Below are 70,508 nucleotides of genomic sequence, written 5' to 3'. Positions count from 1 at the left end.
AGACTTAGTTAAGGCCGTTCCTCACCTGATGAATATAAATTATCATACCAAATTTTTATATGGTTATGAGATTAATTTCAAAGGCTATGAAGCCATAATTGTCTGTGGCCAGGCCTCCTCAGTCAGCCCAAGCTAGCCTCGACACTGCGTAGCTGGAGATGACCCTGATCCCCGATCCGCTGTGCTCACTGCTCTAGTGAGAGGGCCACTGCACACTCCTAGCCAGAAGACTGTCTGGATTTGGGGTTTTTGTTTTGGTTTGGTTTGGTTTGGTTTGGTTTTTCAAGGCAGAGTTTCTAAGTATAGCCCTGGCTGTCCTAGAACTCAATTTGTAGACCAGGGTGTTCTTCAACTCACCGAGATCTACCTGCCTCTGCCTCACAAGTGCTAGGATTAAAAGTGTACCACTACACCTAGCTTAGAACAGTATTTTTAAAACACAATGTGCAATTTGTAACTTGAGGCTAAAAGTTCACAGCTAACAGTTATTTACATACATGTCTTTCCTGTCCTAGTCTTCTTGATGAAAAGTCCCTTTAAATAAACTGGACTCATGACAGGCCCAGAACACTACATTGGCTGCTTTAAGGAATATGCTGATATATGTACACAACGCTTGAAGACTTCTCCTAACCCTACACTGCACAGAAAAAAAAAAAAAAAAAAAAAAGATGATGAACTGGAAAGATGGCTCAGCCACTGGAGGCAAGGCTAAGACACCCTAGGAATTTCCGGAGAAGCGTGCGGATGCTGGTCTGTGAGCTGAGCGCTGGGTGTGGAGGGTCTGCCCATGGTAACAGGCTGTGCGGAGTGTTGAGTGGAGGTTCCAAGGCTTTCCTCCCACTTCTCCAAGATGCTCGAGGACCACTGTGAGCACTCTGTGAGCAGAGCATGCAGAGGGACCCTCGCTCTCACCTTTGAGGACGGAATCCTCCAGCCGCTCTGCCATCTCGTGGCACTGCCTCTGGTATTCTGGGCTGGCGAAGCAGTGCGCCGGCTCCGCGAGCTTCCGCTGCAGTCTCTCCAGGCGCCTTTGCTCCTTTTCAGCCTCGCGCTCGGCTTGCTGTTTTACCCACTCAGCCATCCTGGGAACAGGAGGGGATATAACTGGATGGTGTAGCCCACATGTCACATACATCACATGTAACACAGCGCTTAGATCAATGGCAGACCACACGTACGAAGGCGGCCCCATACTGCAAAGGACTTAAAAAACACTTTTATTTTTTAAAAAGGATTTATTTATTTTATGTAAGTGAGTACACCATTGCTGTCTTCAGACACACCAGAAGAGGACAAGGACCCCATTACAAATGGCTGTGAGCCAACTGGCTGCCGGGAATTGAACTCAGGACCTCTGCAAGAGCAGTTGGTGCTCTTAACCGTTGAGCCATCTCTCCAGCTCCAAAAAACTCTTATTACTTAATAACACTGTAGTCATAGTAACATGTATTTACCTGTTTATATGTTATTAAAAGAAAACAAAAACAAACAAAAAACCCTCTAGCTACAAGTAGTTTAAAAGTACAGAAGAGTCAAGCTGAGGACGCCACGCTTGTTACTTTCTGCCAATGATTTATCTATTCACTGGGGGCGGGTGATCACAGGACCACCAAACTACGGCACTGCTCTAGCACTGTTTCACTTGCACTTCTGCCTTGGGTCAAGTTTACTTATGCTAGGCATGGTGTCGAACAACTTTAAACCCAGTACTGGGAGGCAGAGGCAAGCATAGCTCTGTGAGTTCAAGGCCACCCTGGTCTACAGAGAGAGCTAAAAATTAGCCAGAGCTACAGAGACAAACCCTGTCTCGAAAAAACAAAAACACAATAAACAGACAAACCAAGCAAGCTTACCTTGAAACTGTATGCCCTGAGGGTAATGTCTGCTCTCTAATGCTCGCTCTGTGGTGCTTCATTGGGAATTCTTTTAACAAGGTTTTCCCAGAACTCCCCCAAGAATCTTGACTAAATACAAAAATCGTTCCCTAGACAATTAATGGACTCCTAATCATATATATATACATATATACACATATATATATATTTTGGTTTTTTCGAGACAAGGTTTCTCTGTATAGCCCTGGCTGTCCTGGAACTCACTCTGTAGACCAGGTTGGCCTCCAACTCAAAAATCCACCTGCCTCTGCCTCCCAAGTGCTGGGATTAAAGGCGTGCGCCACCACCGCCTGGCTTCCTAATCATATTTTAATACTTCTCCAGAAAGGTATGTCATGTTTAATGCCACAATACTGTGAGGCTGTGGTGGTTTGAATAGTTTTGGCCCCACAGATTCATGCACTTGAAAGCTTGGCCACAGGGAATGGCACTATTAGAAGGCATAGACTTGTAGGCGGGCTTCGAAAGCTCCTATGTTCAGCCTCCACCAGTGTGGAATCAGTCTCCTCCGGGCTTCCTGGAGAAGACAGTTTTTGTCTGGCTGCCTTCAGGTGAAGATGTAAAACTCTCGGCTCCTCCTCCAGTGCCACATCTGCCTGCACACTGCCGTGCTTCCTGCCTTGATCATGGACTGAACCTCTGAAACTATAAGCCAGCCCCAATTAAATATTTGCCTTTAGAAGAGTTGCTGTGGTCGTGGTGTCTCTTCACAGCAATAAAACTCCAACTAAGACAGAGATTTATCTAAAAGGGGATAGCTTACGCTTTCTCATGATTGACATCTCGTAATCTCCTCCCACTGAGATCCCGGCAGGCTTCTCGGTTGGTTGTTTTCTCTATCTGAGCACCAAGTGCTCGAAGCATAGACCCAAAACCTGAAACCAAAATACATGGATAAGAGGATTAAGAATACAAGCCAGGTTAATAAAAATAACCTATATTATAAGACTAAAAATAAACTCCATTCTTTCTTTTTCTTTTTGAAAAGATGATGAACATCTAAGTTTTTACCCAGGAAACTAAGGTATAGATCAATTTGAATGCTGTACTGAATAGGTAGGATCAATGAAAAGCGTTAGCCAGGGCTGGAGAGATGGCTCGGCGGTTAAAGTGAAGAGTGACGGAGGGAGACGACCCATTCACCCCCCAGCCTCCACATAAGCACACTCACCCACACATGCACAGGAACACATATACCACATATAGAGAATTACAAGACTCATGTGGTGATGTATGTGGTGGCTCACTATAGGAAAGCCTGTGTGTGACTTGCTGTAAGAAACGCACCATATCAGCCACCAGCAGCATCTATATCAACTGTGTTTAAAACCAACTTGAGAGGAACCAGAGGCAAGTGGATCTCTGTGGGTCTGAGGCCAGCCTGGTCTATGCACTGTGGGAAGGTTGAAGGAGGAAAACTGAAGTGAATTTGAGGCCAGTCTGGGCTACACTGTGAGTTCAAGATCAGACTAGCTACAGTGACCCTGTTGTAATGTCACAAATAAATTAACAAGGAAACAAACCAAAAACTTCAAAGTTATGAAGTGAGCCTGGCATGACGGCACCCACCCATAATCTCAGCATTTGGGAAACCGAGGTAGCAGGATTGCCAGGAGTTTGGGGCCAGCTAGAACTACTACTTCTCAAGACCTTGTCTTAAAGACAAATAATAATTATAACAATGTGATATACTTCCCTTGCCACCAATCTCAAGACTGACTGGAACTCACTCTGTAGAACAGGATGGACTCAAACTCTAAGAACCCCCCCCCCCAACCCCGGCCTCTGCCTCCTGGGTGCTGGTGCTAAGGGTGTGCCCACCATGCCTGGCAGGGTTTTTTTCATTCTTAAGTTTAAAGGAAGGACAACCTTAAGCTGCCTGTATACAAGGACATGCTGTTTTCTTATGGACACATTTCAACAGGCAGGACGACTACTCAGAGACTCTGAGAACACTTAAGAATATGCTTATGCCAGGCCTGGAGACACAGCTCACTGGTTAAGAGCACTGACTGCTTTTCCAGAGGTCCTGAGTTCAATTCCCAGCAACCTCATGGTGGCTTACAACCATCTGTAATGGGGTCTGTTGCCCTCTGGTGTGTCTGAAGATAGCTAATAGCTACAGTGTACTCATATACATAAAATAAATAATTCAAAAAAAAAGAAATTTAGAAAATATATATTTAGCCGGGCGTGGTAGCGCACGCCTGTAATCCCAGCACTTGGGAGGCAGAGGCAGGTGCAGGCGGAGTTCTGAGTTTGAGGCCAGCCTGGTCTACAGAGTGAGTTCCAGGACAGCCAGGACTACACAGAGAAACCCTGTCTCAAAAAACCAAAAAAAAAAAAAAGAAAATATACATTTAAAGAATATACTTGTGCATCCAAAGAAACGAAACCCACAGCTTAGTGCCGTCTGTGTGCTTCTGCTATGTGTCTGGATGTTTTGCCTGCATGCTCAGGTGTGTGTACCACAGGCATGCCGGGTGCCACGGATCCCCAGGAACTAGAGTTACAGACAGTTGCAAGCTACCATGTGGCTGCTGGGAATTCTAGAAGAACGGCGTGCTCCTAACCACTGAGCCATCTCTCTAGCCCTCTTTGCTTTCTTCCTAACCTTGCCAGTACAGCCAGGACCTTAATCTACCTGACCAGGAAAAACTGTTTCCTAAGATGACTTTGGGTCCCCCTTAGAAGAGTACAACAGGTGACAAATCTTGATTAAAGCAGGCAATGATTGTTTGAAAGCTTGCCCTTCAACAAACTGGAAGGAATAACGGTTACTTTTATCATCTAACCTCCCTAAAGTCTTGGAGCCAAGGTTCTCAAAGTGCAGTCTGGCTGGGGAAGCTGGGATTTGTTAAGACTTATTTTTTTCTCAAAGAGAATATACTGGAAAAAAAAATTACCCAAAACGTAGTATAAATGATTTCACAAGGCAACCCAAGGCTGGTACGCCAGAGACCAACAGATGTGTTCATTTCCCATGCTGTCTGAGAAGCGCAGACATTGCTCTGCAGAGCCATCAGCATCACCCACCTCCTTTCCCCCCACAAAGCCTGGGCTCCAAACTGTACACAGCTCCATGCTGCACCTTGTCACCAGCAGCCGCGAGGACTCCATTGCACTTCACAAAGAAGCATTCCACGGGAATTTCCTAGAGACAAGAGCAAGTTTTTAATGCCCTTAATGATATTAGAGGAGGCCTAACTTAGCCTTTATTAATCATTTTCCAGCAGATAATAGGTTAGATTACTATTTTATTATTTATTATTATTTATTAATCATTTTTCCAGCAGATAATAGGTTAGGTTACTATTTGTTGAACTGAAAACAAAAATGGCTGAACCCGTCATTCCTGTGTTGGGTGCAGTTTCCTGTGACCAATGCACCCTCCTTTCTTACACATCACGAGAATCAGTGCACGCAGTATAGAGAAGAATAAAACAAAGGCTGGATGTGGTGGGGCACACTAACAATACCAGCCCTCCGATGTGTTGGGACCATTCTGGACTACAAGGCAATACTTTCTTGCTTTTTTTTTTTTTTTAGTACAAATATTTGCACACATTGCTTCTTCACGGACCTGGTCCAAGTCTCTTTAGGACCAGATTTGGTATTTTAACATTTATGTTTATACATAACCGGCAGAGAAAATAGAGTACAACAACTCAGGAAAGGTGTAGTCATAAAGAAAAGCCATTTTAGACCAAATGCCCAGATTAAAATTAGATTCTGAGAAGCCAGTAAATTTCTTAGATGATTTCAGAGGTTTGCGATCTCATAGTCTGGTTAAGCTTACTTATTTGGGAATTAAAGCTTAGAACTTTAGAAGCACTTGACCAGGGTTTCATAAATACACATGGCAGAGTCTAAAGAAGAGGCCTAAGAACCTATGGCGTTAACAGAACATCTGTGAGTGACTGGCTCTGTTAGGGAATCCATATCCTTCTCTAAACATCCTTTGGTCTGGGTGGGTTTCCTGACAGGTCAGTAAGAAGGCATATTCCTACCCATAATGTGAATGTAAGAAGAAGAGAACCTTAAAGGTATCATTTGGGGGGATAAAAGAAACAGAACGAGAATTTCTAATCATGTTTGGACTAAGCGCCGTAACAGGATGCTGTTTTACAACGAGGAGGCAAAACAACTACAGCCATAGAATAGGAGAGGAATGACCCCATATTAGTCAGAAGCACCTGAAACTGGAGAAATCTCAGCCTCAAAAACTGAGGTGGTCAGAGAACAGAAGCACCCAACGACGCACCCAGCCTGGCTTGGTGATCTTTCCCCTCTCTTCCGGGAACCGTGATCCTCACCTGTTCCTGACAGTGTCGGTAGATCACATCGCGCACGGAGCACCCAGCCGAGGTACACGGCAGCGCCTTCCACAAGGTACCGGGGCCGCGAACCCACGCCACCACCGAAGCCTCCGCCATTTCGTTTGGTGACGGAACCTCTAGCCTGAGACAGGCACTAGGCGACACAGCCATCCGGTCGCATCTTGATGATGGAAGGACTCCTCTTCCAGCGCCCCGCCTCCCGCGTTTCTACTCACCCCCGCCTTTCCGGAAATGAGTCACGTGGCCCCGAGTCGCGCGAGCTGATGTGGGGGAGGGGACAGGAAAGGCCTGCCGGAGGCCGATAAGACCGCAGAGCGCTCGAGCTAGGCGTTGCTAGGGGCGGTTGCTAGGGCGGGGCTCCAGGGACTGGCTATAAAGGGCGCGCTCCGGGCGCGGCTGGAGCGCTTTGGTTTGGGGTGATAAGCAGCTTGTAGCTCCGCCCTGCGCAGCAGGCAGCGCGCCACTCCGGTTTGTGTAGCTATTTTTGGGACTGGGAGGACTGTGGCCCTGGCAGGCACTGCTTCCCGGTGCTGCGGGGAGAAAGCGGGCTAGGCGACGGCTTCCTCCGCCCGCGAGGCCTCCCAGTCCTAGGGAACGGCCCCCAGTGGTCGCCGAACCGCAGCCCCAGGCCTGCGTAGTTCCCCCTAGGTTTATGTTCATTTCCTGAACTTCCTTCCATCACGTTCGGCTCGTTCCTATTTTTGCATGTTTGCGCTCTGCGCTGTCCCCGCTTCAGCTGTGTTTTCAAAATATTTCACAGCAAATGGGCCCTTGTGAACGGCAGGGGCGGGAGTGACGTTTATAGTCATGCTGCTTCCAAAAATCCCCGCTGTAACGTTCTGTGCCATGGGAACACTCGTGCAGTTTTTACAGAGAATAACTTTTAAGATTCGGGCGCTGAGGGAGGCCCTTAATATTTAATATGCTGAGATGGTGGTGATTCTGAAATACTGAACAATTTAAAAGCCGCTAGTGTGAAGCCGGGAGGATTATCGGGAGGATAACTCAGTCTCCTGATCACAGATGCCCTGGTCCACAAAGCCATGTTCTCTTACTGTTAAGATGCAGACCTATGGAACTAATCGCTGAGGAGAAAGCACAACATCTTGAAATCCTTTAACTGTGAAAATGAACAAAAATAGGATTTCCAGTCCTGTGAAGTTATAGGTCTGTTGTTAGTGCACACAGGCAGGAGAGAGGGCTTCCATGAAGATTCCAGGAGATGAAAATAATTACACAAAGTGTGTGGTGCCTAGAAGCAGTGTTTTATAAATGAATGTTGTTGTGACCCAGAGGCCTATCTCATAAATACATAAGTGGGACAAAATTGGGAAGCATGTGACCTTCGATCTTTCCTCATCTGTCAGTTAGCATGTGATCCTAACTGCCAATTTATTATTTCCACCTTTTGGGAATCAGAAATGACCATTTCAAGAGCCTGGCAGATTCTTCCTCTGCAAGCAACCAAATGATGGTCAGTTTAGGATTATGTAACATTTCTTTGTCAGAATAATGCTTTGTATGCTGGAAGGTTCCAGAAGGATTCCCTTCTAACAAGAACAGTCCACATCGTTTACAACTATCTACTCGGCTCCAAACCTAATGTCTGAATGAGTTCACTCTACCCCTCGGTTATATTTAAATCTCTGTTATGGAGAAGACCCAAGTAATGAGCAAGCACTTGTCATTTTAAATACGAAATAACCATTATTAACTTTTCAAGGACACAGCCTCTTGAGCAATCTATAATCTGTTAAACCTTCACAGTGAAATACCCAAAATAGATGCCACATAAATATTAGTTGGCTATTTGGTGGATTGCTATCTAACTTAATTATTCCTGGTGTGCATCTAAAGAAACATACTTTACACTAACTTAGAACATTCTACGAGTAAGATACAGAAAACAATTTGAATTGGTGCCTATGAATTCATTTAAATAATGAGAAAGAGAGAAACTTCAGAGGCAAAAGGCGTGGCCAAGAATATGATACATATTAACTGAGGAAAGATCTAGAAACAACTGGTTAGCTTAGCTGCTCCAGCTATGTCGTCATACCCAGTGGCCAGTGCTGTGGGGTGAGGCTTGGGAGTGATTGTGTAAAAAGAGAGTCACTGCTGCCGTCTTCCCCACCTCACGGTTTCAGATGAAGAAATGACAGGAAGGCACTTGTACGGTTGTGACAAGTTAATGGGGGGTGCGGTGGGGGGAGCAGTTCCTCAATTGCCAAAGCCATGCAGCTGTGCTCTGGGCTCCGAGGACCACCCTTGGCGCTCTTTCAGATAAGCCACGCTGCCTTTGTTCCTGCCCGTGTTCTGAAAAGAATGACTCCAGCTGTACAGCTGCTTTTTAAGGGCTGATTCAGCTGCCAGGAGAGGGACACGATGGGATCCTGAGGCAATGTGGAGTGATTGTTCACTGCCAGGAAATGACAGCACAAGACAGTGTTTGTGTGGCAACCCATGGCAGGGGCTCGATGGAGCCAAACGGCTGGCGTGCTGTTCTGCATGAGCAGGAAGCAGAGCTGGGTACTGGCACTTCCCACAAACGACAGCGAGGCTCCCAAGGCAGTGACTTTTCCAGGTTGTGTCCATGTGTGGCATGCCAGGCACTCTTCTGTGTTGCCAACCATGGACAGGCTCAGCGGGAAGGAAACGCTGTTAATGTCCTCTTCTTGACAAAGGACAATGGGACAAGCCGACTCCTCTAGCGCCACAAAACTGCCATCAACTCCCAAATTGGCAAGTGTGGTCTTATAGGATGGCTTCGGCCCTAGAAACAATGAGATTGGCTAGTGGGTTGGGGGAAAAAAAAAAAAAAACCCGGCAGGCAGCTGGAGAAGTAGTTCTGAGTCCACACTGGCAGTGGACGTGTGGGAGGCGGAGCCTGGAGCAAGCCCCAAGATGTTTGGCTGTCAGGGAAAGCAAAACTCCGCTCTCCTTCTGTTATTGGATAGAAAATCACAGGAATCATGGGGGTGAGGTGGAAACAGAGGCAGAAAAGGGCTGTGTTTAAGCACCCATGCAGGGAAAGAGGGCAGAAAAGGAAATGAGGGGAGAATCGAGCCGCGATCAAACCGGACCCACAGCCAAGGCTGAACACAGAACCCCCAAGCCTCGCTCTTTGTATGCTAACAAGCGCCTCCTTCAGGGTGGATTCCGTGGAGTTTACATTATAACAAAACTCTAGCTTACAAAAACATTCTTTATCGTCGTTCTCACCGACACCATCAAGGGGTTTGTTTCTTTCTTTTTTTTTTTTTTTAAGATTTATTTATTATAGGTAAGTACACTGTAGCTGTCTTTAGACACTCCAGAAGAGGATATCAGATCCCATTATGGATGGTCGTGAGCCACCATGTGGTTGCTGGGAATTGAACTCAGGCCGTTTGGAAGAACAGTCAGTGCTCTTAACCGCTGAGCGGTCTCTCCAGCCCCCAAGGGGTTTGTTTCATTGAGAAATCTGAGGCAGGCTAAGAGAGATAGTTTAGCAGGTAAAGATGCTTGCTGCCAAGGTCCATCCCCCGGACTCACACGGTGGAGAGAGAAACCTGACCACGCTACAAAGCTGTCCTCTGACCTCCACATGCATGCCATGCCCAAGTACATACATTGACATACACAAATTAATGTAAATATTTTGTAATGAAAAGATATTTGGGGGCTGAGGAGATGGCTCAGTGGTTAAGAGGCTTACCACACAAACATAAAACCTGAAGTTTGGACCCTCAGAATCCACATAAATGCCAGGCAGGTATGACAGCCCACCTGTAATTCCAGCACTCAGAAATCAAAGACAGGGGACTGGTGAGATGGCTCAGCGGTTAAGAGCACGGACTGCTCTTCTTGAAGGTCCTGAGTTCAAATCCCAACAATCACATGGTGGCTCACAACCATCCGAAATGAGATCTGACTCCCTCTTCTGGAGTGTCTGGAGGCAGCTACAGTGTACTTATATGTAATAAATAAATCTTTTAAAAAAGAAAAGAGGTCAGGCGGTGGTGGTGCATGCCTTTAATCTCAGCACTTGGAAGGCAGAGGCAGGCGGATTTCTGAGTTCGAGGTCAGCCTGGTCTACAGAGTGAGTTCCATGACAGCCAGGCTACACAGAGAAACCCTGTCTCAAAAAAAAAGAAAAGAAAAGAAAAGAAAAGAAAAGAAAGGAAGAAAGGAAGGAAGGAAGGAAGGAAGGAAGGAAGGAAGGAAGAAAGAAAGAAAGAAAGAAATGTGAGTCAGACATGGCAGATGATGCTCTGTGCCTAAATTCACAGAACCGAGTAGTAGGAAACAGAGGACTAGTATTTCAGCTGAAGAAAATATCCAACATCCTCTGTCACTTGCACATACACATGCACTTGAGTGAGCACACACACACCTATTCACACTCATGGTCTTATCATGACCTCACCTTTCATGTAGCGATGGTCTGCAACTGATGCAAACAGGTAGGATTTTCTTTTTTCACAGACACCATCCATAACTATGTACTAGCTATAGGGACCAGTGCGGGTGAGCTGGTCTTGCCCTGTCTGATGGTTTCTATTGCTGTGAAGAGACACCATGACCATGGCAACTCTTATTAAGGAAATGTTTAATCAAGGCCAGCCTACAGGTTCAGAAGTTTAGTCTATTATCATCATGGTGGGAAGCATGGTAGCAGGAAGGTGGGCGTGGCACCGAAGAAGGAGCTGAGAGTTCTGTATCATGATCCGAAGAAGGGTAAGTCACTGGGCCTGGCCTGAGCTACTGAGACCTCAAAGCTCACTCCCAGTGGCACATTTCTGCCAACAAGGTCACTCATACTCTGATAAGGCCACCTGTCCTAATCCTTTCAAATAATGCCCCTCGCTGCGAGCCTGTGGGGACCATTTTTATTAGAACTACCACAAGTTTCTTTCTACCAGCTGAGGACAGAGGCGTGGGCCCACCCCACCTATCCTCTCATGCTCAGTCAACAATAGCAAAGGAACCTACTGGGAAATGGTGGACATCTGCATTGTCACCGCATGCCATTCAATCAGGGGGCAGACCTGTCCCACCCCGCTCCTTCAGGGCTGACACCGAGTCTCAGATATCAGGGCCTTGAACCTGTGACTTGAGGGGAAAGATCTTCCCTGTGTCCCAGTCTTCACGAGGCTCCTTCCTCAGACCCTGTACTTGAACTATAATACTTACAGGGCTTCTCTCTCATCCTCAGATCAGTCGCACCTAATGTCTTTGTTTTGTCAACATTCCTCCCACACTCTGTTTTTCCCCAACCTTCCTTGTCCACCTGGAGACTCTTAGGACAACTCTGTGGGCTCCAGAAACATTCTTTGTGTTCTGGGGCACACTGTAGCCCCACTCCCCCCTTTTTTTTTTCTGAAATAGGGCCTTGCTATGTAACCCTGATTGGCCTGGAATTCTCTATGTAGACCAGGCTGGCCGCAAACTGGGATTCAAGGTAAGCTCCACCACACCTGGCAAGCTTAGAGGTTTTATGTTTTGTCTTTGGTATTTCATTTAAGGACTGAATCCACTTGGTACTATAGTTTGAGGTAAAGATTCTATGTTTGGAGAGGGGCAATAGGAGTGGGTTTCTTGGTTGTCCAGACAGGGTTTCTGTGTAGCCCTGGGCATCTTGGAACTTGCTCTGTAGACCAGGCTGGCCTCGAACTCACAGACATCCACCTGCCTCTGCCTCCCAAGTGGTGTGGCTTGACTTTCCACTCTTACACTTTTCACACAGACAGTGATGTTCTCTAAGTCCATCTATGGCGCTCCCTTTTTCCTCACTGGACTCTGATGCTGCCGCTGATTAAATGCCAGCACAGGTTCTTCCACGGCACTCTGCCCCCAGTGATCAGCTTGCAGCTAAGAGGACGCTTCAGGGTTTTAGCCTCCCTCTTTCTTAATAGATTCTGCTAGCAATGCCGTTTCTTGGTCGTCTTTTACAAGAGTTCCCCTCTCTTGATCTTAGCAACAGCTCAGAACTAGCATGGGTCTGAGGGAGTGGCTCGTTGGCTGTGGGGGGGGGGATGGAGTTTAGAAGGAGATGGGGAAAGAGGAAGGGAGGAAAGGGGGTGGGACTCAAATATTTACTTCAAATAAATGGAAACGTTGTGTTCTGTCCTCAGTGGATGTGACTCAAAATTAGAACATAGGAGGGGCTAGCGAGATAGCTCAGCGGGTAAAAGCTCTTGACACCACACCTGAGACCCTTAGACAAGAACCGAATGCCAAAGTTGTCTCCCTCTCTCTCTTATACACACACACACACACACACACACACACACAGAGTAGTACACCACTTGCTCAAAACAATATGTCAGCTGGGCTGGAGGGATGCCTCAGTGGTTAAGAGCACTGACTACTCTTCCGAAGGTACTGAGTTCAAATTCCACACCCACATGGTAGCTCACAACTGTAATGAGATCAGATACCCTCTTCTGGTGTATCTGAGAATAACTACAGGGTACTTACATATAATAATAAGTAAATCTTTAAAAAGAAAAGATTAAAAGTGTCATCTCAGAAGCATAATATTAAGTGAATTGATGGACCTTTCTTTTTTTTTTTTTCTTCTGGTTTTTCGAGACGGGGTTTCTCTGTGTAGCCCTGGCTGTCCTGGAACTCACTCTGTAGACCAGGCTGGCCTCGAACTCAGAAATCCTCCTGCCTCTGCCTCCCACAGTTCTGGGATTACGGGCGTGTGCCACTACTACCCGACTTGATGGACCTTTCTTTAAGAACTCCCACTTGAGCAGGGCAGTGGTAGCACATGCCTTTAGTCCCAGCACTAAAGGGGAGGCAGAGGCAGGAAGATTTCTAAGTTTGAGGCCAGCCTGGTCTACAGAACGAGTTCCAGGACAGTCAGGACTCTACAGAGAAATCCTGTCTCAAAAAACAAAAAACAACACCAACACCAACAAAAAAAAAAAAAAAAAAGCGGGGCGGTGGTGGCACACACCTGTAATCCCAGCACTCTGGGAGGCAGAGGCAGGTGGGTTTCTGAGTTCGAGGCCAGTCTGAATTACAGAGTGAGTCCCAGGACACACAGAGAAACCCTGTCTCGAAAAACCAAAAAAAAAAAAAAAAAAAAAAAAAAAAAAGAACTCACACTTGAGTTTCTTTCTTTTTTTCTGAGACAGAGTCTTAATATATAGCTCTGACTGTCTTAGAACTCACTATATAGACCGGCCTGGCCTCAAGTCACAGAGATCCGCCTGCCTCTGCCTCCCCAGGGCTGGGATTAAAGGCGTGCCAGCCCTACACTGGCTCACAGTTGAATTTTCAGAAGGCAGAAAAGCAAATAATAAAATGTCATTCTCCTCCATCTCGAGTTGCTATAAGGAAACACCCGACAGTGCACAACATGGAGAGATGCTTTCTCTCGGCTCACAGCTCTAGTCCAAGGCCGAGAGTCTATGGCTAGAGATGGCCAGCTTGCTGCCAGAACCGGCAACGGTGCTGGCTATCAGAGGAGCAGAGAGGAGAGTAGCAAGTGTCCCAGCTACATGGCCCTTAGAGACGACTCACTCTAGGTGGCTGTTAATCCACAATCCCTCAGACAGATTAATCCATTCATCTACACAGGGCCCTAATCACCTCGGAAAGGTCCACCTCCTCTTTTCTCATAAAGCAGATCACAGGCTTCAGGGGGACAGGCTACACCCAAACCTTCATGCTCCGCCTTTCTCTGGAAGGACCTACAGCCCTTTCTGCACACCCTGACATGCTGTTGTTCTGCCAAGGTAAAGGAGGATATGTGTCTGCATTCTGGGTTCTGGCCCTTGGCTCCTCTATGCAGACTGATCTACCCAGTGATTCCAGGAGCTGCCAGGCTCCCCCACTGGGTCAGATGAACATTGAAGACGCCTTTGCGGTCAGGCAGCCAGGCAGGCATATTCCTCAGATCAGCTGGCTCAGGCAGCTTCACATGGTGGGGACAGCTCCTTGCCTTGTAACTCAGGGTTGAGAGGCCACGGACTGGCAAGAGCATCAGTCATCAAAGGAGGATTTGGGCTCTAGCAAGGGACGACATACACATAGAAGCAGCAATGTTATCAGTTGGCTCTTGGGGAAGAGGGGAAATTACAGAATTTCTCATTTTCAAATACAAAATCTTGGCTGCAAAGAAGTTTCTTCAAAAAAAAAAAAAAAAAAGCTGGGCGGTGGTGGCGCACGCCTGTAATCCCAGCACTCTGGGAGGCAGAGGCAGGCAGATTTCTGAGTTGGATGCCAGCCTGGTCTACAGAGTGAGTTCCAGGACAGCCAGGGCTATTCAGAGAAGCCCTGTTTGGGGGGGGGGGGGGTTGGGCCGGGCGGGGCAGCGGAAATCCAAAAAAAGAAAAAAAAACAAAACAAACAAACAAAAAACAAAAAAAGATTATGCTCACCACAGGGTGACCTTGAACTTGCTAAAAGTAGTCCAGGCTAACACCAAACTCCCAGAAATTCTCCTGCTCACCAGCTCACCTCTGACTTATTGGGACTATAGGTGAATGCCACCATGCCCAGCTAAGAGTAGCAATTTTCACTAATATTAAGATACACTCATAACAGACAAAAGCACTCTCCCAACTTCCCCCAACCATTGATTTGTTTCCCCCTTGGACTAATGGTTGTCAAGTTTTAGCACCACAGGGGTTAGAAAAGACGCTAGTGGGGGCCCCACTCCTCTGATTCTGTTCTGAGAGCACTGTGCGTTACTGATATGTCTCCTGGCGATGCTGTTGTTGGCCAGTGCTCAGGGGCACAGAGACCGTCACCACCAGAAGAATTGGGAGAAACCCTTGAAGCCTATTATCTTGGTGCTTTCTGAAGAAAAACACTAGAAACCCAGGGGCTAGAGAGATGGTTCAGTCAGCAACCACAAGGACCAGAGTTCATGTCCCTAGATCCAACTAAAAAAAAAACAAAAACCAAGGTCTCCTGCATCTGTAAGCCAAGCACAAGGGAGGCTGAGACAGGCGGACCCAGGGCTCCCTGGCCGGCTGATCTAGCCAGGAAGTGAGCACAGGGGCCAGTGAGATGCTGCCTCAAAAGATAAGGTGGCAGGAGGTATGGCATCTGCCTTCAATCACGCTACCTAGGAGACAGAGACAGGTGATCTCTGAGTTTGAGGCCAGCCTGGTCTATAGAGCAAGTTCCAGAACAATCTACGCTATCTAGAGAAACTTAGTCTCAAAAAAAAAAAAGTTAAAGTGGAAATCAATTGAGAAAAATTCTCTTAAACTTGTCTTCTAGCCTCTAGTTATACTAGCATATACATTTGATTGCGCACACACACACACACATACACACACACACACACACACACACACAGAGAGCTCTTTTCAGTCCAGGGTGTTTGTTTTCCTAAAGTGTGAGTCGGGACTCAAAGGCTGCCCACACCAATGTCCAGTGCCAGCTCTGAGCCTCTGAGAACAAAGCATTTGCTCAGTTGATAGCCCAATCCATCTCAAAAGCCACCCCTTCTGCTGTTTCTCTTCCCTGATGCTCTTTACGGCCCTGAGCACCATCTCCTGCGGCATCCCTGCTACACTGGGATCACTCGTAAATCCCTGAAGCATCTAAACCCCAGCCAAGGGTCCATCGACATCATTCAGACTGAAGGTTGCTGGTGAGCATCCAGGCCGCAAGCAACGCCCTGCAGGGAAGATTCAAGGGTCAGGTCTCCGGGGTTTGTGTGAACAAGGAGAGACCAAAGCCCATGCTCCCCAGTGGTTTCTGGGAGTTCTGCTGATGGCAACAAATGATGCTGTGCTGAGAACACAGATTATGCAAAGATCAGTCCTGCTGGCCCTTAGTCACAAACCCCAACACCAGACTAAAAACAAAACAAAAATGGAGGTGTTGACACAGGCCCATTAATCCCACCTATTGGGAGACAGAGGCAAGGGAGCTCTGACAGCCTGGTCGACAGAGTGAGTTCCAGGACAGCCAGGGCTACACAGAAATCCTGTCTCAAAAACAAAACTAGGGGACTGGAGAGATGGCTCAGTAGTTAAGAGCACTGACTGATCTTCCAGAGGTCTGAGTTCAAATCCCAGCAACCAAGTGGTGGCTCACAACCATCTGTAATGGGATCTGATGCCCTCTTCTGCTGTGTCTGAAGACAGCTACAGTGTACTTACATATAATAAATAAATAAATAAATAAATAAATAAATAAATAAACCTTAAAAAAAAAACCTAAACTAAAGCAAAACAAAAGGAAAAAAACTGTGGCTTTGTGCATTGTTTTGTCCTTAAAGATAACATAATATAATCTCTCTCTCTCTCTTTTTCTTTCTCTCTCTCTCTCTCTCTCTCTCTCTCTCTCTCTCTCTCTCTTCTCTTTCTCTCTCTCTCAACCAATCAAGCATTGCCTGTAATCCATCAGATTTAGGAGGCAGGAGGCAGGTGTGTGAAGGAGCAGTAGTTCAGGTTATCCTTAATGACTTGAGTTTGAGACCAGGCTGGCCTGGATGAGACCCTGTCTCAAACGCAAACAACCATTAAACGACTTCCACATTCTAGGTTAGTGCTAAGATGGAATCTTTTGTGATCTCATTATTGCTTTTTTTATTAAGCCCCAGGCTTTCTGGGTATGCCAAGCTTGAAAGCCAGCGAATGCCTCACCTCACCAACAGCCTAACCAAGGGCGTCCCTCAATGAACAGAGAGCGACAGGCCTAACTTTCTGAGGAAGTGGGCTTTGCTCTGACCATTGTCTTGACTTTGTCTGGAAGATTTCTCATTCCTCAAAATGTAAAGCAAGAGTAGCTTAATGATCACACAAGGCCTAGGGCCTGTCAGGCTAAGCCCTTCTTTCCTTTTTTCCTTTCTTTCCTTCCCTCCCTCTCTCCTCCCTCCTTCCTTCCTTCCTTCCCTCTTTCCTGGCTCACACTTGATCTTTCTCCAACCCATTTGAGACACGCCCTAACAGCGTCTTCTGACTTACTGCTTCAGTATAACTCCATGTCCGCCTGGGCCTGCAGAAGTGCCGGAATTCTTTTCTCTCCGTGTAACATGGGCAGTCACGGCTTTGGACACAGAGGAGATGTTGTTTATGAACTGCTGCTAAAGTGGTAGCAGTCCCAGTCAACCAAAACAAGGATGCAGGGACAGAGCCAGGAGGAGAGGAGAGACACGGGGCATGGAGGCTGGAGAAACCTATGGTTAAAGGCCAAAGCAATGGTCTCTGGTTTGAGTCACAACAGAATGTCAACTGATTACCTAAGGGTCTGCAGACAGGCCTGAGTTCAATCCCCAGTGCTCACAGAGCAGAAGGGGAAACCGAACTCCCACAAGTTCCCACAAGAACAGCTCCCACAGGTTCTCTGATCCTTACACACATGCTAGGACATGCACACACATACACACACACACACACACACACACACACACACACACATGTACGTACGTACATACACATAATAAAAAATTTTAAAAGACCAATTGTATTATCCAGAAGAAGAGGATGAGGGGAATGGAAAGCGGGAGGGGGAAGCAGGAGGTGGGAGAAAGCAGAGTGGCATCCAAAAAGCTTTCTAAGGATCAGGACTCTTGTGGGCAGTGGTGGTGCACGCCTTTAATCCCAGCACTTGGGAGGCAGAGGCAGGCTGATATCTGGGTTTGAGGCCAGCCTGGTCTACAGAGTGATATAGAGAAACCCTGTCTGGGGTGTGTGGGGGGGAAGGACTCTGAAGCCCAAAAACAAACACTTTGAGCTGTGACTTGACAGACCGTTCGGCCTCTAGTCTAGGTACCCGACTCTCACATCTGGGAGTCAGTGGCTGAGGCCCACACACGACCTGGGATTAGGCTCCAGGCCAGATTATCATCCCCAGAGGCCAACGACTCCCTAGCAAAGGACTCCTCTCTCCTGGAGTCTCCAGTTCACTCTGCTCAGGAAGCCAAGGGTTTGTTGGCCTTAGATCCTCGTTATCTCAATACAGCCTTGTTTTCAAATGGCTTTCCCTGAACATGGCACACTGTAAGGGAAGCCACCCTCACCCTTTCGGCCACCGCTGGAGGAGTGGTACTGACTGCTTCCCAGTCTGCACAGAATCGTGACTGACCAGAGCTATGAGATGTGTTCTGAGGCTTTGAAAGAGTCATGGGAATCCACAATAATTCTAGACTCTGGGCGTCCTTTCATCTGAGGATCTCAAAGACATGGACAAACATTAATTATTCTCATGGCACTGTTTGGAAGTAAACAGACATTAGAACTCCAGCTGCTTCTTACTGAGACTTCTTTGCTTACGTCTGTGACTGCAGGTTCCATCCCAGAACGTACTGTATTTCCGTATCATGGTACTGGGGACCGGTATGGCAGTATCCAGGGCTTTGTGCACGCTAAATATATGCTCTTCCACTGACCTTTAACCCCAGTCTCAGATCATTTACTTGGAAAAAAAACACATTTCTTTCCAATTTGCAGGGGAAATGAAATTGCCTAAGTATATAACTCTGGGCTGTACAAAGAAGTACTGTGTTCAGCATGGACTTCACTCTCAAGGGGTTCACAGTCAAGACTAAGTGTGGTACCATCTGCCTCTAATTCTGTAATCCCAAAATTTGGGAGGTAAAGACAAAAGGATCAGGAGATTGAGTCTGACCTCTGCTACAAAAGGAATTCAAGGTCAGTAATCTGGGACTATTTAAGACTCTGTCTTTAAAAACAAACAAACAAAAAAGACAAAGCGGGCAGTGGTGGCACACGCCTGTAATCCCAGCACTCTGGGAGGCAGAGGCAGGCAGATTTCTGAGTTCGAGGCCAGCCTGGTCTACAGAATGAGTTCCAGGACAGCCAGGGATACACAGAGAAACCCTGTCTCAAAGAAACAAATACAAAAAACAAAAAACAAACCCAAACCAAACAAACAAAAATCAAGACTGATAGAGGTGGCTCAGCAGTTAGGAGTCCTTGCTGTTCCTGCAGAGGACCCTTGTTCGGTTCCTAGCACCACACAGTGGCTCATGACCCCCACCCCAGAACTCTATTTCTAATCTGATGTCCTCTTTTGGCCTCTAAGGGCATCAGGCACACATAAGGTACACACACATACATACATACATGCAGCTCAACACAAAAAATAAAAACATATTAAAAGTAAGATGATTTTCAAAAAGTTGAACAAAGAAAAAAAAAAGCTGTAGCAGTAGTTGGCTGAACTGATTTGCCCCAGATGGTTGTGCATGTTTGCTGTCTAGATTTCTGACACACACACACACACACACACACAACTAGTCAATTTTAATTTGCCTTGACTAGCTCAAAGGCTGGGCAGTTCCAATCCTTCCTACTGCTTCCAGCACACGCTCCCCTCTGGTACTCCTGAGTTAACATCTTTTAAAATCTATATTTCCTCTCTGCTCCCCAAACACAATTGGGGAAGTGGCCCGTGTGGCCACTTTCCCTGATTCTCACATGTCGGCGGCCTTCGGTCTGGTCTTTCTTATTCCCCATCACGGGGAGGTAGGTCTGTCTCCTTCCTCTCTCCCAGTCCCTAGCCCACATAAATCTAAAGGTCCCATCTCAGTCTACCTGCCCAACCATTAGACATTGGCTCTTTATTGATAGATCAAAAACCAATTGGGGATCTTTGGACACACAGATTCCCAATTTTGGGGACTGGATTAATTCAAAGCATTAAAGCCAATCCCCAACAAAAAGCTGTTTAGAAGAGATAGAAGCATGTGTATGCAGAATGTTATAAAAATTGTTTCATGGGCAGTGGTGGCTCACGCCTTTAATCCCAGCACTTGAGAGGCAGAGGCAGGAAGATTTCTGAGTTCAAGGCCAGCCTGGTCTACAGAATAAGTTCCAGGACAGCCAGGGCTACACAGAGAAACCCTGTCTCGAAAAACAAAACAAACAAACAAACAAACAAGCAAAAATTGTTTCATGACAGGGATACACAGAAAATCCCTGTCTCTAAACAAAACAAAACAAAACAAAGCCCCCAAATCTTAAGTGTTAATCCCCAGATGAACCTATACAAAGGTTGGTTGTTCTATTCTGCCTGCTTTTATATAGTTAAATTTTAAGAGTATGACTAGTGTAAACTGAAAGCGAATGTCCGTGGTGTTAATATCTGTCCCTCAGATAAGTCACACGCATTGCTTCTTCCGTGTCTCTGTGTTGTCCTTCCCGTTTCGGATATGCATTTGCGCATGTGCACACAGACAACATGGAGGAGGAGGGGTTTAGAATGTACTTTTGTTTGAATTATGTAGCCCACCCATCCTTCCTTCCTTTTCTGTCTTTCTATCCCTTTCTCTAAGTCCTCAGGGCTTTCTCTTTCTCCTAAGCCTGATGCTCTCCCTGGAAGAGGCAATGTGATCAGCCTCTTCAGTGACTCCAGGCCAGCTTGGGGTTAAGGAACCGTCTTTGCAGCAGGTTAGCCCAAACACAGTAAAGCTTTCTCTCTATTCAGTTCACACTCTACATGTGTGAACAAACCAAATGCACCAATTGTTAAAATTAAGGTATTTTAGAAACTTTTTTATCGCGTAAGAAATTTAACTATATAAAAGCAGGCAGAATAGGACAATAAACCTGGGCTGCAGAGATGGCTCAGCGGTTAAGAGTCCTTACTGTTCTTCTAGAGGTCCTGAGTTCAAATCCCAGCAACTACATGGTGGCTCACAGCCATCTGTAATGAGATCTGATGCCCTGTTCTGATGTGTCTGAAGATAGCTATAGTGTACTTGCATATAATAAATAAATAAATCTTTTTTTAAAAAAAAGAACAATAACCTTTGTATAAGCTCATCTGGGGATTAACACTTAAGATTTTCTGAGGGATTTTCTGTGTATCCCTGGCTGTTCCTGGAATTCCATTTGTAGACCAGGCTGGCCTTGAACTCACAGAGATCTGCCTGCTTCAGCCTCTAGAGTGCTGGGATTAAAGGAGTGGATCATTAAGGCCAAGGAGATGTTACAACACTCTTCCTTGCTGCAATTCTAGCCGGCCTTTGTCACACCCAGCTATTGACACACAAACAACAACATTGCTTCTATACCATTATTAATTATTCCAAATCACTCCTACGTATTTCATTATGTAGCTCCCCCACCCCCAGCCCATGTAACTCTGACTGGCCTGGAACAGCCTATGTTGACCAGGCTGGGCACAAAGTCAGAAATCTGACTGTCTCTGCCTCCAGAGAGCTAGGATTAAAGGTGTGTGTCAGGACACCCAACTAACTATTATGTACCCTTAAATGTGTATTAGTTTCCTTTTTTCCTTTTCTGGGACAAGGTCTCCTATAGTCTAGTAGTATGCAGGTGAGAATTATGTTTAATTTTTTTTGTTTTGTTTTGTTTTTTTGTTATTTTCTTCGAGACAGGGTTTCTCTGTGTAGCCTTGGCTGTCCTGGAACTCACTCTGAAGACCAGCTGGCCTCGAATTCAGAAATCCACCTGCTTCTGCTTCCCAAGTGCTGGGATTAAAGGTGTGAGCCACCACTGTCTGGCTAAGTTTAATTTTTTATCTCTACCTCCTGAGTGCTGGCATTACAGGCATGCATACTGTGTCTGATTTTATTAGTGCTAGGCATTGAACCCAGAACTCTATCCATGCTAGATACTCTGCCACCTGAACTATATCCACAGACCCTCCTTCTATCCCTCCTCCTAAATTTTATGTAGATGAGAGTTTTGCCTGTATGTGTGCCTGTGAAGCACCTCTACAGTGCCCACAGAGCCCAGAAGAAGACATTGGATCATCTGGAAGTGGAGTTACAGTTGTGAGCCACCATGTGGGTGCTAGGAATTGAACTCATGACCTCTGAAAGAACAGCCAGTGCTCTTAACGGCTGATCCATGTCTCCATCCCTGATTTTATTATTTTTAATCATGGATATGTCTATATGTGGTTAAGTGCACCTGAGCTGCCCAGGAGGTCAGATGAGTCAGGTCCACCCCCAACCCCAAGCTAGAATTACAGGCAATAGGGGAGCTATCAAGTGTGGGTACTAGGACCTGAACGCAGGTTCTCTGCATAAGCAGTTCAGATGACACTAAGCCATTTTTCCAGCCCCCTCACACTCTTAATCTCCCTGCCTCAGCCTCCTAAATTCTGGGATTCCAGGTGTGTACCACACAGTCTGGCTTTTCCTCTATTTCCAGTCCACTGTTGGTATGATCTGTAGACACAGAATCTATCCATAGGAGGGCCAATCACGAATGCAATCCAGAAAAAAACATTGAAAGAATTAGACTTCAATTCACTTTCCCAGTATATCTGATTGTTAAGATGTCAGAAATTTAGGGCTGCTGAGATGGCTCATTTGTAAAGGTACTTGCTACCCAGGCTGACAACTTGAGAGTTTAGTCACCAGGACTCACATCCTAGAAGGGGAGAAGCAACTCTCTCAAGTTGTCCTCTGTGTCTACCTATATATACATGGTATGTGGTCCTCCCCTGACCCCATGAAAATGAAAAAATATCAGAAATTCAATATTTAAGACATTTGGTCAACTGTCTTCTTTTTTAAAAGGATTTATTGGGCTGGAGAGATGGCTCAGCGATTAAGAGCACCGACTGCTCTTCCAAAGGTCCTGAGTTCAATTCCCAGCAACCACATAGTGGCTCACAGCCATCTGGAGTGGGATCTGATGCCTTCTTCTAGAGTGTCTGAAGACAGCTACAGTGTACTTATGTACTCATATAATAAATAAATAAAATATTTTTAAAAATAAATAAATAAAAATGATTTATTATTATTGCTGTTGTTGTATTTTAAATATGGAACACTTCACAAGTTTATGCATCATTCTTGCACAGAGGTCATGCTAATCTTTTCTGTATCATTCCAAGTTTTGGTATGTGTGCTGCCGAAGCAATCATTGTTATTTTTAACTGCGTGTGTCTGTATGTGGGTACATGTACACACATGCAAGTGTCGGAGCAGCCCCTGGAGCTGGAGTGACAGACAGCTCTGAACTGTTTGATGTGGGTTCTGGAAGCTGAACGTGGGTCCTCTGCAAGAGCAGCACGTGTCTTTAACTACTGAACCCACACACTGAAGCTCTGCCAACTATTCTCTTTAAGATTTCATTTGCCTAGTCGGGCGGGGAACCTTCAATCCCAACACTTGAGAGGCAGAATCGGCAGACTTCTGTGAGCTCCAGGATAGCCAGGGCTACACATAGAAACAAAAACAAACCAACAACCAAAACCAACCAAACAAACAAACTTTCATTTGTCTTTTTACAACCTGAAGCTTTGGTTTGGCATTATTTCAAAACATTCATTTTCTTTCTGTTTTTGTTTTTAAATGCGATTTCACCTGACAGCCCGGGCAGCTTCAAATTCACTGGGGTCTTCTTCCTGCTGCCTCCCAAGGGCTGGGACTGCACGTTTATACCACCTGTATACATTTTTCTTGTTATTAGTCTCTAAAAATTACATCACAACCAACCATCTGCATAACATTTACATTGTATTTGATATTCACGTTACTCTAGAAATGATTTAAGTACACAAGAAGATATGGATAGGTTATATTCAAATATCACATTATTGTGCAAAAGGGCATTGGCCAGCTATAGCTGTATTCTGTATCCCAAAGGAAGCTACAACAAATCCCTCATGGATATTGAAGGATGAGTATGTATGTATGTTATGTATGCAAGCACACATATATATTCTATTACTTCACATATGACTTGTTATGTGTGAAGTAACAGAAACTTTGATAGGTATAATAAATTCCATTAGTTCACACACATATTTGGGTATAATCTACTCTTACAATAATTGTTTTTGTTGGAAGACATAACAAAATAAAGTGAAATTAGGGCAAACCAAAATGTCCTACCTCTCAACATGTGATACAAAGGCTGTGGGTTTTAATTACCCCCCTGTCCCTTAATCATTTCACAGGAGAAAAGTCTCTTTGCTCTTTTGCTCTCATCTCCTCTTCTCCATTTCCTCCCTGCTTTCTGTTAGCCATTTCTCAAGCGTGTCAATTTATGGTATTTTATTTAGGCTGATGAACTGTAAATAGTAGATTACATTGAAGATAAGAACAACTTCAAAAATAGTTGTCTTCCTCTCTGGTTTTTGTCCTCCCAGTAACGAAGCTCCCTCTTTAATTATAGCTTGAGAGACGGTGTGTTGAAATATTTATTCTCTGAGTAATGACTGGATTTTCATTTCCTAATTGGCACCTGCGCATTTAGTGCCTGTGCCAATATCCAAATCCGAGAATGAGAGGATGGGGCTCTATCCAGAACACTTCTGATACCTGCCTCCTTAGCTCCAGAGGTGCGAAGTTACAACTTGGTTACCGAAAGACAAACACTGTACACTTAAATTCCACATATTTAATGTGTGACCACCTATCTTTTAGGGCTTACAAGTCAAGCCACAAATTCATGTGTGATCTGCAGCATACAGTAAGGCATAATTGCAGACCTAAAGAAGCCCTTGGTCTTGGGAGCATGCCTGACGATTCTGAAATGGAATGTCAGGTCCCTGGGAGCAGTTCCCAGGAGATAATGCTCCACCCACACCAGATGACTTACGTGAGGCCAGCTTGCTAGGGCTGGGAGAGTAGTTAGATGGAGAGATTGCCAGCCTCAACACCCGTCTGGGAAGATGTATTTGTGTTGCTAAGTGGGGAATCCACAGAAGTATCATTTAGGCACACACACACACACACACACACACAGCACCGCACCCCCCACCCCCATTAGCTCCGTGTTTGAAACAAGACACTCCATTTCATCTGCCCGCACACCTCTTTCGGGAATCCAGGAAAGACACCGAGTATGAGGCTCTGTGAGCACGGTCCCTAGTTAATGCTCATTCTCTTTGGTCCCTTTGGTAGTGTTTATCCAGCCTGAAGTTGCAAACGGAATAAGAGGCGGGTTTACAGAGCCCAGCCGCTGTGTAAGAAGCCAAGCCATCTATCAGCGATGCTGCTGACAGGTTCTGTAGGTGACTGGACAGAATCACTCCTTCGGATGTGGAGAGGGAGAAGAGCCAATGTGAGAAACAGGCTCTCTCTAATCTAACAGCAGTACCTTGGGGCCTGGACAGGAATTCAGGATGCAATCAATCATGTTAGAAGCATTGGGTCTCCACATTCACCCAGAGACAATGGCATCATCCACAGTCCTCGGAAGGGGAAACCTCATTCCTTTTCACACATGGAAAAATACGGCACGGGTCTAAGATTGGAGCACTTCAAGGTGATAATGAGTGACTAAAGCAGGCCACACCCCAAAACTGAACACCCAGTAGCTTACTCACAAGGATCCAAACAAAGCCAGCTCTCCTGGGCTGGGCTCAGCATCCCCGGAGCACTGCGGGGGCTGGGGGCTGTGTTGACTAGTCTGGCTGCCCAGACCTAGTCTCATCTTAGTCATTGCCAGGCACAAGCTAGAGCTGGAACCCGGAACCATATCCAATTCAGATGAAGAGGATGCGTACAGGCCTCCCACACCACTGTGCGTTCCCTTACAGCTCTTAGCAGTGCCCTCTTAGGACCAGTCGTGTATCTGGATGCAACTCCTGTGAGATTTCTTCAGCCATGTCCTCTAACAACTGAGAGGGTAAGGACATAGGGAAGGCCTCATTATCTCCACACCATTACACCTTCGCTGACGAAAGCTATGAGGCATTCTAGCCACTTCCCCCAAAGCTTCTCTTAGTCCGGCGACAACCCTGGGTGTGGCTCCACGAGACCAGAAGTGTGGGCTGGAAGCGCAGGCAGGAAACAGGCAGGAAGTAGACTATAAGTAGGACTAACACAGCCCCTGGTCTCCAGGACAAGTTGGGTGCCAGAGGCTGAGGTCCCTGCTCACCTGTCCTTTACCTCAAGCGCTGGGTGGGCTGTTTCTGGTGCGTTGTGGGCTGTGGGCTGTTCCTGGTGCATTGTGGGCTTTTACTAGTACCTAGTCCCCATCACTGGCCTATCTCCTCTGGTACTTCAAGGGTCAGTGGAAAAAGACAAGCTGCTTTTCTTGCTATTTTCTCTACGGTGGGATAAAATGAAATCCCCTTTGTACCCCTCCTGGGTCTACCCCATCCCTTTGGAACAAAATATTTTTGCTTAGATGAAATCAACGTATCTTTTTTTTTGTTTGTTTTGTTTTTGTTTTTTGTTTTTTTTGTTTTGTTTTGTTTTGTTTTGTTTTTGAGTCAGGGTTTCACTGTGTAGTCCTGGCTATCCTGGAACTCACTCTGTAGACAAAGCTGGCCTTGAATTCAGAAATCTGCCTGCCTCTGCCTCCCAAGTGCTGGGATTACAGGCGTGTGCCACCACTGCCCGGCCGAAATTAACATATCTTACATTCAAACTACTGACAACTGATTTGGGGAGCTGTAAGGGTAGAGACGCCACCTTCAGAGTAGGAAGGCGGCTCTCATTCACTGCGCCAAGGATATCCTGGGAGCCTGGTCCTCACAAGCGTCATGGCAACTGCCGACTCAAGAATGAGAAAGCATTGTGTTCTAATTTTTCTGGTGCTGTAATAAAACAATCTTTCTGACAAAAAGCAACATGAGAGGGAAGGAAAAGGTTCACTTGGCTTCCATTTCTAGGTCACTCTCCATCATTAAGGTAAGTCAAGGCAGGAACTCAAGGTAAACACCACAGAGGAGGGCTGCTCACGCGCCCAAGGGCAGCTTAGCTAGCGATCTTGTGCCCCAGGCCCACCTGCCTAAGGACTGCGCTGCTCACAACAGGCTGGGCCTCCCTCCACCTCCATCAAGAAGCTCTCTCATAGACAGGGCCACAAGCCAATCTGAACAGGGCAATCCCTCAACGGAGCCCATCTTAGACGATGCTATGCTGCACCAACCTGACAGGAGCCAATAACTAGGCCGCTCTGGTTCTGTCCTTGTACGTACGTTGCTGACAGTCAAGCAGAGAGCAAAATCAACTAGTAACAAATGCTCAATGATAATTTGTGGTACAAAATCAATTTATAAAATTTCAAAGTGCCGGGCGGTGGTGGCGCATGCCTGTAATCCCAGCACTCTGGGGGCAGAGGCAGGCAGATTTCTGAGTTCGAGGCCAGCCTGGTCTACAGAGTGAGTTCCAGGACAGCCAGGGCTACACAGAGAAACTCTGTCTTGGAAAAACCAAAACCAAAACCAAAACAAAAAAAAAAAAAAAAAAAAAAAAGAAGCCCCAATTCCCACCAATCATGAGCCAAAGCTTACGACTCATAGGGCATTGGTTCCCCCAACACATTATCACAGGAAGAACCATCGAGACCTGCTAGAGGACAGTTACTGGAATGTACTGGAATGCTATGGATCCTATAGGAATGTCAGAGTTCTTTGAAAGGCCCAGAGTATATATGGTTTTCAAAGTCCCTATCCCTTTGTGGTCAAACCTCCCCTTGATCATGAATAGACCTTATGACTGCCGCTAACCAACAGGATCTCACTCTACAACCCACCCTGCCCTTGAACCCCCTCAGACATCTTGTCTCCACCTCCCAGGTGCCAGGATTATAAGCAAAAACCACCAACCCTGGCTTAACAGTCCATCTAGTTAGCTTTTTGCCCTTTTGAATAACTGAGCTGCCACTTATAAAGGGGCCTCTACAAGAGTTGAGGAGTGCTGGGCGGTGGTGGCACACACCTGTGATCCCAGCACTTGGGAGGCAGAGGCAGGTGGATTTCTGAGTTTGAGGCCAACCTGGTCTACAGAGTAAGTTCCAGGATAGCCAGGGCTACACAGAGAAACCCTGACTCAAAAAACCAAACCAAACCAAACAAACAAACAAAGCAAAAAAAAGCAAAGAATTGAGGAGCAAAGAACTGTGGGTGTCTTTAGAGTTAAAAGCAGTATTTGTCCAACAGTTAGCAAGAATCCAGGTCTAACTGGATTCAGCCTATAGCTGAGTCTGGAATCAGAGGCCTTCCTACGCAGGCTGGAGAAGTGAGCTCTGGCTGACAGCAGAATTGCCTGGCAGTGGTCAGGTCTACACCCTGACTAGATCTCTGACTCAGTGGCTGTGAGGCGGGAAGTAACACTGCTTTAACCCACGAGGTCTGGGAAACCTGTTACACAGCACAGACAAGAAGCACGCACCCTCTTGTCCTCTAGGCTTCCAAATGGAGCAAGGTATCCTCAGCACCAGTCTTTTCTTACCTTTCCGCTCGTGATAAATGTATCATTTTTTTCTCATTACAAAGGTGCGATGGCTAATCCTGATTGTCAACTTGATTGGATTGAAAACACTTAGGCAATTAGTAAGGCACACACAGGGTGTGTTGGTAAGGTCATCCCCAGAGACAGATCCCGAGGGCTCCTACCTGATGAATGGATTCTTCCCTCAGTGGGTTGATCCTAAGATAGTATGAGGAAGTGGTGAGAAGCCATGACCTGTATGGCCTAGGGTTTGACCTAACTGGAGTGACAGAGAATGAAGAAACATGTATACAGAAAAGCTGGGGTCAGGTGGGCTGTGCGCTCTGACGGAGATGCGGTGCACCTGCATTTATTTTATACATCTGAGCAAGGAACCAGTTTATAGTTCACAGCTGAACGTGGGGGTGGGTTAGCTAATCTCAGTAGGAGTTCTCTATAGGGGAGCAGTCTTAGGTTGTGAACATCCCAAAAGAGGAAGCTGTGGTTGGTAGCTTCTGCATACACTGGTTTTAGCTAAAGGTCTTTGTTTGTAACGTCTATACTTGGACCAGAGAGAGGCTCTGCAGTTCCCGAGCCTGCCCCGGGAAGGTGGTGCCATTTCCATGGGTCCAAGGCACTGGCGTTCCTAGCATGGCTGCGCTCATGCCAACATGCATGCAAGCTTTCGTGAGCTTCTGGCACACACTCCAGGCTTCCTCCACTCCCCACGGTGAAGGTAAGAGGTAGGTTTAGCTGGAGGGAGGGTGTAGTCCTTGGGCACACGTCCTTGGGTTCGTAACTGCTGTCCCTTCCTTTACAGCTCTTTTCTCTGCGTCCTGGATGTGAGAATGGATGGAACCTGACCTTCTCTCATGACTTCTCCACCAGGATGGCCTGAGCCCTCTGAAACTGTGAGCTAAGGCAAATCCTTCCTTTAGGTTGTCAGGTATTTTATCACGGCAACGAGAAACGTAGCTAATACAAAAGACATAAGCACTTGCCTAGCATGAGCAAGGTCTAGGTCCCATAAACCATGAATGAATGAATGAATGAATGAATGAATGAATTCCTAAAAGCTTACTCCTGAATCTCTCTCTCGCTCTCTCTCTCTGAAAGATTTATACACTGTAGCTGTCATCAGACACACCAGAAAGGGCATCTGATCCCATTAGAGATGGTTGTGAGCCACCGTGTGGTTGCTGGATTTGAACTCAGGACCTCTGGAAGAGCAGTCGGTACTCCTAACCACTGAACCATCTCTCCAGCCCTAAATCTCTCTTTTATTTCCTGTCTTACCACATGACCTCTCTCTCTGCTCAAGGCTCCCTCGGCACTGTGATGCCACTCACCACAATCTTCACCAGAACTAAGCAGAAAATGCACCATATAACCTAGGACCTCTTAAACATTTTTTTTTTTTTTGATAAAAGAAAGTAGAAGTTGGACTGGAGAGATGGTTCAGACTGCTCTTCAATTCCAGCAACCGCATGGTGACTCACAACTGTCTGTAATGGATGCTGTCTTCTGCTGTGTCTGAACACAGCTACAGTGTACCCAAATACATGAAACAAATTGGTTAAGAGCATCGACTGCTCTTCTGAAGGTCCTGAGTTCAAATCCTAGCACCCACATGGTGGCTCACAACCATCGGTAAAGAAACCTGACGCCCTCTTCTGGTATCTGAAGACAGCTACAGTGTACTTACATATAATAAATAAATAAATCTCTAAAAAAAGTCACACCTGACTGCGTGTTCTGAATGAACAGGGAGGTGGTGATGGTCTGTGTGAGGCTCTAGAACTACATCTACAGAAGAGTGTTAGCCTATGTCCTTTGAGACTAAAGTTCTCTCTGCTCTCTTACCCAGGCTGCTCTGCATTGCAGGGAGTTGTTATGATAAATTAATGAGAGGTTGGTTCAGAACGCCAACTCTGGAGCCAGCCTGACCAGTCTGAATCCTCATTATCATTCTTCTCTGACCTTGGACAAGTAACTTTGTCTCTGTGCCTTAGTTTTCTCATCTGCAAAGTGGGAGTGATAATCACAGGATTTGTTTCAAAGCTGTCGGGAGGATTAAAGGAGCAGACTGGCCATTGAGTACTTTAACTGCAGCCCCGCTCTCTTGCAGTGTGTCTCATCTTTCCTGTTGCCTTGCCTTTTAAAAGTAACATTTTTACATTTATGGGGGGGGGGGTGGGCACACACTTGCCCTGGACAACTTGCCGGACCGATTCTCTCTACCCTGTGAGCCTCCGGGATGGAGCGGAGGCCATTAGTGAAGGACTTTCAGCAGCCTTGGCAGCAAACACCTTGCTGGCCTCACTTTACAGTTTCCTTGCCACTTGACAAAAAGATGCTGAGGAAAAGAGAGGCTGCAGGCCGTAACCTGAGTAAGCACAGAGCCTGGAGGAAACAGGGCGGGTGTCTGTGGGCCCAGTTAACACTCCCTTGGAGAGAGCAGAAAGAATTCTTGGCAAAATGTTTCATTCCCCACGTCAGGAATTACCTGGAGGTAAGAACCAAAGCCCCAGTTCCACTTCAGTCGCAGTGCGTTCGGTGTGGGTGGGCACGGGAGGGGGACCAGGGACCAGGCGCCCCTGATGCCCGCGGGATAAAGGGGAGGCGCTAGCAGAGGGTGTTTTGGGGACACAGCTCCCCATCCCGGGTTATTAGATTCAAAGAGCAGGAAACAAAGTCAACTGATGGCGCCCCAGGGGACCGGGTGGGACAGGAAGAGAGGTTGCTTTCAGTTTCCTGTGCTCCAGGGTCCTCACTTCCCTCTTAACTCATCTCTAGTGACCAGTGACTTTGCTGCTTTTTACTTTTGTGGTGCTGAAGATGGAACCCCGGACCTTGTGTTTGTTCTGCCGCGGACTCACACCTCCATGGCGGGACTCGTAGTTCATCTGGTGCGAGTGCTTGCCTCTGTCGTTCAACATCAATGAATCAAAACGGACAGGGTGTTACAGCCTATGAACAACGCCTCTCACCTTCTCAATAGATAATATATAGAAAAGTAGATGTTGAATTTAAGCTGACAACGTGTGATGTTTAAATTGCTGAGGTTCTTGTTTTGTTCTCGTTGTTATTTGTCTTTGTGGTGGTTGCTGTCTTTTTTTTTCTTGAGAGTCTAGGCTAGCCTAAAACACAATATGTATCCCAGGCTAGCCCTGACTGAGCTGGAGACAATCTTCCCTCTTTTCCCTCCCTCCAGAACACTAGAATGACAGGCCTGTGCCACCACAGTTTTGTTGCTGCTGGTGTTTTGTTTTTTTGTTTTGTTTTGTTTTGTTTTTTTTTTTCCTTATTGTATATTTTATTTAAAGCTAACAACAACTAAACAGATAGATAAATAATTATACAGATGATAAACTATTAACAGAGATGATATTGGGTAACATTAGTTAGATGTTTAAAACCTGACATATTTACAAGCTCACAGACCCTTGTTCAGCACCAACATTTTAGTCTATGTAGTCAAAGTCTTCTGGAATTCCAAAGTTTTTATCAATTTTAGATTCTTCAAACCCAAATTTTCTTTTGGCCCAGGATTTTATTGCAAATATGTTATCAGTCCATCGATTGGCAGCTTCTTTAGCTACTTTATTTGCTTGACGTATCTCTTCCACAACCTGGGGGTCACATTCTCTGTACTTTTCCACTTCTGCCCTAAGTTTTTCCCGTTGGTCTTGAAATGAAGACAGTTCTTTTGCAAGCATGGCCCGTTCTTCCGTCTCTTGCCGGCCAACTCTAGCTTTCTCAAGGCTCCTCTGTAAGTCTGCATGCCTCTGGCTTCCCTCTGACAGCTGAGAGTTCAGAGCCTCCAACTTGCGCTTCCTGGCATGAAGAGCCTTGCTCGGAAAAGCCCAATAGTAATTGGACGTCCCGATCCTCTCGCAGTCGACCATACTGTCGTCCACCAGGCTCTGGAGGACTTCTTTCACTGACATGGCGGTGATGCCTTTCTCTTTGGGAGCAAGCTTCTCCAGGTCTTTCAGTTGGAATACATCTTTTGTCTCAAAAAATAGTTCCATCATCCGGCTTCTCTTTTCGTCTGCACTCAGTCCTCTTTTTTTTGACATATTGCGCGCAGCGGCCTCCTTGTTTGAGTCTGGCGCCAACAACCTGGTGTTTTGTTTTTAAGGAGAGAAGCCCTTCCACAATGCTTCCTCCCAAGGCAAGTTCTCTGGTCTCACTTGGCAGCTCTGAAAACCATGGTCAAGGGAAGCAGAGTGGCTGAGCTCCAGGACCCTGTGGTGAGTCTCCAGCTTGAGTTAGCTTGTCCGTGGCATCCTTCAGTGCCTCTGAAACAGTAGCCCCTACATGTCGAGAAGGAAGGACGGCAGGGGTGTTTCCCAAGCCGCCAGTCCTTTGGACCCGTGGGAAGGTCTCATTCACCACAGGCTTGTTCTGCTGTCTAGGTACTGTTCCTTTTTAAAACCATGGCAAGCAAGACAGCACAATTGCTGCAGCTTTTATCAGTCCCCTCACGTGAGGGCTGAGCCAGGGCACACACTTTAACACTGACCGCCTTACACTCCTAGCCCAAGAGCTTTTAATACTCTGCACCATCATTTATTTTTTAGTATATACATTCAAGGGCTGAGGAGATAGTTCTGTCTCTCAAACACTTTCCACACAAGCATGACGACCTCAAAGTTTAGGTCCCCAGCACTCAAGTACAAAGTTAGGCACCGTGTAATCCTAATCCTAGGGCTTGCTATCTGGGTACCCTAACCTACCAGTAAGCTTCAGGTTCAGCAAACAACTGTCTCAAAAAGTAAGGAGAAGAGCAACTGAGGAAAATATTGAATGTTGACTTCTGACCTCCATGTACACCTATACACACACACACACACAGATATGGATATATTTTAGTCTATATTATAGCAATTTATTTTATTGTGGGGGCAGGGTTTCTTTTCATGGCCTTCCCTGTCCTAGAACTCACTCTGTGGACCAGGCTGGCCTCAAACTCATAGAGTTCTCCCTGCCTCTGCCTTCCAAGTGCTGGGATTAAGGAGCCACCACTACCTGGTTTTTGTTTGTGATTTATTTATTGTATATATGTGAGTACACTGTTGCTATCTTCAGACACACCAGAAAAGAGCATCAGATCTCATTACACATGGTTGTGAGCCACCATGTGGTTGCTGGGAATTGAACTCAGGACCTTTGGAAGAGCAGTCAGTGCTCTTAACTGCTGAACCATCTCTCCAGCCCTGTTTTGTTTTGTTTTGAAGACAGTCTCATTAAGTAGCTCTAGCTAGCCTACTAGACTAGGCTGATCTCCAATTCACAGAGATCTGCCTACATCTGTCTCCTGAGTGCTAAGATCAAAGGTATGTGCCACCATGCTCAGCCTGTAAAGTTCTTTACTATATTCATGTAACATGCTAGAAAAACTGGCCTATTGAAAAAACTTGGCTAGCATATAAAGGCCTAGCAGTGGTGGTGCACGCCTTTAATCCCAGCACTTGGGAAGCAGAGGCAGGTGGATTTCTGAGTCTGAGGCCAGCCTGGTCTACAGAGTGAGTTCCAGGACAGCCAGGGCTACACAGAGAAACCCTGTCTCAGAAAAATAAACAAACAAACAAATAAACAAATAAAGTGATGAGCTTCATTTATATATTCTTACATATATGTGTTATATATTATATAACTATAATTATAGTTTGTTTTTATTCAAACCCACTGCTCCCCCCAGCCCTATTTCCTCTCCCTTGGCCCCTTCTTCCCCCAGACAGTTCTCCCTTCTGCTCTCATGACATAAATTTCCGATTATACTCTTGCTCCCCCTCTACTTAGAGGTCTTCCTCTCTCATTAGAGTTCCCTTTTTACTTTCATGCCCTACGCATAGAGTCTACACATTTCCCTGACTCTGCATAAGCACCCTAAGGTGACCTGTGAACATGGTTCCCTGCTCTCTTGATATAGAAACCCTCTAACTGATGCAAATCAAAGAAGCAAATCCTGCCAGAGTTAACACCTCTAATCCCAGCACTAAGGATGCAGAGGCAGGCGGATCTCTGAGTTCAAGGCTAGCCCTGTTTACAGAGCCAATTCCAGGACTGGCAAGGTTCAAATCTTCAGTTTCACCTTAGGAGCATCAGAGAAATTGCTGAGTATCAAGGGTATGCATATCTGAAAAGCCTTTAAGTTGCCAAAAAACATGACTTTGAAGGCACAATGTGTTACTCTGGAAGTATACGACGGAGTTTGTAAGCATGCCCAGACCGAACAGTGCTGGACACAAGGTCAGTGACCCCAAAAGAATGCTGATTTTTGCTGGGTAGTGATGGTTCACGTCCTTAATCCCAGCCCTCAGGAGGCAGAGACGGGCAGATTTCTGAGTTTGAGGCCAGCCTGGTCTACAGAGTGAGTTCCAGGACAGCAGGGGCTATACAGAGAAACCCTTTCTCGAAAAACCAAAAGAAAAAAAGAAAAAAAAAAGAATGCTGATTTTTGCTTCATAAGCTTGAAAATGAGGAGATAGTGCACAGCCCACATAGTGGAGGTCAAAGGACAACCTCTTGGAATAGATTGTCTCCTAGGGATAAAACATAGGTCCTCATGCTAGGCAGCGAGCGCCTTTACCCACTGGACCATCTCATCAGCCTTCAAAACAGTTTTATTTGCATTACCCTGATGATTAACGAAGCATAACATTTTTTCAAATATTTACCTTTTTTTTTTTTTTTTTTTTTGAGACCAGGTCTCTCCATGTAGCCCTGGCTGTCCCGTAACTCACTCTGTAGACCAGGCTGGCCTCCAACTCACACATCAACCTGCCTCTGCCTCTGGAGTGCTGGAATCAAAAACATGTACCACCATACCCAGCTACCAATTCTTATTAAGTAAAAAATATTGAAGGTGGCTATTTTTAAGATTTAAAACATGTATTTCTTTTTTTATTTCTTTTTTTTTTTGTTTGTTTTTGGTTTTTGGTTTTTTGTTTGTTTTGTTTTGTTTGAGACAGGGTTTCTCTGTGTAGCTCAGGCTATCCTGGAACTCACTCTGTAAACCAGGCGGCCTTGAACTCAGAAATCCACCTGCCTCTGCCTCCCAAGTGCTGGGATTAAAGGTGTGTGCCACCACCACCCAGCTAAAACATGTATTTCTAATAACTTCAATTTTAATCAAAGAAAGCCTGTAAGAAGCCAGTTTGGGTCGTATATGCCTGTAATACTAGCATTTGAAAGCCTGAGGCAGCCGGGCGTGGTGGCGCAAGCCTGTAATACCAGCACTTGGGAGGCAGAGGCAGGCGGATTTCTGTGTTCGGATTTCTGAGTTCGAGGCCAGCCTGGTCTACAGAGTGAGTTCCAGGACAGCCAGGGCTACACAGAGAAACCCTGTCTCAAAAAAAAAAAAAAAAAAAAAAAAAAAAAAGAAAGAAAGAAAGAAAGAAAAAGAAAAAAAAAGCCTGAGGCAAGACGATCTTACGTTCTAAACCAGCATAGTGAAACTGTCAGAAAAAAGCGGGTGGGGGTGTGGAGGGAGGGAAGGAAGGATTACTACTATAGATAGATAATGTGAGCTGACATAAGTGGTTTCAGATATTGTGCATGTGTGTGATAAACGTGTGTCTGTGTGCACAGGTCTGAGTGGAGAGGGCAGAGATGAAACTTGTCTCCTCCTCAATTGCTCCCCACCCTATCTTTGGAGATGGAGTCTCTCACTGAACCTGGGGCACTGGGCAGTGAGCTTCAGTGACCTGCCTCTCTTTACCTGGCAGCTTACAGACGTTGCTGCGGTACCTGCCTTTTATGTGGGTGTTTGGGGTCTGAACTCAGGTCCTAAATGCTTGCCGGCAAGCTCTTTAACCCACCTAGCCGAGCCCCTGACTATTGCAGATTTTGTTTCACGAGACAGTTTTAATAACAAAGTACTTGGCCTGGCCTTGAACTATTGGTCCTCCTGAGTAGTTGACAGACCTGGAACACCAGGCCTGCTTTATCCCCGACGTGGTTTGGTGGTGGACAGCTTGAGATAGGGTTGAAGGCCTCTGCCTTGAAGTGCCCGCGTTACAGGTTCATACCACTGTTCCTTGCTGCCTCCTTCATTCCTGACCATCTGAGTGCTGGGATCACAAAGTTAGACCACAGCCGGGCGGTGGTGAACGCCTTTAATCCCAGCACTTGGGAGGCAGAGGCAGGCGGATTTCTGAGTTCAAGGCCAGCCTGGTCTATAGAGTGAGTTCCAGGACAGCCATGGCTAACAGAGAAACCCTGCCTGGGGAGTTGGGGATGCCCCCCCTCCTGAGTTAGACCATTACAACCAGCTTATTTTATTTTTATTTTTTGTTTTGTTTTTGTTTTTTGTTTTTTTCAAGATAGGGTTTCGAGCCATCTCTCTAGCCTCTAATTTTCTGTTCTGATATTAGAAAAATGAGAACCCAATTGCTTGGACTATTAAGGAAAACACCAGGTGCTCTTGGGGTCCCAGGTAACCCAAGTTCTTGTTTCTGTGGCTGCTGAGCTCTAGTTTCATTCTCAAGTCTACAAAGAAACTCAATCCCCCCTCTCCCCACAAGAAAAGTCAGGGCTGACCAAACCTGCTGTATTTCAGGTCTTTTTTTCTTCTTTCTCTCTTAGCAGTGCGGGGACAGAATCCAGGGGCTCTCCACTCTGGTTGTCTTCTACCACTGATCTACACCCTGCTGCACTTCTTTCTTCCTTTTTTTTTTTTTTTTTTTGTTGTTGTTGTTGTTTTTTGGTTGTTTTTTGTTTTGTTTTCCAGACAGGGTTTCTCTGTGTAGCCCTGGCTCTGTCCTGGAACTCTCTCAGTAGACCAGGCTGGGCTAGAACTCAGAAATCCACCTGTCTCTGCCTTCCAAGTGCTGGGATTAAAGGCGTATGTCACCACTGCCCGGCTTGCCCCTGCATTTCTTGAACTGGACAATTAGTCTGATTTGGATCAGAAAGAAAAGTTGAGCATTGGTGGCACACACTTTTAATATCAATGCTTAGGAGGCAGAAGCAGGTAGATCTCTTAGTTTGAGGTCAGTCTGGTCTACAGAGTGAGTTCCAGGACAGCCAAGGCTACACAGAGAAACCCTGTGGAGGAAAAAAGAAGGATTTTTTTTGGTCTATTTTTAACTTTTGTATTTCTTTTATGTGTTTTGACTGCATGTGTACACCTGGTGCCTTAGACACCAGAAGAGGGCATTGGATCCCTGGGGACTAGGGGACACAACCGTTGTGGATGAGAACTGAAACAGGCTCCTCTGAAAGAGTAGCCAGTACCTGTAACTACTGGGCTATCTCTCCATCTTTAGCTATGTAGCCCAGGCTGACTTAAAACACTGTCCAGCCTCTGCCTCCCTAGTGCTGAGACTATAGGTGTATGTCACCATGCCCAGATTGAGGGCAATACTTTTAAGAGGCAATCGGACATCTATGACATGAGCAGAAGAGGGGGGAGTGTCACTGGAGAAAGGAATGGAGGTGCTGAGACCAGAGGCATGGGGAGGAAAACAGGGAAGGGAGGTCCAGTAGAACAAAGTGTAATCACACCACATACACACACATTTTACTTCTTGGAGACAGGGTTTCTCTGTACAGCCCTGGCTGTCCTGGAACTCACTCTGTAGACCAGGCTGGACTGGAATTCAGAAGTCTGCCTGCCTCTGCCTCCCAAGTCTTGGGATTAAAGGTGTGGGCCACCCCTTCCCTCCACTGCCATTACTTTCTACACTAAAAACTTTAAAAAGGGAATACTTGTTTGTGACAGGTTGTCACATACTAGGGATGCTGCTACCCCGAGTGCTGGGATTATAGGCAGGTGCCACCACACTCAATTCAGGAAATACTTTCTTTTGAGACAAGGTCTCTCTGCATATCCCTGTCTTGGAACTTACTATTTAGAACAGGCTGGCTCTGCACTCACAGAGATCTTCCTGCCTCTGCCTCCCAGGACTGGGATTAAAGTTGTGTGCCACCGCTACTTAGACACAGCCCTCTTATAATGACACTTTTCCTTTAGCGTTTACCTGCTTCTTTTTAACTTGTAGGCTAAAAAAACAAAGTAATAGATTTACATATTTCTCTTCTTACCTTAGCCTATCATTGAGCCCAGTGGTAGAGATCCTGTTTAGTGTGTGTGAAGTCTTGGATTTCAGCCTCAGCATCTTAAGGAGAAGGTAGGAAAGAAGGGCTTCATTATACCCTCTGTGTGCCTGGATTCACTAGGAGTCATGTGGATTCACTATAGGTGGGGCACACCTATAATCCCAGAACTTGAGGCTGTAAATTAAGAAGCTAGCTTGGAGTACAGAGCTTCTGCTTTAAAAAAAAATTTTTTTTTCCATCACTCATTCCTCAAGGCAGACCTACACTTATCCAGTTCATTTAAGCTGGGCCAGGATGATCCACATGTCTTCACGTATAGAGTTCTGGAGGGTATCTAGTCTACTCTGTGAGCACAGTCACCATCCAAGAGTGTCTGAGCTGGAAGGAATGGCAAGAGCAGAAGCCATCAGTCACTTAGCGAGCACTGAGATTGGCGAACATAAATGGCGACGGCTTGCCCTGGCGGAGCGGCCATGAATCACTTCACCTGCTGGTGGAACGTGTCAGACTCTGAGGGGCTCAGTTTTTCACATTTGGATATCCTGGGGGAGGAGAGGAGGAACATTTTACAATTGACTCCATAGGCAGGTCTGGTGTAAGCTGACAGAGAACAGTATTTAAACCACAGGTACCGCTTGTTAACTCACAATCTAGAGAAAAGACCTCAGTCCAGCTAACACACACACACACCAGCTGCTACAGTTTTAAGAAGAAAATCAGCATGGAAATCGACAGAGCTTCACAAGGGGGTGGAGGGAGGGAGGCGTAGTGCAGAAGGGCTGAGGAAAGACAAGACACAGAGCCACAGAGCTGCCCAGAGAGCTTCACTATGGGGCACGCAGGTGCCCAGAGATAGGACCTCCTCCTTCTAGGGACCAGGTGTCTTAGTTGGGAGTAGCCCCAACTGGGATGCTCACTGGACATCAGCCTGGGTGGGGGAGGCTTGCTCTGTGTCCCTTGGCCCTCACTGTGCTGGGAAACAGATGAGAGTCAGCTTTGGCGGAACTCAAAGGAAGCACTGAGCTCAGCCAGGAGGGTGCTCTGCCTAAGTCTATGAAGCAGAGATTGTAACCCAGCATGGCCAAGGAGCCTGAGGGACATCATAGGAGAACAGCACAGGCCCAAACGAAAGCAGGCCCGGCTGGTTCAGACCCACATCTCCTACTTCCAGGTACTCCCTCCGTTTATAGTGTGTAGGCCCGCTTCTGTGGCACCCGAAGCAGCTGCAGCCTGACTCCGAAACATTCTACAATTTGACCTGTATCATTATCTTAATACAGCCCTTAGGAGGCTGGAGAGATGGCTCCGTGGTTAAAAGCACTAGCTGCTCTTCCAGAGGACTCGGGGTTCCATTTTCAGTACCCACATAGTGGCTTACAACCCCCCCTACACACACACACCTTGTCTCTTCTGGAATGTGAGGAATATACACAGGCCAAACCTCAATATGCATAAAATAAAAATAAAACATTTCAATGCCCTTTAAAAATTTTACCTGGTGACTGAGCTCCGTTGGTGGAGTGCTTGCTGAAGAGACATTTGAGAAGTCCTGGGTTTGAGCCCCAGGACCAAATAGAACTAGGCATGGTGGGTACACATTTGTAATCCTAGTTCTGGGAAGGTGGAAGGAGGGGGATCAGGAGTGTAAGACAAATCATCCTTTTTTTTTTGGATTTGGGTTTTTTTTTTTTTTTCTCTCGAGACAGGGTTTCTCTGTAAAGCCCTGGCTGTCCTGGAACTCACTCTGTAGACCAGGCTGGCCTTGAATTCAGAAATCTGCCTGCCTCTGCCTTCCAGAGTGCTGGGATTGCAGGCGTGCGCCACCACCGCCCGGCTATCATCCTTAGCTGTTTATCGAGTTTCAGAAGAAAAAAAAAAGCTTAACTGTGTTTAGTATATACTTAAAATATTTTCTTGGGGATCAGACTTAGACTATTACCTTTATATCCTATCCCATCCCAAGATTGCATTTGCTAAGAAAGGGAAGACAGAGCTGAAGATGGAACTCAGTTGTCAGACTGCTTTCTTAGAACAGAGTGCTGGGTTTGATCCCTGGCACCATACAAAATCGAGTGTGGCCAGGGCCATGGTGGCACAAACCTTTGGCCACAGCACCTGGGTGGCGGTGGCAGGTGGAGCTCAGAGTTGCACAGAGAAACCCTGTCTTGAAAAAAAACCAACACAAAAAACCCAAGTGTGTTTCCTAGCACTTGGGAGGCAGAGACAGGAGGGTCAGAGATACTGCCTGTGCAAAGGACTCTCTAGGAGTGGCTTGCACTGGTTGGATTGCGCACCTGAACAGATGATGCTATTTTCTGGGCAAGAGGAAAGAGTTCTGGAGAAAGCTGAGGCTCTGAGGCCACAGGACAAATTACATGCTTTCCAACAAAGCATGAACCCAGGGAGAATCTCTAGGTTATAAGATTCGAAAGGCTCACCAGAGCTGGGTTGTCATGGCCTATGCCAGAGAGTGAGGCAGAGGATCATGAGTTCAAAGCCACGAGACCCTGACAAAACAAACACGCAAACAGTGCAGCTGGAAGACAAGATTGGTCGTGGGTCAATACAAAGGGTACACGGGGGTTAATTGTGCTATTTCATTTACCTTTGTGTATGACAGCATCCACGGGAGTGGGTAAGATTTCCTAATGCGTACAGCTAACAGAAAAAGGGCTCCAAACCAATGTGTTAGTATGTATGCGGTGTGGTGATGCTTCAGTAGAAGAAACGGGCAAAACAGTTTCTAGAGTTTATGTTCTTACTGGCAGGAAACAAACTGTAAACAAACAAATGACAGATCTAAATCAACACCTCAGAGAAAAGGGTGGTAAGTATTCAGAAACATCTCCAGCAGCTGGGTTGTTGGTACTTGGTGAACAACGGAGAATGAAGTGACTGACATTGTTTTTGAATTTTTTTTTTTAAGATATAGTTATTTATTCTATGTATGTGAGTACACTGTAGCTGTCTTCAGGCACCCCAGAAGAGGGCATTCAGATCCCATTACAGATGGTTGTGAGCCACCATGTGGTTGCTGGGAATTGAACTCAGGACCTCAAGAAGAGCAGTCAGTGCTCTTAACCACTGAGCCATCTCTCCAGCCCTGTTTTTGAACTTTTTTTTTTTTTTTTGGTTTTTGAGACAGGGTTTCTCTGTGTAGCCCTGGCTGTCCTGGAACTCACTCTGTAGACCAGGCTAGCCTTGAACTCAGAAATCCGCCTGCCTCTGCCTCCCAAGTGCTGGGATTACAGGCATGCGCCACCACCGCCCGGCTGTTTTTGAACTTTTGATAGAGTCTTCCTATGTAGGCTTAACAGGTTTAGAACGCCCTACAGACAGCAGGCTACCCTCCAACTCCCAACAGCCCTTTGGGTCTAATTCTGAACTGTGGGGTTTATAGGCATGCAGCATCACACCTAGCCTTGGCAATTTATCCTATCCCTTCACTTATAAGCAAATCTTTTTGTTTTGTTTTTGTTTTGTTTTGTTTTTTTGGTTTTTCAAGACAGGGTTTTTCTGTGTAGCCCTGGCTGTCCTGGAACTCACTCTGTAGACCAGGCTGGCCTTGAACTCAGAAATCTGCCTGCCTCTGCCTCCCAGAGTGCTGGGATTACAGGCGTGCGCCACCACCGCCTGGGTTGTTTTGTTTTTGTTTTGTTGTTTGTTTTTGTTTTTTTTTTTTTGAGACAGGGTTTCTCTGTGTAGCCCTGGCTGTCCTGGAACTCACTTGTAGACCAGGCTGGCCTCGAACTCAGAAATCCACCTGCCTCTGCCTCCCAAGTGCTGGGATTAAAGGCATATAAGCAAATCTTAATTAGTGGCCATAATTATTTTATTCTAGGCAAAGATTTTAACCTGATTTGAAGCTTTCGCTCCCCTCTTTCCATTACGATGAACTCCAAACGTCAAGGTGGTAACTGAGCTGCAGGAGTGGAGTCTGGCAGCTGGGTGTGTCAGCACCTGTCTTCCTTGCCGGCATTTAGGAAGTAGGCAGGTCTCTGTGAGTTGGGGGTCAGCCTGCTCCTCCACATGTCAGTTCCAGGCTAAACCAAGAGCTACATAGGAAGACACTAAAACAAAAGACTAACCTCTGGTGCCCCTTAAGAATCCTTGAAAAGAAAAAAGCCTCTTTGGAGGAGCAGCTCTTCTCTTCTAGCCTCCATGAATTGGAAATAAAGTAAGTCTGTTTCCATTAGCTACAGTCTTTTGCCATCCTTGGGGCTCCAAAGCATCCTGTCCCCTGGTTAAGTGCAACTTCCCTGTGCAAGGCAATGCTTCCCGAGAAAGACTCAGTCAGGGCAGGACTGTTTCTGGTGCTGTTCACGGCAATATTCCCAGTCCTCCCAACTGTCCTGAAGCAGAATTGGCATGAAATGTGTGTGTGTGTGTGTGTAGCAAATTTGGAAACTTCCTGATTACTACCAGGATAACCAGTCACATTTCCAGAAAGGCCTTGTGGACTACCATCACACAAATACTACTTCCATGTTACAGAGATGGGGCAACTTTAGTCTGTTCAGAGAACCCACAATCTACACGAAGTATTCACCAGACACAGTCCTTCGATCACTTAGAAATCTCTGCTTAAAGCCAGGAAGAATGTGTGCGGAAATGTAGCAAGCATACAAAGAAAGCACTATTCATGACACATTACCATTTCTTGAAGATATGACTGATTCAATTGATATGTAACAGCCTTCTTGGATAAATCCAGCAACAAATATTTTAGTTTCCTGAAAACAAAACAAAAACAAGCAAGAGAAAAAAAATGCTTCTTGGCTCAAATTATACGAGTTCTTCACTGGCAGCTCAGTGGAGGTTTTTTTGCATATGTGCTTTTAGGATAGTGTCGCAGATTGCCTGGACTCATCAACACTTAACACTCATTAAATAATAATGAAACAGGAGGCCTGGTTTTTTTTTTTTTTTTTTTTTTTTGTTTCTCTAGGGTCTGTTCCACATTTCAGTGACCTTGGACAAATCCATTTCTTCTCTCATATCTGATTTCCACCTATCTGTTTCAGGATAATGTTGATAAGACTGCTTTGAGAGGTCTTCAGATTACATATAGTACCCTATGGGATCTTCCTGAGTCCTCTACTGAAAGCCTTCACACAGTTGTGGAGCCTGGTCAATACCGTCTGGGGATGGTTCAGATGTTTGTGGGTCACTTAATGAGAACTTGAGCTATGCAGTCTGTTGCCCAAGCTACTAAGCAGCAGGAAAGCGGGAAACAGTAAGCCCTACACACCAGCTTTTCCTTATACCTGCCGTTTCAGCCTCTTGTCGCTGACATTAGACTATATGTCACGAGATGTCTCCAGCGATCCTCCAAAGGGGAAGGAGTGGAAAGGCCCACTCTGGCTTATACAGCTACAGCTGTGTTGCACATTGTTTCAGAGGCTTACAAAATACAGCCATCTTGCACCATGAACCGCGGCCTAGGGAGAGAGTGAGCCCTGTCCCTCCGCCCGGTGCCACCACCTGCGACGCGCTGGCAGTCTCGGCACTGCCCCGCAGGCTGCACCTGGCTGCCCCGCCTCTCAGGGTTAGAGTCTGCGACCAACTTGTCCTCAGGCGACTTGGCCAGATCCTCCGGAGCGCGGGACCAGCCCGCGCTCCGCAGGGAGCGAAGGCGGGAAGAAGCCCGCGGGTCCCCCGCCCCTGGCGCGCCGCGCGGTCCGAAAGTGGGCGCGGGACTCGGGCTTCCACTTGCCAGCTTCCTGCTTGGGCGCGGCGACCGTACGGTCGCGGCCTTCTCCCCGCCCCCACACGGGCCAGGCGCCTCGGGGGCGCGCGCGGGGGCGGTGCCCCTCCCCCCCCCCCCCCGCAGGCCGGGCGCTGGTCCGCAGCCTGCGCCGCCCTCCCCTCCCCCACTCCCCTCTGTGCACCCCAGAGCTGGGCTCCGGGGGCTCACTGTGACGCCTGCACCCGGCGGGGAGGGAGTGCGAGCTGGGGACAGATTAGGGCGGACGGCATCTCTGCGGGCCCCGCGGCCCCTCGGCGTGTCTTTTGTGTTTGTACACAGCGCGAGAGGCGGCGGGAGGAATGGGCGGGCGGCCGCGTGGGGGAGGAGCGAGCGCGCGCCAGCGAACGAGCGCGCGGGGGGAGGGGCGGGGCGGGGCGCGCGGGGGCCCGGGGCGGGACCGAGCCTTCCCTCCATTGTGTGTGATTGGCTGGCGCGCAGCGCGGGGCGGGGCGGCGTGTGTAGGGGAAAAGCCTCGGTGTCAGCCATCTTTCAATTGTGTTCGCAGCCTTCGCCGCGCCGCCGCCGCTTTCTAACGCCAGCGCCGCCTCTCGCTTGCCGAGCTCCAGCCGAAGGAGAAGGGGGGTAAGTTTCTCCGTCTGCCCGCTTTCCCGGAGCCGGGCCCCGCTCGCCGTCGGCCTCGTAGCGGCCCACGGAGGCACCCACAGCCCCCCGGGCTCGACCCGCAAACTTTTTGGCGCAGAAATGGAGATGGGGAGCGAGTTTGCCTGCCGCGGGTGGCGGCGGCTCCCCCGTCTCTCCGTCTCAGCCCAGCAGTGGCACCGCCGCGGCGTCGAGCCCGGCTCCCTCCGGCGCCGCGGACTCCTCTTTCTTCGGTGAAATCCCTCCCGCTGCCCCTTCCCGGGACCCCAGACCTTCACCATGTCCCGCGCGAGCCTCTTAACTGCCGCCTCCGGGTCCCAGGCCCCAGTTTTTCGGGCGCAAAGGGGGTAAAATCGCCGCCGCTTTCCACCCCAGGCTAACTCGCTTTTTGCTGCCTCCCCACAGTTGTGCCTGAGCTTCACCATCTTGTCTCTCTTCCCTGGTCACCGACCATATTTTTCCCCCCGTTTCTCTCTTCCCCATTTTAAAATGGAAGGAAAAAAAAAACCTAAGAACATTTTTTTGCCTTTTTTGGAGAAAAAGAAACTTGATGCATATGAAATGCAGAAAACAAAAAAAGAACTTTTGCATTTTTGGAGAGCGGCACGTGGCAGGGGATGGGGTATTTTCGAACGATTTGCTGTTTGTCTCTCTGGAAGGGAATCGGATACGTTTTCCAATTGTTTCCATTTTGTGCTAGTCTCGGAGAGCCGAGTCGCTCGCTGCCAGCTCCGGGTGCGGGGGCTGAGATGGGCAGGTCGGGTACCCCGAACCTCGGGACTCAGGGGAGGCAGAACCAAAAGTTTATGTGGTGCTGGGTGGGCCAGGCGGCCGGTCGAGCGCTAATTAAGCCTGGGTGCGGGGCAGTCGGCTTCCATAGCGAAGCCCGGGAGGGGGACGGGCTTTGTGGAATGCTCATTGGCGATGGCTGTTGTTCTTGTCTTTCGAGACGCCTTTTTGTCAACATAACTATAAAGAAACAAACCTCAAGAATGTTTTTAGATATTTACAGCAATCCAACTGCCAAGCGCGAGGGGGGACGCGAACCGGGCGGGGGGGGGCGCTGAAACCTTTTTTTCTAATTTTTTTTTGGCAGTAATTTAACTCGACCTTCTGTGTTTGTGGCTTCGTTCATTTGACTTGTTTGTGATCGAATGTTTGCAGACGTTTCTAATTTCTACTTTAATTAAAGGAATTGGATCAAAAGCTTTTGGGGGGGCGTCTTTCTGGTTTCGGCCGTTTATCGCTTCGAATTAGCTTTATAGAGTATTAATGCTGACAAATTTCTAGTTTGTTTTAAATCATTTGGGTAATAGATGTAATCCGCGCCCTTCCAAACTAATTATATAACAGCCCCCCCCCCCAATTCCCCATAATTATTTTCCAGGTTGGGGGGTTTCTGTCAGGAATAATGTATATGTTTTAGTTTAATACGATGGCTTTTGTTTTAACACTGATAGGTAAGTAAGGAGGTGCCCATACCATGGCTCGTACAAAGCAGACTGCCCGCAAATCCACCGGTGGTAAAGCACCCAGGAAACAACTGGCTACAAAAGCCGCTCGCAAGAGTGCGCCCTCTACTGGAGGGGTGAAGAAACCTCATCGTTACAGGTATTTATAAAAGGAATGGGACAGTGTCTAAGTAGTATGTCCATGTAATTTAACAGGAAGATAGTCATACTTTTTGCTATGGGAAAAAGATGGTTCTCTCTTTGGAATGATTACTACTGCTTGAATATATATATATATATATATGCATATGTTCCGTTTGTGAACACATGCATCTTAGTATTCAGTTTGGTCCATAACCCTTAATTCTGAAGCTGTAAACTGATCTAAAAGTCTAGAAAGACATAGCATTCAACTAGTAATAGGGCAGTTAATGTTTTAAGTAGCCTATTTTTTTAATAGTAAAGTCATACACACTTTTTTTAGGTAGCTCCTCATTTGTGGTAAAGTAATAAGCTATGGTAGGGAGACCACTAAAGTTCCCATTGATCATATTTACTTGGTGGGTTTTTCCCCCTCCTTTATTACCTCATTTAATTTAGATATAACCGGTGTTGTTAAGGACATCGGCCATTAGGGGGCACAAGTTGCCCACATTTACATAGAATTTACAGTGAAAAGCTCAGAGTAGAAGAAATAAGTCAAAATTAGAGGGAAAACAATTCTGTAGGAAATAACTTTGGGGGTGTGGGCAGTGGTGGGGCATTTAATTGGAGCACTGAGGCAGGCAGAACTCTGAATTTGAGGCCACCCAAGCCTATTACATAGAAACCCTGCGGGGGAGGGGGCTTTTTTTTTTCTTATGGACAAAACTGCAGACAGGTTTTCAAATTCGTGGCTGGTGCTAGAATGCTGGGAGATAGAACACACACTGAGTGAGCCGCTGAATTGTGTAAGTCCGAGACAGGGCAAAGGAAAGTGGTGCTGCTAACCTCAGAAGAGCAAGCCCCGTGGCTAATGGATTCCCAAGTCTGTATATTTAAAAGGCCTGGGACTTTGTGTGTAGATGAGGCAGACTCCTGTCACACATTCTGCCCCTGCACCCTGAGCTCTGGTACAAGCCTAAAATACCACATCCAGCTCAACCTCTCAATTCATAGCATGGATGATGAGTTATGTTTGCATGAAGTATGGCTTTGATAAACTGCCTTATGCTTTTTGATTTTAAAGGTGATCCTTTCCTTAACAGGATTGAATATTCAGGTCATAAAACTGATGTGTGAAATTTGGTGTTGAAGAAGAGTTGAGTGGTCTTTTTTGAAAAATTACTGAATTTCTTAAATGTTACCTGTTTAGGCCTGGCACTGTGGCACTCCGTGAAATCAGGCGCTATCAGAAGTCTACCGAACTTCTGATTCGCAAGCTCCCCTTTCAGCGTCTGGTGCGAGAAATTGCTCAGGACTTCAAAACAGATCTGCGCTTCCAGAGTGCAGCTATCGGTGCTTTGCAGGTAAGCGGATGGTGAGGAAGACCCTCTCTTGTTTGTTCCTTTTGTGTACCAAGAACAGTTACAGGTCTTGTTTTCATGTAACTGTCAGTACAGACCTGTAGGGTGATTAATTTACTCCTGTTGAAATTTAAAAGTTAAGGGGTTCAGAGCGGCTGGGCAGAGGTGATGCACACCTTTAAGCTCAACCCTTGGGAGATTCAAGGTCATGCATAAAAACCAAAATCCTAATTGATTCAAAAGCTTAATGCAGTTATTACCATTTAGAATTCCTAACCTCGTATTGAAAGCTACGCCTAAAGCTAGCTTGGGTTATGGGTGTTAAGACTTTAGGCTAGAGAGCTAGAAGTCCATTCTTGGTCTTTTTAAACAACTGATGGAGAAACGTCCTGGTCCTTAAGAAGCAAGTGAGGATGTCCTTTAGTTCTTAGAATAGGCAGTGTTCAAGGGGACACCCAGTGGTGGTGCTGGGACTGACTGCCCCCAGGGGAGAAGGGAGCGGAAAGGACCAAGCATGGAGCTTGCTAAAGGGGACTGTGGAGTTCACACTCAGTAGGAAGCAGTCTGAGTTCTAGTGCTGTGAGCAGCGATTTGGAGTGATTATGTGGCAACACTAAACCTAACAATATTAAAATTGCAATAGACACAAAAAGACTTGATGCATGTTTGTGTCTCAAGTATGAAAAGACGGGGCTGCAGCGATGGCTCGGTGGTTAAGAGCTTGCCGCTCTTCCAGAGGTGCAGGGCTCATCTCAGCAACCCACTGTAACTCCAGTTCCAGAGGATCCGACCCCTGCACACAGATACAGACACATGCAGGACATGCAGGCACAGCACCAGCAGAGGCAGGGTGAGAAGAATGCGGGTTGCTGGGCAGCACTGCACATCATCATTGGAGGATTTTAGAAATCACTGTCGCTGTGCTTAGCTTTTGCTATTATATTTGAGAAAGATTTGATAGGTGGATTCTACTCTGTGATTGGTCGAGCTGTTTCTATGGTTAGGCTAAACTTCATTTGATTGGTGGATTCAAGAATAGGCATCTATTAAATATACATGGGTTGAAATTTTAACTATCAAATTCTTCCCATACTGTTCCTTTATAGAGTTTTATTTTTCTGTTTCTTTTTTACCTTACATGCAATGATAAATTTTGGCTGGAAAACATAAAGTTATTCATGTGTAAACCTTCCTTGTTACTATTATTTAGTTACATAATCTCCAGTAAGCGTGGTTTTAAGTAAAATATGAATTTATTTATTTATTTATTTATTTATTTATTTATTTATTTATTTTTGAATCAGTGGGTTTATTTAGGTTTAGGCTCCCAAGCCAGCTGTGTAGTTAAGGGTGGTGCTGTACTCCTGATGCCCCTTGCCCGGTGCCCCTGAAGCCTGGGGTTACAGGCAAACCCTGTGTCTGCATTATATACTGCTTTGGTGGGAATCCTGAGCCGTGTGCACATTAGGCAAGCGCGCTCCCTTCCTCCAAGGCAGGGTCTGTAGCTCTGGCCGTCCTGGAACGCCCTCTGTAGGCTTTAACTCCCCTGCACCCACAGCTCAGGGAAGAACAGTCTGGAGGGCATAGTGGGTGTCTTTAATCCCACTCACAGGGAGGTAGAGGCCAGTGGGTCTCTGATTTCAGACCAGCCAGGACTACATGGAAGTAGTGAGATCCTTTTGTAAAAACGAAAAAATGCAGTGGTCTGTCTTGTATTAGTTTGTGAAAATACAGGTTAGTTGGTTGTAAGGTTATAGCTCTGTAAGTGTTGGAGGGGCTGCCTAGTGGTGCTGTTCTTACTGCATGTACAAGTCCCTAGGACCAGAGGCATTTGCTTGTGGAAAAAGGGTATGAAGCAGATGGGGTAGGATTCTAAATAGTGCCTTTTAATCTGTCGTGATGATTCAAAACTTATAATTCCATCACATGTGAGCCTGAGGCAGGGGTGTTGATGTAAGTTCAAAGCTAGCCAGGGCTACACAGTAAACCTCTTAAAAACAAGGTGTTCTATTTTTGGCTTTAGAATTACACAATTTAAATTGGACATGATAGGGCATGCTAATCTGTAGTGCCAGTATTCAAATGAATAGTGGCAGGAGAGTATTAGTCAACACCAGTTTGCACTATACAGCTAGTTCAAGATTAACCTTGAACACATATTGTGATCTTGTCTTTTCTCGACAGACTGGTGTGGCAGTGGTTCATGCCTTTAATCCCAGCATTTGTTAAGCCAGTGTAATTTCAGGATAGCCAGGGATACACAGGAAAACCTTGTCACAAAACAAAATTATAGGAACTGGAGAGATGCCTACATCGTTAAAAGCCTGTTCTTCCTGCTTTAATTTCTGTCCACACCGGACAGCTCCAGCGACAGACTATGTCATCTGTCATCCCCCTGGGAATACACTCGCATGACTGCATGGATGTGATATACTTATAGGCAAGCACATGTACCTGCATGTGCATGCTATAGGGAAAGTCTTGTGCACTGTGTAGAATTAAAACTGATTGATGGCCAATTAGCTGAGGCCAGGTTAGAAGGAGGGATATCCGTCAGAGGGAGAAAGGAATTCTGGGGAAAGTAAGGCGGAAAGATTTGTCCAAACTGTAGTCAGGCAGATGAAATTGAGAAGCCAGCCATGCGGCAGACATTGCTAGAGTAAACGTGTTATATAAGTTGGGAGCAAGTCGGGGTGGGGTGGGGGAGCCAAAGTGTGTGGCCTAGGCATCAATTATATTGAAATTAATAAATACTTAAAAATCGCAGCCTTATTCTGGGGGACAAAGGGTGGGAAGAAAAGCTAATAGAACATTCAATATAAATTAATCTTTTTTAAGTACATAGTTTAAATGTTAAAATCTGCTTGTCACCCACCCATATTCCAGGAACCCTAAAACAGCATGATTTCAAATTCTGTATGTTACTAAGGTCTTTTTCTTAAACTTTAATATAAAAAATGACTTATAACTTACACAGCAACAGATAACAGTAAAGGAGGTGGGACACTTAAAACAATGAACTTCTGTTAAGGAGTTGTAAATGGAGCTTGGCTCCAGGGCCTCCCCCTGGAATACGGTTGGCTTTGTCTTTTGTGAGATAGGGTCTTTCTATGTAGTCTACCTGCTCTTGAACTTGTAGACTAGGCTGGCCTAAACACAGATTTGCCTTTGCCTCTTGAGCACAGGGATGAGACCTATATCACCATGAGGCAGGGTTTCACTTAGTTTAGGCAGATCTTGTCCTGAACAAGCAGTTCTCTTGCCTCTGACTTCCTTGAGTAGCTGCTTTGGATTGCTGACCTGTGCCATCAGTCCTGGCACAGTGTCCTGTTAGGTTAAAGTTTACAGAATGTGTGTCATGTATGAAGGCTCACACCTAAGGCTAGGGAGGTTGTAGGGAATCAGAAGAGGGAGGGAGATAGGGAATTGACCAATGCAATGTTTATTAGCCCTTTAAATATCAGGGAGCTTGAACTAAAATGTTTTTAGGTTAAAGATGAACAGTTTTGAGACAGAGTCAGTCCATAAAACTACTCAAATGACATAAAGTGGAGTTACAAGATGCTTTCTTCTACCATTTCAAAATTACATTTTATTATTCATTTATTTATCCAGTTCTTCAAGACAGGGTTCACTGTGTAGCCCTGGCTGTCCTGAAACTCTGTAGACACAGGCGGAGGCCTGCCTCCGCCTCCTAAGTGCTGGGATTAAAGGCATGTGTCACCACTGCCTGGCTCAGATTACATTTTTGAGATAACAAACTTTATTTAGAGACAGGATTTTATTGTATAGATCCAAGCTTGTCTTGAACTTCAAATTCCCTGCTAGGATTAAAGGCGTGCTCCACCATTCTGGGCTCTTTACGATTTTAATGTTAAAGGGACTGAGAAACATTTGCCAGTAGAACTGAGAATATATGTGTGTTATGATAACATGACTCTTTTGTTGTTGTTGTTGTTGTTGTTGTTGTTGTTGTTGTTTTTTGAGACAGGGTTTCTTTCTCTGTGTAGCCCTGGCTGTCCTGGAACTCACTCTGTAGACCAGGCTGGCCTCCAACTCAGAAATCTGCCTGCCTCTGCCTCCCAAGTGCTGGGATGAAAGGCGTACGCCACCACCACCTGCCCAGAACATAACTCTTTAAAAGTAAATGGTCTAAAGGAAATAACTAAAATAAAATTTAAAAAAACAGAAACAAAAAACAAACCAGTAAAGCAAATGCACTAAACAAGTTTGGAAAAAAGAAAAACAAAAGAAATGCAAATAAAATATCTAATAAAAAATATTCATATCGTTAAAAAAAAACCAAACAAGTGGTCTCAGAAACATGGCACTTGCTGCATTTCCCAGAAGCACCTATTCTAGGTTTGCATGATTCTGATGCAGAGTCACAGGCATCTACATTGTAAACTAGTGAGAGCAAGCCACTATACTATACATTGTACCTTGCACACTTTTGTTATATTTACAATTGTGTGTGTAGATTATATACTAGATTGTACACAGAAGGACTTGATTCTCCACTATATGGGTTTCCAAGAATCCAATTCAGGTTGTCAGGATCTACAACTACCTTCTGAGCCATCTCACCAGCTTTCTAGTCTTTTTGGTTTTGTTTTGTGTAGCCCTGGCTGTCCTAGAACTCACTCTGTAGACCAGGCTGGCCTTGAACTCAAATTTGCCTGCCTCTACCTCCCAGGTGCTGGGTTGAAAGGCACACAGCCACCACTGCCTAGTTGCTTTCTAGACTTTTTAACCCACTTGTAAACTCAAAAGAGTCTCTGAGTAGTAAATCTTTGGAATAGGTAAAATATGAGTGAATGACTTACAGGGGAATGTGGGAATTTGGGGTTTGCATTGGAGAACATCTATATGGGAACAAAGCATTCGTGGAATGAGATCTCTCTTGCCAGAATAACTGACAGGTATTAAAAGCTAACTGGATAGGAGGGCCTGAGTAAATGCCAGGAAACTGGAGTATAACTAGACTATGAAGATCATAGGAGTAGTGTTTATGCCTTTATGGAATAGTATTGAGCTAGAACTTAAAAATAGAGGAGTCACAGTGTTAAAGGACATAGGGGAATGGTAATTTTTGCATGAAAGTATTTTATGTATATGAGGGCACTATAACTGTCTTCAGACACCAGAAGAGAACATTTGATCCCATTGCAGATGGTTGTGAGCTAATATGTGGTTGCTGGGATTTGAACTCGGGAGCTCTGAAAAAAGCAGTTGGTGCTCTTACTGAGCTATCTCTCCAGCCTTCAAGAGGCAGATTAGTAAGGTAATAAGGGTGGAGAGTAGAGGCTGGGGAAATAGCTCAAATAAGTGTGTCTCATTCATGAAGACTGTGTTGAGCCCCTTACACCTATGCTGTCCATAGTCCTTGGTGCTTGTGAGTACTGACACTGGAGAGGTGGGAAGAGAGGCTTGATGGTCAGCCTGCCTAGCCTGGTTGGTCCGGATCCCAATGACAGATCCTCAGAGCTGGGTCGAGACTGTTCATTCATTAAAGTGCTTACCATACAAACATGAGAACCTAAATTCAGATCCTCAGTACACACAAAAAGAGGGACAATATCTATAATCCCAGCACCAGGGCATCAGAGATAGGCAGATCCTTGGAACTTGCTGCCTGTCCAGTCTAACTGAATTGCTAGGCTCTGGTTTCAGTGGGAGGCCATGTCTCAAAAAAAAAAAATGTGAGCAGTTGACAGAGGTGCCCAGCACTCTTGTTAGTGATCTTGAAACATTCCCTGTATGTGTATAATTTATATATTGGGTCATGTTCTTTATACCTCATTTATTGGTATATTTAAAAGAATTTGAGTTTGATTATGGGAAACATTGGTGAAAGGGGATGTCAATACTTTGTACTCCCAACTCCTACTCGAGGAACCCTAGAAACAGCTTTAAAAAGGAAGCCATTTAATGGCACTGGTGTGACGTCAGGAGTTGGCTCTCTGCTTCCATCATGTGGGTCCCAGGGAGTAAATGATGGCCAGCACTTGTGAGTTGCAGGCAGGAAGAATTCCTTAGGTGCAGGAAGGTCCATGTGAGCTACATAGCAAGTCTCAGCTCTCAAAACACCACTGCCATCAGAAGAAGCACTAGGTGTTTTAACCTAGGCAGCTGTAAGGTGTGGAGGTCCTTTTTCCTCTTCACATGACATGACGGGTGTCAGTGGGTGGTTCATACAGCCAGCAAGTAGCGAAGAGGTCCCCTTATCAGTTTGGATAGACTTCCACTTGTAAGGGTGAGAATGATAGAATTGGTTTCTTTCTTTGAGGCTGATTACTAGAGAGAGCATTAACATTTGGGGAATTGAAGTGTCTGGTAAGTTTTTTAAAGGGTTTTACTATGTAAGTGTATTTTGACTGTTGGAAACAATACCATTATTTATTTCTCTTTTATTGTTGCAGGAGGCAAGTGAGGCCTATCTGGTTGGCCTTTTTGAAGATACCAACCTGTGTGCTATCCATGCCAAACGTGTAACAATTATGCCAAAAGATATCCAGCTAGCACGCCGCATACGCGGAGAGCGTGCTTAAGAGTCCACTATGAGGGGAAACATTTCATTCTCAAAAAAATTTTTTTTTCCTCTTCTTCCTGTTATCAGTAGTTCTGAATGTTAGATATTTTTTCCATGGGGTCAAAGGTACCTAAGTATATGATTGCGAGTGGAAACATAGGGGACAGAATCAGGTATTGGCAGTTTCTCCACGTTCATTTGTGTGTGAATTTTTAATATAAATGCAAGATGTAAAGCATTAATGCAAGCAAAATGTTTCAGTGAACACATTTCAACAGTTCAACTTTATAACAATTATAAATAAACCTGTTAAAATTTTCTGGACAATGCCAGCATTTGGATTTTTTTAAAATAAGTAAATTTCTTATTGACGGCAACTAAATGGTGTTTGTAGCATTTTTATCATACAGTAGATTCCATCCATTCACTATACTTTTCTAACTGAGTTGTCCTACATGCAAGTACATGTTTTTAATGTTGTCTGTCTTCTGTGCTGTTCCTGTAAGTTTGCTATTAAAATACATTAAACTATACCTGCTTCTGGTCTTTATTATTAACCTTACAGATAAAGTTTAATATCCAGTGATTTGACAAAATCTCTTGAGGCATAAGAGAAGGGAGGTTGGTGTGAAAAGGAACACACGAACCAGAGTACAATCGGGCATATGCCATGCTATGCCATACTGTCAAACAATTAATAGTAAATTCAAATGTAAATTCAAACTGCTTGCTATCTTAAAATGTTATTAACTTTAGTTATTAAAGCCCAATCATTGGATCTTACCTCTTAGTTACTAGCATTAGAATGTTTAGAGTAAAATACATGGTGACATGCAGTAATGACATGAAGTCGGTTGTAACACTGAGGGACAGGAAATGTTAACTGGGCAGGGAAAAGATGGGCCTCATTGAGGGCCATTTGTCAATCTCTTAATTTTTAGAAACTAAATGATAGGTGCTTATTAAAATTTGCTGGGCTAGGTATTGGTAGTGTGTCCTAGCATTTGGGAGGTAGAAGCAGATCTCAGTTCCAGGCCAGCTAAGGCCACATAGCTGTAACAAAAAGTAAGTCGGGGCATGTAGCTCATTAAAGAACTTGCCATGGTGGAAGAATTCTTCGTTTCAGTCCACACTGGTGGTTCACCCTAGTAATCCCAACGCTCAGGCAATCAGGAGGAGTGTACACCAGACGTTTGGAGTTACCTAAACTACATAATTCAAGGCCAGTTTGGGTTACGTGGGTTTTAAATAATCTCTAAGACAGAGTTTATCTGTATAGCCCTGGCTGTCCTGGAACTGTAGACCAGGCTGGCCTCGAGCTCAGAAATCTGCCTGCCTCTGCCTCCCAGGTGCTGGGATTAAAGTAATTCTTTTAAAAAAGAACATCTCTCTTCATTTTGAGGTGATTTCACTATGTAGTCAGATTGGTCTTGAGTTCATAATTTCTCCTGGGGTTACTGGTCCTTACCTGGTTTCTTCCCCACTGGGTTTACACTGGAACCCAAAAACCCAGAGCTTGCAAAGCACTTACACCACCTGGGACTTACACCATCCTCAGGCCGGACCAGTTGTTTCCAAGTGGAGTGTACTGTGATTCTTGGACCTGGTCCTTTAAGTTTTAGGGAACCAAACTGTTAGTGTGCTTTGTTTTGGGTGGTTTTTGCTTGTTTTCTTTCCTTAAACAGCTTAACCTTAGAAAGAACAGCTTTTGGCTGCTCAGCACTTTGCTCATTGTTCATGTACAGTACTATATAGAAGTTCTATGTAAGTGAACTTAGCCGCCAATGTACATAAATAGCTGAACTTGTCGAAATATAATGCATACTAGGATGTGTCTTGTATCTCATATATTCCTATAAAATGGATAATTTGTTCCTGTTTACTAACAAAGCAATGGAGTTTGGAGAGAGGAGACAAGCAGAAGTAAGATGTCTTTTCAACATTTGGAGGATGGGGACAAGAGGATCAGGAATTGAAAGCCAACAGTGAGTTTTGAAACCAGGCTGGGCTTTTTATAAACAGCATCTCTCTGTGTAGCCCTGTCATGGAACTCAGTAAACCAGGCTGGCCTCAAACTCACATCTCCCTCCCTACCTCTGCCTCTCAAGCACTGGGATTACAGGGATGCACCACTAGGCTCCTCTTGAGAACTGACCGAAAAGTTGTCTACTGACCTCTATGTGCATGCTGTGTTGTCTGCCCCTCCCAAAAAAATAATAAAATCTGAAAAGTAATAAAAGTACCACCAGAACCCGGAGTGCCTCTGCGTCTGTATGCTGGGACTCCTGTTTGGTGTGCTTGCTGCCACACAGAACAGGGAGTTTAAGAAAGTGACCAGTTGATAGTTCCTAAAATCACAGAAAAGATAGATGAGGGCTGGAGAAATGGCTCAGCAGTTGAGAGCACTGACTGCTCTTTCAGAGGTCCTGAGTTCAATTCCCAGGAACCACATGGTAGCTCACAGCCATCTAGAATGAGATCTCATGAATGAGGCTGGTGTGAGAGAAAGAAAATAAAGAGGTAAATAAAATTTAAAAGGATTATAGATGAAAAGTCCTAGAAAAATGTCCAAGTAAATGTTTAAGGTGCTAGAAAGATGGCTCAGCAGTCAGGAGTACTTGCTGTTTTTCCAGAGGTGTGCTTTCAATTTCCAGCACCCACATGACTCAAAACAGTTGGACTCCTGGTTTGGGGACCCAAAAAACTTCTGGCCTCCACAAGTACTGTGCACAAATATTGTGGTGTATAGACAGACAAGTGCAGGTAAAAATATGCACATAATCCACCCCCGTTTTTTTTTGTTGTTGTTGTTCTTTTTTGGTTTTTTTGTATTTCGAGACAGGATTTCTCTGTAGCCCTGCCTGTCCAGATTGGCTTCGAACTCAGAAATCCGCCTGCCTCTGCCTCCCAAGTGCTGGAGTTAAAGGCATGTGCCACCACTGCCTGGCCATAAAAAACTTAAAAATATTTTTTAAAAACTCTTAGGGAAAAATTAGAATATTGCAAAAGAAACTCTTAGGAAGAAATTTGGAAACATAACTTTTGTGCAAGTGGAAGAATTCCATTGTACTGCTATTACAAGAGAGAGTTCAAATTCTTTAGTACCTTGAAGACCCGCTGAGTGCTGAAGGCGTGTGGGAAGGCCTGGTCCAGTAAGAGGCATACAACGCTCAGTGACGGGATGGGGTCACTCGTGTAGGTGAAGAGATTTGCCTGAGGTCACAGCAAATGAAGTTGTAGCTTCATGGTAAGGAATCATAACCATGATCTCCATGATCTAGAACCGTATCTGAGAGAGCGAACTAGGGTTCCTAATTTTGCCTGAAGTAGAAGCCAATAGGAGAGAGCCTATGTACAACTGAGCGCCTGGCACTGAGGAGGTGAAGTGACCGCAGCTTACGTGCAAACATCAGGAGACTGCATCCCCATCCCGACAAACCGTCTAAATGCCAGGTGTTCATGAGGCTCGGCTATAATTCCAGCATTGGGGAGACAGACCAATTCCCCAAGAAAATGGCGAGTCTGACTATCCCTGTCGGCCGAGTTGTGCAGGAGCTGGAAGATCCTGCCTCAGTGAGTAAGGTGAGCAATCAGAGCATTCCCAGCTTCAGCTGGGGCCTCCAAACACGCATGCGCACACACCACAGTAGCCTAAACATGCTCCTCGCCATCTGCTCAGTTTTCATCCCTTCTCCCACCTTTTCCATTAGTTTTTACTCTCCAAGGTGCAGCTACGCATCTTAACAGGGCATGGTGGCACACACCTTTAATCCCAGCACAGAAAGGGCAGAGGACAGCCGGGGCTTCGTGAAGAGACATTTTCTCATACAAAATAAAACAGAACGGGGCTGGAGAGATGGCTCAGCGGTTAAGAACACCGACTGTTCTCCCGAAGGTCCTGAGTTCAAATCCCAGCAACCACATGGTGGTTTACAACCATCTGTAATGAGATCTGACATTCTCTTCTGGGATGTCTGAGGACAGCTACAGTGTACTGACATATAATACATAAATAAAATTTTATTTAAAAAAAAAAAAAACCAACAAAACCAAGAGTTTGGAGAGGTGGCTCAGTAGGTAAGAGCATTGGCTGCTCTTCCAGAAGACCTGAGTTCAATTCCCAGCAACCACAAGACAGCTCACACTGCTACTCCAGTTCCAGGGGACCCAACACTCTTACACACCTATGTAGGCAAAACACCAATGCACATAACATAAATCATTTTTAAAAAAACCACTCAAAATGCCTAGGAGGATATCACATTAGATGCATGGATGTTTTGCTTGCATTCATGTGCATGCAACATTTTCATGACGAGTTCAAACAAGTCGGAAGAGACCACAGGATCTCTTAGAACTAGAGTTACACTTCATTATGAGTCGTTATGTGGGGCCTGGGAATCAAAACCCAGTCCACTCTGCAAAACCAACAAGTTCCCTAAACTGCTGGGCTGTCCCTGGACCAGCCCGTTCTTTTCCTTTGTCTTTTAGACAGGGCCTCTGTATCCGTAGCTAGCCTGGAATTCACTATGTAGACCAGGCTGGCCTCAAACTTACCTCTGTTTTCTCAAATGCTAGAAATAAAAGTGTGCATCACAATGCCCCAACCCTAACCTGCTCTGTAGACCAGGCTAGCCTCGAACTTGAGATCTGCCTACCTATGCCTCCCAAGTGCTGGGGTTAAAGGCATTCACCACCACTCCCAGCTATCTTATTGTTTTTTAATTGATTGTATTTAGGAGGACTGAGAATTGAAAACCGGGCCTAGATGCATTCTATCACTGGGCTACACCTCCAGTCCCTGTCTCCAGGTCTTTAAACTTCTATATCCTTAATATATGTAAAAATAATTTTTATTCACCATCATCTCCAATCTTACTGCCTCAGTCTGCTACCACAGGCCTAGTCCTGGACGATTCTAGCCTCCATACAATCTAAATCTAGAATGTTTTTAATTCTGAGGACTTGCTACTGAATAAGCTCATCCTTTCTAGTTCTTTCTGAACTCTTGCTGGCTGATTTAACTCAGCTGTTCTGGCTCAAAAGCTCCCCTCCAAGCTGACTGATTCAATCTGGCTTCTTTCAACTTTTCCTGAATTGCTCTGCTTGGCCTCAAACTAACTCTAGCAATCTGGTCCTAAGCTTCTGGCTCCTTCTCATTCTCCGTCTTCACCTGGGTCTAATTTGTTTTCTCATTCCTTCTCTGTAAAACTCTCCCAGGAAAACTGCTTTCTTCCTCTTCCTCTCTGTACTGTGCTGGAAATACCTTCTCTTTGCTCTCTCTTCTTGTGAGGATCGGGACACTCTACTGTCTAATCTTTGTGACTCATCACTTTGCCACACAAGTAGACATCACTTTCAAACATGAGTGCTTCTGTCTACAAACTAACTTTACCTTCCGTGTTTGCGATTAAAGTGTGTACTAAGGATGAGTCTGTATTCTAGCCAAGGAGATTAAAGGTATGCACTAAAGGCTGAGCTACACCATAACTAGAAAACAGGATTTTTTTTTTCAGGGGTCACAGTGTGGTCAAATATCCTGCAACAAATATGTAGCAGATTTCTCATTTCAAGAGTTAAATGAAAATATACGAAAATACAAAGCCTGACAGAAAATACCAAATTAAACACATAAAAACTAGAATTCTAAAAAACAGCATATAGACATTTTTTGAGAATGTCTTTGGGTTTTATTGTTGTAAAGGGACACTGTGATCAAGGCAACACTTAATTGGCACTGGCTTACAGTTTCAGAGGTTTAGTCTATCATCATGGTGGGAAGCATGGCAGTGTGCATGCAGATGATATAGCATAAAGCTTTATAGTTAAAAAGTTAAAGATCAGTCGGGTAGTGGTGGCACACGCCTTTAATCCCAGCACTTGGGAGGCAGAGGCAGGCAGATTTCTGAGTTCGAGGCCAGCATGGTCTACAGAGTGAGTTCCAGGACAGCCAGGGCTATACAGAGAAACCCTGTCTCAAAACAAAACAACAACAAAAGTCCAGGATCTAGGCCAACAGCTAGTTTCTAGTTAGGTAACCTCCTGCAGCTATCCCACCCTGCCCCACCCCCATCTACCTTTGCTCCACCTAGTATTTATGAGCTACTCCTATGTACCTAGAGATGCTGTGGGCCTACAGGGCTGAACAGAACAGCTAGGCCCTATATCCACGGGGCTGCATTATGGTGAGAGAAACGATGCATTCAAATAGATTCGTAAATACATTGGCAAATGCTAAACCAAAAAGAAGTGGAGGTAAATATGTTGTAAAGAAGTTGGCATGGTAGGGGTGGGGGAGTCGCAAGTTGTCATCAATAAGATGTCTTTCCAGTAAAGCCCTGAAGAAACAGAAGCAAGGATCAGAGAGAGAGAAGTGTGTCAGGTTCTGTTGGTTCCAATCAAGTGCAGACAGCCCGGTGTGCTCGGTGTGCTCGAGCAACCTGAAGAGGGTGTGGGCGTGGCTAAAGCAGAAGAGGAGGAGAACAGCTGTGGAGCCAGAACACGTGGGGTGGGGCGGGGCGTCATAGGGCCTGCAGGCCCTGGTTGGGAGTCAAGTCAAAGGAGCCCGTAAGAGGTGCGTTAGCGAGATCATTCCAGCTGCTATGTGTCAGGACACTGAGAACAGGAAGAAGGAGATGGGAAACCATTTAGTAAAAGCTAAATGTGCGGTCACACTGCGCCTCGGACATAGTGGTGGCATCCGGGATGTTCTTGAAAGATAGGATGACTGGGATTTGGTGGATGTAGTGGTTGTGACACTCCCTGGGAAAAGGGTGTTAATGGTGCCAGGGACTGGGTTCTGGGTGACTACAGGAAAGACGTTACTGAATGGGACGCAGGAGAAAAGCGGTCAGGCAGGGGACGTACAGGAAATAGGAAGGATCCAACTGTCAGCCCGCAGCTCTCACAAGGGACTTACGGTGTCCCCTGGTGATCGGAGAAGGCAGGGTTGACCCCGCCTTTCCATCAGTGCCCAGCCTGTGTCTCAGATAGATCCGCGTTTGAGACATGGTCCTCCTAAGGAGCCCAGGCTGGCCTTTTGATCTTCCTGCTTCAGGTCCTGAAACTGCAGGTGGGTACCTGTGAGTCCTGCTGCCCCTGGACAGAACGACCCTGTTTACACTTCTGAGCTTCATTCTTTCATAATCAGCAGTGTTTGGTCTGAGGAGATTTCAGGCTCTGAGCAGAAAACGGTCAGACCATTGAAATTGTGACCATAACCAGAGCACTTCACCTACACTCTTGCTTTAAAGTGTGTGTGTGTGTTTCTTGAGACAGTCCAGGTATGTTGCTCAGACTGACTTCAGACTCAAAAGTCCCATGAGCTCACTGGTCACAGCCTGTAATACCAGCATGGGAAAATGGAGCCAGGAGGACCAGAATTTCTAGGTCATCTTTGCTCTTACATATTAAGTTTGAGAGTACCTGAACTTCATGAAAACCTGCTGCCCCCCAACCCCTATCCCCTACCTCACCACGGAATAGAGCTAGTGAGAAGGTTAAGGTTAGTGGGTAAAGTATTTGCCACCAAGCCTGAAGACCCGAGTTTTGTCCTTGGGACCCACAAGTTGGAAGGGACACAACAGAGAAAAACAGTCATAAATCACTGTGTTCAAGGACAGAGTAAGTGTGATTAGGAAATAGTAAGTTGCACAACATAGAGTCCAGTTGAAGCTGTGCTCGAGGGTGAATGGGTGTGCTACCCAGATGTGTTAGCAGCTGTAGGAAGGGAAAATTGGACTGCTGACATATTAAAGATGCTGACTGTTAAATTTGCTCACTTGCTGGAATGGTAGCCGGCACTCAGGAGGCAGAAGCAGAGCTCCGAGTTCCAGGCCAGTCTGATCTACAGAATAAGTTCCAGGCCAGCCAGAGCCACACAGACCTTGTCTCAAAAAGCAAACAGTTGAGTGCTGGTGGTGCACACCTGATTCCTAGCACTCAGGAGGCAGAGGCAGGTAGGTCTCTGGGAGTTCCAGGCCAGCCTGGTCTACACAGTGAGTTACACAGAGAAACCCTGTCTTGTAAAAAACAAAACAAAACAAAACAAAAAAACCCAACAACAACAAAAGAAAGATTTGTTCGCTAAGATTTCCACCATCAAGGTCCCAGCCCATAGAGGGCCCCAGTCCACAGGACCAGGCTAGCCTTGCCATAATGTTGGCAAGATTAAGGAAAGTAGCAGGGAAAAGTCTAGACTTTAAAACAAAATACTGGCAGTAGTGGCACATGCACTCCGGATACAGAGGAAGGCCAATTTCTATGAGTTTGTAGTCAGTCTGGTTTACAGAGTGAGTCCAGGACAGAGAGGGCTACCCAGAGAAACCCTATCTGGAGAAACTGATTTAAGAAAGCAAGCAAACAAACAAACCAAAACACTAGCTGGGCTGGAGGAATGGTCCAGTGGGTAGGAGCACTGGCTGTTCTTCCACAGGTCTTGAGTTCAGTTCCCAGCGCCCTCATGACAGCTCACAACTGTCTGTAATTCTAGTTCCAGGAGATCTGACAGTCTCACACAGACAGACATACAGACAAGACACCGAGGAACATGAAATAAAACCAGGAGAGTCTATAACCAAAGCTACTTGATTCTGAGGAAGAGAAGGGGGAAAGGAAGGAGGAAGGGGAAAAGAGAAGTTTCAGCTGTCACTAGCTTCCACATGAAGTGCCCAGGTCCGAGGTATGCCAGGCTTGGCTGACCCATCATTTGCCCTGAGGCAGCACCAAGGCAACCACGCTGGCTCCAGGCTGGCCAGCAGATGGCTACTCATCTGCTCCTTCCCGCAAATCCCAATTGCTGCGTGGCGGCGTGGTGTGTGGGAAGGCTAATCCCGCGGGTGCCCTGACCTCAGCCCTGACTCTGGTCCCCCATCGCTCTAGTGCATCCCTGGTTCTTCCTCCCCTCCTCCTCCAGTGTGGGTGACGCCCCCAAGCTCCCTGGGGGGTGGGAGGGGAAGCCCTCTGCGGAGTCCTGGGGACCAGTGCAAACTGGTTCTCCAGGTGGATTTGTACCCGAGGGAGAGAGCTGAGCTGGGCCCCGCCCCTAGTCTCTTGTGCCTGGAGAACCGGTCTGGGTCATTGAACCACCTAGCGAAAACGCCCTCTTCCCTCCAAACCTCCGGAACTTGGGTGAAGTAGAACAGGCTGTGTGCAGCCTAAGCCTGACTATGTATGCTCTTCTAGCTTCAGGTTTGTCTCCACAGGTCCCCTCAAGGAGCTGGAGACCGGTAACTAGGGGACTGTTAGGAGACCCAGAGTAGAGATGGAGTCCCGGATTTTCACACCCGCTGAAGCTAATACTATGGCCTCAAGAGATTTCAAGTCTGCGGATCCCGACAGGAAAAGGTCAGTCTTAGTAGCTTGTCCTAAAGTCATCAATTCTGAGGTGACTGTGAGGCCTGAAGAGTTGCATCAGCAGAAGAGGGAATCCTAACAACCCCCCTGGGTGGGGCAGGTTGGGGAGCTAGGTCTCAGGGACACTAAAGATAGGTACTTAAATAACTTTCCACAACTGTTGACATTGTCAGTCATGAGGTAGGGCTACCTCCCTTAGGGACTGTTTAGCTTCTATTGGATGGGGATGGGACCCCAGAAGGCTGAAGGGAAGGCATTCTACACATAAATGTGACACTGATGTATTACTTTGACCCTCTGCTCTACCCTAGGCCCTGCCCCCATGGTGTTTGCTTTGTGTTTGAGGCTGGGTCCCCTATGCTGTCCACTCCTGGAGTCCCAGACCCATGCGTCGGCCATATTACAATCTCCTTCAGAGCACCCGTTCTGCCCTGTCAGACAGAGCCTCATTCTTTCAAAGCATCAGTGCCCAGTAAGCACCTGGCAGCTTATCCCTCCTTTCCATTAGGTCAGCTGCTCCTGGGCAATCAGCTGCTCCTCGGTATGGGATTAAACCAGGTCAGGCCGTTTCTACTCAATGAAAAGCAGCGTCCTTATTAAGAGGCAATACTGTGTGGTGCACAGAGGAGACGAGAGACGCGGTGTGGCCGAAACACTGGGGGCAGGGAAAGCATCCCCAGAACCCACAAAGGACAAATCTCTGTCCCTAGCAAGATGGAAAGAATCCAGTGTGGTCGGCTTGCTCTCGGTGGCTGGCTGGGTTCCTGGCCGGGCAGCAGTGTGGGCTGAACATGGTCTCTGCTGTTAGCCAGTCTACTGCTGCTAAGCAGTCGATGCCAGTGAACTCCAGTCATCCCTGTGTGGTCATAGGTATAGCTGCCACTCTTCCTGACACGATCACTGCCGTAGGGACCCACTGAGTGTGCCCGGAAAGAGACAGATTCACCTCCACAAATTGGCGGGGCTCCTTTGCAGGAATTCGCTTTGGGAATCCTGGTTTAAATGTATTGACCTGACAGATTTTGCATTAAAAGGATGCTACCAGGAGGTGGGACCTTGAGGGAATAGGACTAAGTAGATTTTAAATAAGATTTAAGATGCAGAGGGGGAGGGGTGCCTTTAAAAAGGGTATTCCTCTCTTGTTCCTAGCTGTGAGGCAGGAGTACTCACCAATAGCATACTGCCTTGCCACAAGCCCAAAAGAAACAGCCGGAAACATCCAAACCTCAGCCCAGATAAACCTTTCTTCTTAGTTATTTATCCATACAGTCTTCTGTCTGCATGTATACCTGAATGCCAAAATTGGGCATCAGACCCCAGTATAGATGGGTCCGAGCCACCATATGGTTGCTGGGAATTGAATTCAACACCTCTCAAAAAGCAGCCAGTGATCTTAACCCATGAGCCATCAATCCAGCCTAACCTTTCTTCTTTTTAACCTAATTGTCTCAGGCAAATATTGTGTGTGTGTGTGCTGACTCACAAAGTAAACACCTGTGACACAAATACCTTCCTCTCATTCTGTGCCTATCTGGAGAGATCCGGCCACATCCTCCGTCTGAGGTCTGGTGGTCACCTGACAACCGCTTTCCTCCCTTACCACCGAGTCACTGTAGAGCTCTTCCTCCCTCCATCCGGCTCTCAGTTCAGGCCAAGTACACAAATCCATGCGCCTCTTGATGATCTGCCCGCTGCGAGACATTCTTTTACCCAAGTTCTGCAGCTCCACCTGGAGCGGGGCTAAGGGCTTCAGCTGCCCATTTTCTGTTGGTGCCAGCATTTCCTGCAGTGCCATCTGCAAGTCAGGCCTGAATTCATTCCTTCTCAGCCAACGGATCCAAGGAACAACCTTTGAGGTCCTAGGAACAGAGTAAGAGAAGCAAGAGTCACCGCGGAAGGCATCTGAGCCACCTGCTCGCACAGCTTACCTGGGCCTTCTACACCTGCCAGGGCAGATCTCTCATGTGCCATCTCCTCGGGGTGACAGACTGCTGCTGTGCAGGCCCGACACATGGCTCAGTGAGTGAGAGGACATGCAGAACACACTGGCTGCTCCATGTCGACCCCTGGCCAGGAATTGATGGCCATCTGCAAACGCACCACACAGGGTCCGCTAACCCTGGAGGTGTGAGTGCTCTCTCTCTCTCTCTCTCTCTCTCTCTCTCTCTCTCTCTCTCTCTCTCTCTCTCTCCCTCTCCCTCTCTTCTCTCTTCTCTTTTCTCTCTCTCAGTAGAGCTTGCCTAAGCTGCATCCAATGTCTCCACCGGCCAGAGCCACTTCAAACATTATTGGATCTGATGGATTGAAGTCACAAGGGCTGCTACACTCTTATAATCCCAGCATGAAAGAGGTCGAAGCCCTGAGATCAAAACCAGCCTGAGCTACTTAGCAAGTTTAAGCCTAGCAAAGTACCTGCAGCACAAGCCTGAGGATCTGAGCTCAGATCTTCAGCAGCTGTAAAAAACCCGGCATGATAGTGTGTGTCTGTGATAAATAGTGTGTGCCTGTAATCCGATCCTGGGGAGGCAGAGACAGGAGGACCCCAGGGGGTTACAGGCCAGCCAGACTAGGCAGACTGTAGCTCTGGGTTCAGGGAGAGTCCCCCTCCGAAAAAAAAAAAAATCAAAGTGAAGGAACTGGAGAGGTGGCTCAGCAGGTAAGAGCACATTCTGCTCCTCCAGAGGTCCTGAGTTCAATAATCCTCTCTACTGGCATCTGAGGCCCTCTTCTGGCATCCAGGTATGCATGCAGATTAGGGCCTTTGACCTACACACAGACACACATACAAGCAATATACGCAGACACCCACCCGTGCATACACATGCACATACAAATAATATCACACACACGCACGCACGCACGCACGCACGCACGCACACACACACTGCTGCCTACACTGCAGCAGAGAATTCTATTGCTCTGGGTTTTGCCCACATTTTTTCCTTGATGTGTTTCTTTAACACATTCTCTTGATGTTACTAATGTCTTATGTCTTATTTTTTTACCTAAATAAAATATCCTAAACAATGGTGTCTGTGTTTTTTTTTCTCTCTACTTGAATAAAACAAGCGATTAAGATTTAAAATAAAATGTCAGGCATCTCTGTGTATATACCTTTGAAATTCTAGCAAATGAGAAGCTAAGGCAGGAAGACTGCTACACATTTACATCTGCAAGAGCTGCATAGAAATAACCTGCTTGACTGCTCTTCTAAAGGTCCCTAGTTCAGTTCTCAGCAACCACATGGTGGCTCATAACCATCTGTAATGAGATCTCTTCTGGTGTGTTTGAAGACAGCTACAGTGTACTCATATAAATAGAATAAATAAATCTTTAAAAAAAACTACAACATCTTAAGGAATAAGGGGAGGGGGAGGAAAGAGGAGGAAGGAGAAGTAGTGTGAGGATCAGGGTTCAATTCCTGAGAACCCATATGTGGCTCTTCCTGGTTGTCAAGTTGACTACATCTGCAATGAACTACAATCCAGAAATGGAGGGCACACCTGTGATCCAGATCTTGAGGCTGGAAGACCCAGGCTTCTGACTGGGATCTTGACATGGAGATCTTAAGGTTTAGGGGCCATGAAAATTTTAGGCCCAGGTAAGGAAGTACACATCTTTAATCCCAGAACACTGAAGGGCAAGCCTGCGACAGAGCTAATTCCACATCCGGGTATGGTGACACACACCTTTAACCTAAGCCACACCTTCTGCTGGGGGCCAGTGTAAGGACTTTGGAAGAAGGAAGACTCTTGTTTTTGTCCGCTTGCACTTACTTTCCAGAACATCTGTTGGAGCCTACTGCTTTACTCTCCAGCTCAGTCAGGATTCTCTAGGGTCATAGAACTAATGGAATGTCTCTATATATTAAGGGAATTTATTGTGATGACTTACAGTGTGCAGTCTAACTAACCCAACAATGGGCATCTGGGAATGGGGAATCCAAAAGTCTAGTAGATGTCCAGTCCACGAGGCTAGCTGCTGTTTTAGCTGGTCTCCTGTCCTCTGCGGCACTCACCATAATCTAAAACTAAAATAGCTAGTAATATACCAAATATACATTTTCCCATAGTAATTGAGTTTTTTAAAAGCATATATATGTATCCATGTATGGATTTATGTGGGGAGGGAGATTTGCTAGAGTTCATATGTGGAGATCAGAGGACAACTTGAAAGAGTCAGTTCTCTCCTTCTACAGAGGGTACTGGGGATCAAACTTGGGCTGTCAGGCTTGTCAGCAAAAGCTAGACCTACTGAGCCATCTTGCCAGCCAATCTTTTTTTGTTCTTATTTTGTTTTGGGGACAGAGTCTCTTTATTATGTACCTCTGGCCGTCCTGAAACTCACTATGTAAACCAGGCTGTCCTTAAACTTGCAGAGATTTGCCTGCCTCTGCCTCCCACCCAGCTTTCCAGCCAGTCTTGTTATAATGTATTATTATTATTAGTGTGTGTGTGTGTGTGTGTGTTAGAGGGAGGAGGGAGTTCAGCGATGGGGAGGACAGGAGGGTGCACATTGCTATCACAGTGTGCACATGGTAGATGTCCAAGGACAACTTTCTGAAATTGACTCTTCCATTTTCACATGGGCTCCAGGCCTTGAACTAAGGCCACCAGGCTTGTGGTCTTTTGCTCAATAGACCATCTCAAACACGTTACTATAGCTAGAGACCAACTTTTCCCAGAATTCCTTGCAGCTACATGCATCCATATAATATAATTCCATATGGTATATAACTGGAGCAATGCCTCCCACTTTCTAGCTTTGGTTTGAGCTCCTTATAATCCTCCTGTCTCAGCATCCTGAGTACTGAGGTGACAGCTGTAAAAGCCACCATGAGTGACTCTAGATATATGCTGTGCCGGCTAGTTTTGTGTGTCAACTTGACACAGGCTGGAGTTATCACAGAGAAAGGAGCCTCCCTTGAGGAAATGACTCCATTAGGAACAGCTGTAAGGCATTTTCTCAGTTAGTGATGGGAGGAGGGAAGCATTGTGGGTGGTACCATCCCTAGGCTGGTAGTCCTGGGTTCTATAAGAAAGCAAGCTGAAGGCTGGAAAGATGGCTCAACAGTTAAGAGCACTGACTGCTCTTCCAGTGGTCCTGAGTTCAATTCCCAGCAACCACATGGTGGCTCACAACCATCTGTACAGCTACAGTGTAATCATATACATACAAATAAATAAATAAATCTTTAAAAAAGAAAGCAAGCTGAGCAAGTCAGGGGAAGCAACCCAGTAAGCAGCACCCCTCAGTGGCCTCTGCATCAGCTCCTGCCTCCAAATTCCTGCCCTGTGTGAGTTCCAGTCCTGACTTCCTTTGGTGATGAACAGCAGTGTGGAAGTGTAAGCTGAATAAACCCTTTCCTCCCCAGCTTACTTCTTGGTTATGATGTTTTGTGCAGGAATAGAAACCCCCGACTAAGACAGATACTCCCTAAACTTTCTTTCCCTTGTTCATGGGCTGGAACGAAGCGAGAGATAACTGTGACATGTGGGTGAGAACAGTAACCCTAGGACATCAGGACAGAACACGGAGGACCCCAGGTTCCTAGGTGGACCTAACATATTAGCTCTCATCACTGTGGCCGACAGCTAAAAGAGAGAAATCAATGTAACAAGGGAAAAGATTTCTTTGGGCTCCCAGTTTCAGGCCTTAGTCGCAGCCTTAGTTGGCTCACAGCTTTTTGGGCTTCTGGAGAAACAACAGCATGTCCTGACAGAAGCAAAGAGTGGCACCTCATGGTGACCAAAGGCAAAGAAAGAGGGGACTTCGTCAATGGCCCAGACTCTTTTTTCATTGTTGTTGGGTTTTTTTTTGTTTGTTTGTTTTTGTTTTTATTTTTCAAGACAGGGTTTCTCTGTGTAGCCCTGGCTGTCCTGGAACTCACTCTGTAGAGCAGACTGGCCTCAAACTCAGAAATCCGTCTGCCTCTGCCTCCCAAGTGCTGGGATCAAAGACGTGTGCCACCACCGCCCGGCTGGTTTTGAGTTTTGGTTTTTTGTTTGTTTGTTTGTTTTGTTTGTTTGTTTGTTTGTTTTTTGGATTTGGTTTTTTCAAGACAGGGTTTCTCTGTGTAGCCCTGGCTATCCTGGAATTCATTCTGTAGACCAGGCTGGCCTCCAACTCAGAAATCCACCTGCCTCTGCCTCCCAGAGTGCTGGGATTACAGGCGTGCACCACCACTGCCTGGCAATGGCCCAGCCTCTTCCTAATGAGCCCACCTCTTAAAATCTTCCAGCACTTTCCAATAGTACCATGCTGGAAACCAAGCCTTCAACAGGACAGCCTTTAGGGAACGTTCTAGATCTATGGCCCATGTGGAGTATAATAACTTACCCAGCTATGATCATTGCTACTGTCTTTATGTTGGTATATGAGGGAAAATAACTTGTCTGTCCAGTTTGGATAGCCTTTTTGGGGTTCTCTGCTGTACCTGCTTCAATTGTACCCTAATCCGTACAAACTGTGTAAGTGTCACAAGTTCTGTGACCTAACCCTGCCTAAAGCAAAGTCACAGAGAAGCTCAATCCCCTAAACTGGAAAAAGCCAGGCACTGCTCAGAAGTTACCCTGTCGTGTGGCACTGGTCCTAATGAGGCACTATGGGAATCCAGAAGAGGGGGACGTGGCCTTAAAACGGAGCTCACAGGCCACGTAGTGGTGGCATGCCTTTAATCCCAGCAGTTGGGAAATAGAAATAGGAGGATCTCTGAGTTCAAGGCCAGCCTGGTCTACAGAGTGAGTTCCAGAACAGTCAGGACTACACAGAGAAACCGTGTCTCGAAAACCAACCAGTCAACAACAACAGCAAAAGCAAGACAAGACAAAACAACAACAGAAAAAGATGGGGAAGACCCTGAAAATCTGATGATGACCTTAAGGTAAAGGCAGGATTTAGGGCTGGAAAGATAGCTCAGTGGTTTTTTTATTT

At 46.2% G+C, this 70,508-nt stretch overlaps 3 protein-coding genes, 1 long non-coding RNA gene and 1 other non-coding gene across 5 annotated transcripts in view; 1 reads left to right on the top strand and 4 right to left on the bottom strand.

The window, feature by feature from the left end:
- The window catches only part of Sde2 (SDE2 telomere maintenance homolog), an 11,802-nt gene extending 5,380 nt beyond the window's left edge, over positions 1 to 6,422 (bottom strand). The window contains exons 1-4 of the mRNA XM_052200501.1: positions 6,215 to 6,422; positions 4,935 to 5,052; positions 2,662 to 2,773; positions 916 to 1,085 (exon numbers count right to left, since the gene is read on the bottom strand). Coding sequence (XP_052056461.1) covers positions 916 to 1,085; positions 2,662 to 2,773; positions 4,935 to 5,052; positions 6,215 to 6,388 — 574 coding nt within the window. The 5' untranslated portion in view covers positions 6,389 to 6,422. The remainder of the gene's footprint in view (positions 1 to 915; positions 1,086 to 2,661; positions 2,774 to 4,934; positions 5,053 to 6,214) is intronic.
- Positions 6,423 to 22,957: 16,535 nt separating this feature from the next.
- Positions 22,958 to 23,061, bottom strand: LOC127698031 (U6 spliceosomal RNA). Its single transcript, XR_007980673.1, has one exon. It is a non-coding gene; the product is annotated as a U6 spliceosomal RNA (small nuclear RNA).
- An 8,590-nt stretch (positions 23,062 to 31,651) lies between these two features.
- Positions 31,652 to 32,611, bottom strand: LOC127697414 (meiotic nuclear division protein 1 homolog). Its single transcript, XM_052200551.1, has one exon. It carries the CDS (start codon positions 32,393 to 32,395, stop codon positions 31,778 to 31,780), a length of 618 nt encoding a protein of 205 aa, XP_052056511.1. The 5' UTR covers positions 32,396 to 32,611; the 3' UTR covers positions 31,652 to 31,777.
- Positions 32,612 to 37,003: 4,392 nt separating this feature from the next.
- On the bottom strand, positions 37,004 to 44,173 carry LOC127697418 (uncharacterized). The gene is made up of 4 exons (XR_007980463.1): positions 43,652 to 44,173; positions 43,039 to 43,117; positions 40,990 to 41,160; positions 37,004 to 38,926 (listed from the first exon to the last, which is right to left on the bottom strand). It is a non-coding gene; the product is annotated as an uncharacterized LOC127697418 (long non-coding RNA).
- Positions 44,174 to 44,598: 425 nt separating this feature from the next.
- On the top strand, positions 44,599 to 54,754 carry LOC127697415 (histone H3.3A). Its single transcript, XM_052200552.1, has 4 exons — positions 44,599 to 44,715; positions 46,194 to 46,344; positions 47,539 to 47,692; positions 54,112 to 54,754. The coding sequence occupies exons 2-4, from the start codon at positions 46,217 to 46,219 to the stop codon at positions 54,238 to 54,240; spliced, it is 411 nt and encodes a 136-aa protein (XP_052056512.1). The 5' UTR covers positions 44,599 to 44,715; positions 46,194 to 46,216; the 3' UTR covers positions 54,241 to 54,754.
- The last annotated feature ends 15,754 nt before the right edge of the window (positions 54,755 to 70,508 follow it).

The sequence above is a fragment of the Apodemus sylvaticus genome, chromosome 12 (assembly GCF_947179515.1).
Source record: "Apodemus sylvaticus chromosome 12, mApoSyl1.1, whole genome shotgun sequence".
Lineage (NCBI taxonomy): Eukaryota > Metazoa > Chordata > Mammalia > Rodentia > Muridae > Apodemus > Apodemus sylvaticus.
The sequence above is the reverse complement of the archived record's forward strand: the minus strand, read 5'-3'. Positions and strand labels throughout refer to the sequence as shown.

Coding starts and splice junctions, on each gene's coding strand:
- LOC127697414 (XM_052200551.1), bottom strand. CDS start 32,395: ATGTCAAAAAAAAGAGGACTGAGTGCAGACGAAAAGAGAAGCCGGATG.
- LOC127697415 (XM_052200552.1), top strand. CDS start 46,217: ATGGCTCGTACAAAGCAGACTGCCCGCAAATCCACCGGTGGTAAAGCA. Junction 46,345..47,538: donor AAGAAACCTCATCGTTACAG/GTATTTATAAAA, acceptor TTACCTGTTTAG/GCCTGGCACTGTGGCACTCC. Junction 47,693..54,111: donor CAGCTATCGGTGCTTTGCAG/GTAAGCGGATGG, acceptor TTATTGTTGCAG/GAGGCAAGTGAGGCCTATCT.